Genomic DNA, 72,089 nt, shown 5'->3' with positions numbered 1-72,089 from the left:
TAGTGACCGTAGGAGACACATTGCAGTGTCCTTTTGCAACCCACAGAACCTAGGTTCGATAGTGAAAGTGTTGCTTTTATCTGGTTGCAGATCAGGAAGGATTTCATCAGTTTCCTCTGTGTTTGTTACATGACTGGTTATTGCTTCCAAACACTGTAGACGTTGTAATTCTGATTCTGGGCAAATTAGCGACCATGCATCTTCTGGTGGTCCATCTCTGTTTAGATGTTCTTGAGCGTTGTCAATTTCGTCAGCTTCTTTTTCAAAGAGTTTTTGATTGGTGTCAACCAGGAATTTCACAGCCTTAAGTTCACTGTTGATGATTTGAACAAAGCCTGTGTGATAGAAGTCTTCAAATGTGTTGAAGTTTGGTGGTTTCAACTCAGAATCATTGTAATGAGGAAGGAATAACTGTAGAATACTGTGGTAATATTTCTCAGGATTTTTTGTGCGTGAGAAGCGGGCATAACGCACAACAGCAGCATCTGTGCGTGTCCTCTTCATCACAAATCCTAAGTCCTGATCCAGTTTTATGGTGTTAGGTGATGACTTGTCTGCTTTTGACAGAATTCTGTACTGTGATGCAAAGGTTGCCAAACACATTTCAGGAAATGCTTCTGTTTTTGGTCTTCCTTTGTATTTGTCTGTGATGCTGTTCATCCATATGCTGTTATTTTCAGTGTTGAGTCTTTTCTGAAGAAGATGAAGCGGAAGACTCATTTTGATGGGATGTTGACCAGTTGGAATGAACTGAACCTTTCTTGATCCCTCTTTGAGTCTCATGTTGGTTAGTCGGTATATACTCTCCTGTGCAGATACTTCTCGGTTATGAAGGTAAACACTGCCAAGTTTCCGCAAGGCAAGTTTAGCATCAATGTTATTTGAGGCCTCTTTTTGGGCTTGCTGTAGCAATAATCCCATTTCTCTCTCTTGCTTAGATATGTAAGATATTATATACACAATGCAAGAGTAGGCGTCAACAACATACTGAATGTCCATATTTGCATTCCAGCATCGGAGAAGTTGTGTGTTATACTGATTTACCCAAACATCAGATGGTTTTCTCTGTAAAACAACATTGGTTTTTTTGGTCATGCGTATGTATGCAGCTTCAAACAGCTCCTGGCATATACCAATAGATGCAAAGAGGGAATCTGCAGAATCAAAAGATATGTCAGTGTTCATGACAACTTGCCGTACCCTCTCCATAATCTGTCCTGCAAGTTCCATTGAAAGCCTTGGATGATTGGTTTGTTGTTGAGGTTGTGTTTGGTTAGGCTCACTAGGCATTTCTTCTTCAGAAATTTTATTCCTTGTGATGAAAGTGTTTTTTGATGGTGGCCGCGGGAAGTTAAAGCGACAGACAGTTTTGTTTTTTCTGCAGCTCTTTGAATGCCTTTTGCTGTGCTGTTGCACAGTAGAGACAATGTCGTGCATTTCCGTATCGTCAAGAGGTGGCATTTCACATGTCACATATTGATCGATAAATGCTACAACATCAGCATCATCGGCTTTATCAACTTGCGGTGCATTTTCAACCCAGAACAGACAATGTGTATGAGGTGAACCTCGTTGTTGAAATTCCACTCTGTAGAAGTAGTCAACAATTTTTCCAATTGGTTGAGCTGGTGACATGATGACATCTTTAAGGAAACAATGAAAGCGATGATCAAACATTCTGGCAGCTGTCACGGGATTCTTTCTCAAGAGATCACATCTCTCTGACCAGTCCAGATCATCAGCATTTATATGTTTGCCTTCTAGCCGGAGGAAAATTTGTAATGTCTCTTTCCATCGCATGTCAGCAGAAGAAAAGGAACAAAACCATGTTGGGATTCCAAGCTGTCTAACCATAGCAAAAAGATCTTTCTGAACACTTTGCCAGAAAGCAGGTGTGCCTCTGATAGGTTTCATGAATTTGTATCCCTCGTCAAAATGGAGAATTCTTTGAAGTGAATCTTCGTTGATTAGCATGTCTGATGTAATTTTTCTGCCAGAGTCATATCCTTTTCTCAGTGCAATAGATACATTTGAGACCACTTGGTTAATCTCAGATAAATATTGTGCATAAAAAATGTAGTCCAGGTTTTTTGCAAATCTTCCATCTGCATTGAGTATGCGGTTATTGAAATATCTACATATGGTTAACTTTTCTCCTCTGGTATCGTTAAAAGTACCGGTTCCTTTGGGGAAAAGAACAGGGAAGCATTTTGCTTCATTGCCTTCATTGGTTAGTAATCTGACTGGGTTGTTGTCTTGTGCTGGGGCCAGAGACAAAATTCCATCGAAGTGCTGATCCATCACCTCTTGGACAATATCGACAGGTTGTAAACATGTATCGTTGAACATTCCATGTTGCTGTGTATCATGTATTGATTCATCAATGTGTTCATCATCTGGTGTTGTTTCAGTGGATGCTTCATCATTAGTGTTTTCTGTATTAATCTCAACACAGGTTTCATTGTCAAAAGACAGAGGGTTGTTGGGTTGTAGAATTTTGTTGAGTGGATTAATCCATTCGTGGTTGAAGGAAATATCTTTGTACCATGGGTTATGTTGTTTCAAGTACGAGAAAGCTTTATGAATAGCAGCAGTGTTAACATATTGATATTCATAGTGGCCTTTGTATGTTAACTTTCTCTTTAATTTCACACGAATCATGAAATCATCGTGCTCTGGTCTTGGAAGTACACTTGCAATCTGAGGGACATTAGATGGTACACACGTGACAGGTCCATGAACACCATTTTGTCCTCCTTTTGGTAAAGCAAGCATCTTCATAAAAGGAATGTTTATTGCAATCAAATGTTGTTCGAGCGAATTTAAGTTGTTCAGCTGTGGTGGAATGGGACTCAAAACCAAATTATTTGCAACACTTTCCGGAGGCATTCTTCCATCAAGAAGTTTTCTGTGACATGTGTAGCAAATCCACAGTGTACTATTAGGATCTGTGCAGTGTTCTACACAGGCGCTTTTGCATTTGTGAAGGTATGTTTCAGTAATGCATTTACTGGCCAATGAAGCTGTAGCATTGCCTTTTTTTCCATATGTGTCTTTTTTACATAGTATGACTTGTTGTTTAAACAATTGTCGATGGCATACGGAGCAAACATATTGGGGACCAGTGCTAACCTTGTTTTTGAATTCCTGAACAATGTAGTCCATTTGTTGTCTTTGTGTCTTTGATTTAATCCTTCTGGTAATATTGCACTGTTTCAGATTTACCTTGTGTTGCTCATCAGTAGCATATTTGTCTATGCTGCACTTTTTCTTATTTGTACGATGTTGTTCATCAGTGGCATATTTCTGTGCACTGTGTTGTTTCACATTTGCCTGGTGTTGGGCATCAGTGGCATATTTCTGTGCACTGTGTTGTTTCACATGTGCCCGGTGTTGGGCATCAGTGGCATATTTCTGTGCACTGTACTGTTTCACATTTGCCTGGTGTTGGGCATCAGTGGCATATTTCTGTTGACTGTACTGTTTCACATTTGCCTGGTGTTGGGCATCAGTGGCATATTTCTGTTGACTGTACTGTTTCACATTTGCCTGGTGTTGGGCATCAGTGGCATATTTCTGTTGACTGTACTGTTTCACATTTGCCTGGTGTTGGGCATCAGTGGAATATTTCTGTTGACTGTACTGTTTCACATTTGCCTGGTGTTGGGCATCAGTGGCATATTTCTGTTGACTGTACTGTTTCACATTTGCCTGGTGTTGGGCATCAGTGGCATATTTCTGTTGACTGGAGTGTTTCACATTTGCCTGGTGTTGGGCATCAGTGGCATATTTCTGTTGACTGTACTGTTTCACTTTTGCCTGGTGTTGGGCATCAGTGGCATATTTCTGTTGACTGTATTGTTTCACATTTGCCTGGTGTTGGGCATCAGTGGCATATTTCTGTGCACTGTACTGTTTCACATTTGCCTGGTGTTGGGCATCAGTGGCATATTTCTGTGCACTGTACTGTTTCACATTTGTCCGGTGTTGGGTATCAGTGGCATATTTGTTTATGCTGCGTTCTTTGATAGTTTTCTTGTAGTTTTCATCTTCATTGTATCTTTTAATTCCTCTGTTATTTTTTGCATCTTGGAATTGTTTGTTCATTTCATATTGCTTGTTTTTTCTGTCAAGCTCACGTCGACTTGAAGAACTCCTTATCTGATGTGACTGTGGACAGTCATTGGATTTGCTGCAGAGTTTAGTGCATTGGTCCGAATTGTGTTGCTTCACGCATGTAACTACTTCATAATGAGATGCGTTGCAGTGTTTTAGGTATATAGCTGAGTCAATTGTCTTTCCATTTGTTGTGGAATACTTGAACCACTTGTTGCAACTGTATGTGAAAACATCAACTCCAAAGAGATCTGCAGCTGCTTGTATTTCCACCTCAGTTGCCCAAGTTTGAACATATTTCATGCGTGATGCTTGTACATAGTTTTCAACAGAAAAATATCCATGTCGGAGAATAGGAGCATACTGTAATGCATTTGTTTCCATATGTTTAACTATAGCTAGTCGGATTTTTCTGTGATGACCTTCAGTTGCACTAATGGAAAATGACAAAGCTCTGAAAAAGCAGTTCCCATCACCTACAATAGCCTTTGTCTCACAAGGATCACTCATTGGGACATTCCTTGGCACTGGTTCTTGTGTATGAACGTATTCAGGTGAGTTGTGGATGATGTTCATTTTTGAACAAAGTGATTTTTGTTGCTGCATAGTGAAAGGAGAGAATGTGAGACATGGGCTTTCCATTTCATTGATAAAAACAACTTCATCTGCACTTGGATAAGGCATTGTTGGGTTGCTCTCAGACATGTTGTAATGTAACTGACATTGTACTGACCTGCTCAAATGTAGCACCAGCCTTTGAAATGGCTTTTGACAGCCCTTGCATACATCTAGGGAAGTCATTGTTATGGTATCACTGGTATTATTGGCTTCGTGTAGATTGTGGGATTTAGGACCTATCTTTTGAATCTGGAGAAGATCTGTTCTTCTTGTTCCTGTGACTTCTACAGGATTACCCTGGAACTGTCTCTTCCTTGTATCTTTCATCTTTATTGCAGTGGCTTCAATTGGAGTGGCCTCTTTCACTTTCTGACATGGTAGAGGTTGTTGTTCAACATGGTTTAGGCCTACATTGACCTCAGTTTGGTTATGTTTTTCCAGTTTTTGACGTTTGGGACCTTGCCATAGAGGTTGTTGGTCTGCGTGTTTCACAATTACTTCTTGATGCAAAGATTGGAAGTTGTAATGTAACTGACATTGTTTTGATCTGCGCAAATGTACCAGCAGCATTTTAAATGGCTTTTGACAGCTGTTGCATACATCTGGCAAAGTTATGGCTACTGTGTGGCTGGTATTATTGCCTTCATCTAAATTGTGGGATTTTGGAGCATAATTTTGAATCTGCACATTACTGGTTGTAGCTGCAAGCTTTGTTCTTTTCTGGTTTTCTGTGGCCTGTGTACATATGGTTTTATTTGTTGTGGGAGAATCTGTTTCTGTGTTGTGTAAATCATTTCCAATGAGCTGAAACATTTGTGCTAAAGACCTAGGAGTCGTATACGTACCAGTCTTATATGCATCCACCAAAACAATTGTTTTGTTAACATCAACATTAGAAACAGGAATGAGGCTTTCAAAATGATGGCCATTGTATGCCAACACCAATGGAACATCAGTATCTCTTGCATTTGCTGGATCTATTGCATCTGCAGATATTACATATATTGGACTATGAGGTTGAGCAGTTGCTGTTTTCCAAGGTGTGTTGAAAACAAGGATATCTTTCTTAGTAGTATGAGCACAACTAAGGATAGCCATATCACCAAAATAGTCAAGATCATATTGGTTAGTTGTTTGCAAAGTTTGCCATGCTTCTCTCCACTGCTGTTCTGTATATATGTTTGGATAGTATGGAGATGCCTTAATTTTCTGTTCACCTACAGTATTCCAGACCTTTCTATAGTGCTCAGGCCTTTCTGGCAAATGTTCTGCAAAACATTGTCTTGCATTTATGTTATCAATAATAGATTCATACAAGCAATTACCATTGGCCTTGTTTGGATTGCCACTTCTAAGTTGGATACCATGCTGCTCTGCTATGCTAATTGCTGTCTCAAATATTGAGTGGCCTCCACCTACACCTCCTCTTATGTGGTTCTTGGCCTTTTTTATGGTGAGTACTGCGGCTGGTCTGTACCAAGTACCTTCATCTGTACCAAACTTCTGTTTCTGTACTAGTTGACTAGCCAACTCCTGTTTCAGTACTCTCTCAGTAGGCAACTCCTGCTTCTGTTCTGTCTGTGTAACACTGGTGTGTATGTTTCCCATCTTTCTCCTCCTTACTACCTTGTCCCTAACATCTTCCTGTTCTACAACTTCTCTGACCCTGTCAACTACTACCAGAGGCCTACGACCCACATGACGTGAACCAGCACCACTTAGCTTTTTGATGTGCGGAGATTTCTTCTCAGCCACAGACTTGGGTGCTGGCTCATGGACAGGCTTGACGTTCTGGCGGTAGCCCGAAGGGTAACATAGGACGTATGTGTCAAAGATGCGTTCCATCCTACCCCCACTGAGAATTCGCTGTAAAGACAAGTTGATGTTAGGAGTTAATTACATTGAATACTTACGGCCTACTTTTTAGAAAATGTCATTGAACAGTTCTACAAAGTGTATACATCAACACAAACGTACTTGCTGTATGTCAACAAACAGTCCTTTGGCAGCATGCTGACGTATACAATGACGCCGGTCCCGAACCTGCATCCTTACATCTACAAACAAGGACAAATAACATGAGTTAAATGAAATATGGGTCTCCAACGTAACAGTAACATGGACACAGACACATTGGCATGCAAGAATTACCTGGAACAGTAGGCAGCAGGTGTGTCCATTGGTCATGGTCGACATACTTCATTTTAACAGCTGCACAAAAGAACATACAGACGTATGGGTTTAGAAAAAAAAAAAAAAAAAAGCAGAGACAGAACATTGTTCAAATATTGGACACCATTAACACTGGACAATTTTATGTAACACACAGAGCAGTTATTACCTGGAAAGGGCCGATAGGATGTTGCTGAGCGCTGAGATGGAGCAACACACTGTGGCTGTGATGAACTACCATGCTTCTTCTTGTTTTTGTGGAAGCATCGTTTGAGTGTAGGATGCACTCTAAGTGGCACAGGATTGACAGGGATGTGCAGGATGCTGTATGAAGTGTTCCAAATGAAGTCCGCAAGGAGAGGCATACCTTTGTCATCACTTAGGTGTACCAAATCCTGACACCAGAGATGCCTTAAACAAAAAGTAATGACAATAATAAAGTCCCAGACAAACATGCATAAGAATGTACTATGTACTCCAAGAACAGTGATGTTGTATCCACAACTTCTTGGAACATACCTTTTGGATGGCTGGAAAACATCATTTGTTGAGAAATACCGCACTCCCATCTTTGCTGCAACTCGGTGATATTCCTGCTTTAGCAGAAGCTGGTATTCCAGTGTTGCATGTACATGTCGTATGGGGAAATCCACCACAAACACCTACAAATAACAAATTGCTATTAGCATTAAAACAAAACTTACTTAATTTCTGTGACTATTACTAGTCCCTTTGTGAACACATAACATTTTACTGAAGGACAGTATTGCCTTTGTCTGAGTGTTTATGATTTCACACATACCTTGTTTGGCCAGTGTTGCAATGCAACACTGAGGAGAGTCCCAAAGGCCCTGGCAGCCTCCTCAATAGTGCGACTTGAGGTCATGTTGTTCCCTGGAGCAAGCAGGCACACTGCATCTGGAGTACGTGGAGTATCACCAAGATGGGAGATCTCCAAACGCAACGCTTTTGCATCTCCTCCAGGTGTGGCCATAAAACCAAAGGACAGCCGACCCTCTGGCATGTTCACAACTCCATCAGCAAAAGATCTGAGATGTGAATCGCCAACAACGAACACAAACTGCATAAAGAAAACACAAATCAAACATGTTACTACATAAGGGAAAACACAAATCATGTTAATAAATACGCCAATGAATGTTGTTACAACACCAAGTGATGTAACAACCTTGCATGTATCCAATTATGTTGTATGACATGCTATACAGTACATAACATAGTATTAGATGCTATAGACTACATAAGGAACTTTTGTATAGATCACCTCTTTCGCATTGGCGTGACAATTGTCAGGAAACACAGTCTTGTGTTGATGCCCAGTGATGTCTGACACAGGCCATCGGCGGACTTTATGACGTGAGCCACACCCTGCCATGACTTAACAGGAAGAACTATATTAAATTGATGCCACATAAAAAACATAGCATTACTGCTGCTACCTGTTGTTTGCACATCAAAGTCATGCACACATGTGTTTGCCATGAACATGAAGGCCACTTAGTCCTTCCATTCATCTGATAATGTGCATTACAGCTACAGAGCAAACAACAACTTTCACCATTTAGCGCACATGCCAAATCTGGCCAATCCTTGGCCATTTAGGGGGTACCCTATTTAAAGCTTTGTGAAGCTTTAAACACCACAGACACTTGGAAAATGGCTTAAATAAAGGAAGACGTTTGTACCATGTACAATACTAGCTTAGATTACTTTATATTCATAATTCTTAATGAAATAAAGTGCCACAAATGCAACTGTCTAGGCAAAAAATGTAAAATGAGTTTGCTGTTTTTTAGTCTACAAAGAAATACTGGGAGATTGCATATATGCAGCAGGTTAAAGTATACCAAAAACATGTTGATCACAAGTTCATAAAATGTTAAGGGATATGTAGAATTACTACAGGGTTGGGTCCGTTTCCGGCTTTGCCCGTCTGGTCCGATGAACAAGCTTAAACCAGTTTGATTTCATGCAAACTGACTGAACCGGCATTTGTCATTATGAGACGTTCTGGCAAATCAAAAAGTATACTACATGAGCAATCTGCGCCGATGGTCGTTAAGTACAACTTGTATTGCATTAGTAATTAGCAATATGACAACGTGATTAATGTAATATTAAGTTTGTTTATAAACGGAGCCACTAATATCTGAGTAGAAAAAAACTCTGACAGGCTGTGTGCAATTTAGTGCCGAGGCCGGCAACAAGGAGATCAAGTTTTCTTATACAACGGGTTGGCTGAATACTCGATTCTGATTGGTCCAAGGGTGTGCATTATTTCTCAAGGGACAGGCTCGACCGTTTATTTATTTTATTTTTTGTAAGTACCGAGGAACTGCTGAAGTTTTGGTATACCGTGCAACACTACGTCAGACACATATTCCAATCCATTGCTCAGTTTAGCAGAGAATGCACATTTCAGAGCGCCTCAGAGACAGATAGAATAATAACACATAAATACACATTTCAAATAATAAATACGACATTGAGAAATTGAACTAAAAAGGGCGACAAAGCAACAGGTGTGGTATTACGCACAGCTATTTTTGCCTAGTTGGCTTTGTAGAGGTTAGGTCAGAATAGTGTTCACTGTGTGAACTAAACTGTGTTCTTGGCTAGAAATAGCTGTACAAAATAAGTATTCTATTTTATTGAGCCTGTGTTTTGTAGTTGTCCATGACCATGAAAAGCACATTTTGCAGCGTCCGCCAAATAAATGCAAAGCACTGTAATATAGAAGAAAACATGGACACATCATAAAAATTTTGTTGTTGAATTGATTAATTCGACTCTCATCGTCATTTCCATATAATCGCAAAATGACAAGAATAAATACAATGAAAACGCGGACTTGCGTGAAATTTTTAACGGATATTGCAGTGGTACACTCACCGTTTGCTTTCATGTATTTTAGACTCCTTCAAACATACTGCTAGCGGAGCAGCTAAATACTTGAGGCTACATACTTGACTGCAATAAAATTAAGGCATTTTGCAAAAGCAAAAGGGACGATTGCTAGAATTAACCTGTTATTTTACCCTGACAAAAAGTGCGGAAGGCGATTTTTCCCCGTTTGATTTTACTGTATATGCAAAGTAAATTACGCAGAACTACCACATACCTCACATAACTGTGTCAAACGTTTTGAGTCCGTTATAAGGGGCTAAGAAACAAAATCCGAATTAGATTCAGCAACCGAATTAAAGCGTTTGCATGTTTTGCTACATAATATGCTGTCCGAGCAGGAATGCTTAATAGTTTATAAAAACAGACTTGATGCTAAAGCAAGAAAAGAACAGAAGAGCATACATGTTATAATCCTCAATCTTAATTTCTCATCTGTTCCAAGAAGTTGGCAGGCTATAACCAAAAGTAGGCTACTGCGCAACATAACATAAAAGTTTGAATTGAAATTTATTAATTTATTTTTTTTTTAAGTACGAGGAAGTGCTGAAGTTTTGGTATACCGTGCAACACTACGTCAGACACATATTCCAATCGATTGCTCAGTTTAGCAGAGAATGCACATTTCAGAGCGCCTCAGAGACAGATAGAATAATAACACATAAATACACATTTCAAATAATAAATACGACATTGAGAAATTGAACTAAAAAGGGCGACAAAGCAACAGGTGTGGTATTACGCACAGCTATTTTTGAAAATAGCCGACATTTCACAAACGGATTATCCAAGACAATATATGACCACTCAGTCGCAAAAGGGACATCTCTACGCGTAAAACCAGTGGTATTACGCTCTTATATGAATATATATATATATATATATATATATATATATATATATATATATATATATATATATATATATACTCCAGAACTACCGAACGTCGGAATATTCTGATACCGAACCGTTTCTTGTTATTTATTTATTTTATTTTTTGTAAGTACCGAGGAAGTGCTGAAGTTTTGGTATACCGTGCAACACTACGTCAGACACATATTCCAATCCATTGCTCAGTTTAGCAGAGAATGCACATTTCAGAGCGCCTCAGAGACAGATAGAATAATAACACATAAATACACATTTCAAATAATAAATACGACATTGAGAAATTGAACTAAAAAGGGCGACAAAGCAACAGGTGTGGTATTACGCACAGCTATTTTTGCCTAGTTGGCTTTGTAGAGGTTAGGTCAGAATAGTGTTCACTGTGTGAACTAAACTGTGTTCTTGGCTAGAAATAGCTGTACAAAATAAGTATTCTATTTTATTGAGCCTGTGTTTTGTAGTTGTCCATGACCATGAAAAGCACATTTTGCAGCGTCCGCCAAATAAATGCAATGCACTGTAATATAGCAGAAAACATGGACACATCATAAAAATTTTGTTGTTGAATTGATTAATTCGACTCTCATCGTCATTTCCATATAATCGCAAAATGACAAGAATAAATACAATGAAAACGCGGACTTGCGTGAAATTTTTAACGGATATTGCAGTGGTACACTCACCGTTTGCTTTCATGTATTTTAGACTCCTTCAAACATACTGCTAGCGGAGCAGCTAAATACTTGAGGCTAAATACTTGACTGCAATAAAATTAAGGCATTTTGCAAAAGCAAAAGGGACGATTGCTAGAATTAACCTGTTATTTTACCCTGACAAAAAGTGCGGAAGGCGAGTTTTCCCTGTTTTTACTGTATATCCAAAGTAAATTACGCAGAACTACCACATACCTCACATAACTGTGTCAAACGTTTTGAGTCAGTTATAAAGGGCTAAGAAACAAAATCCGGATGGAAATATTCAGCAACCGAATTAAAGATGAAAAACATTTGCATGTTTTGCTACATAATATGCTGTCCGAGCACGAATGCTTAATATTTTATAAAAACAGACTTGATACTAAAGCAGGAAAAGAACAGAAGAGCATACGTTATAATCCTCAATCATAATTTATTATCTGTTCCAAGAAGTTGGCAGGCTATAACCAAAAGTAGGCTACTGCGCGACATAACATTTTGAATTGAAGTAAATATTATGAAAATAATAAATCACAGCGGCAGATTTTTACTTGACCAATGAGAAATGTTCAGCGCTGCTATGCCCACTGCCAAAGTTCCTATACTTTTGGAAAGTACTACCCGCCGAGCAGGGACATTTTTGGGGGTAAAAGAATTTAGACCCTGGTCCTGCGGTGGAAATGCACTGAGATCCTAAAAAGGTTCCTAGTTTCTGCGGCAGAAACGGCAGCACTTTGAACCGCGTACTGAAAGGTGGATTACACAGTTCGGCGCAGTATATTTATTCGCCTCCGGGCGGCGGCGAATAAATATACGTGTGGACAGGGCCTAGCAGCCAAGTTAACGTTGACCGAGTATTTTTTATGATCGGAAAGAGTTCATTAGCAAACGGTGCAAAAGTAGCTGCATAAACAGTTGATTACAGTGAGTTTTAGCACATTCGTTGCAAAACACGTAGCCAAGCTAGGAAGCTATTCGCCAAACAATGAAAACGAGAAACTTACCTCAGGCCTGGTTTGTCAACGCTGGTCTTCAATTAAAACTGTGGTCGTTCGTTAACGTGTCGATTCCAATTGCCTTAATAAACAAATGTTTTAATATAAATTTGACTACCAATATTGATTATTTGCTTGTTAATTCAACGATGCGATATATAATGGTTTCACAAGGAAAACTACCTCAAACGAAGGCGCTTGCTAAGTAGCTACCCAAAAGTGAAGTGGCGGGCAGGAAGCCTTTGGGGTTTTATCGACGCTGAGAATGCTGGGAAAAGGTAGAATCTGATTGTAGAAATAATCTTCTCATCTTAATCATCACACTGTTGTTATTATAAGTGGGCGCTTTTAATGCAAAGTGGTCATCATTGCATGTGAATGCATGAACGCGGCAGATCTCCGCTCCACAGGACAGCCATTTACACGTCTGGCCGCTCTCCCGGAGGACAGGCATTCACACGTCTGGGTACCTGATGCATACCATCTTTTCTTCAACATCATTCCGATACTTTTATTTGTAGGATTGATAGGGAAGGCATAAGTTTGTAGAAGGCAATGCACGAGCATTTACTGAGACACCCGACAGATATGAGACGCTGTTTGTGCGTCATCCAAAAACGGTTAAATAAATGAACATTTTATGAGTAATACAAACGTTTGCATTGATGTTAAACATTTTATTGACAGTTTCTCAGAGTGACCACAATTAGCCACGCATAGCCCACGGTGGTACTATATATATATATATATATACATGTATATATACTACCTTTTCTTCAACATCATTTCCATACGTTTATTTGTTTCATAGGGATGGCATAAGTTTGTGGACAGCAATGCACGCGCATTTCCGCCGTTGCCTTTCCCTTTATTTTATTTCTACCAGTATGCTTTCGCTATACTTTTCTGAGTAGCAGCTGTCTATATCTCGGGTTTTCCCCACATTTCATTCGCTTACAACTTAGCAGAGCATGCACATTCACAGACAGATATCATGTCCAAAATCTCTCCAGAAAAAAAATCTGCATTTAATTCTCCCAGAACTTGTACTCTTTGCAATGACAATAAAGCTGAATCTAATGTAATGTAATGATGCTGGCCACTGTGCTCTCCTGTCCTGACTGAGGATGACAGATATGAAACGCTGTTCGTGTGTCATCCAAAAACGGTTAAACAAATGAACACTTTGAGTAACACAACGTCCAAGACAATATATGAGCACTCAGTTTCAAAAGGGACACCTCTACACTTAAAACCAACGGTAAAGTTTTATATTTATTCAATAATTAGTACCAGATATTAACTGTAGAATTACACAGTATCATTTTTTAAAACCTTGTCTTGTTTATTTCGTTATTCACTCAACAGCGTTTTTTAAAACTTTGTCTGGTTTATTTCGTTATTCACTCAGCAGCGTTTCACTGCCGTATTGGCATATCTTAGTACTATTGTCGGGTTTACCTTGTTGCTATGACGAAAAAGGCTTTTTCAGTGGTGAAAGAATACTTTTATGAATTCCCAATATTGTCCCTTAAGAAGTTCAGACCGTCTAGACCCCACGGTCTAAAAACTAGACCCGACGGTGTCGGATTACTTAGTTGCCTCGCCATGGATGTCTTCTAGCCACTTGCCGTAAATAAGTTTACTAGATGTCGTAACCGTTACAATACATATGTCCATACGCTACATTGGACTTTACTGCTTCTTTTGCACTTCAGGTGACATGCTAACTGCATTTCATTCTCCCAGAACTTTGCAATGACAATAAATCTGAATCTAATGTAATGTAATGATGCTGGCCACTGTGCTCTCCTGTCGGACTGAGGATGACAGATATGAAACGCTGTTCATGCGTCATCCAAAAACGGTTAAATAAATGAACACTTTATGAGTAACACAAACGTTTGCATTGATGTTATACATTTTATAGACACTAAATATATATATATATATATACACATATACATACTGCATTTCGTTGTCGCAGTACTTGACTTCTACTCTTTGCAATGACAATAAAGTTTAATATAATGCCATGTAATGATGCTGGCCATTGTGCTCTCCTGTTTGACTGAGGATAACCGATATGAAACGCTGTTTACGCGTCATCCAAAAACGGTTAAGTAACTATGAAGCTATTATATAGTCTATGCTGCTGCATACTATCTTTTCTTCAACATAATTCCGTTTCTTTTATATGGAAAGCATTAGTTTGTGGAAAGCAATGCACGCGCATTTAAGCAGATACCTTTCATTATATTGTACATCTACCAGTATGCTTTCGTTATACTTTTCTGAGCAGCAGCTGTCTATATCTCGGGTTTTCCTGACACTGCATGCGCTTACAGTTTAGCAGATAATGCACATTAACAGACAGACATCATGTCCAAAATTTCTCCAAAAAGTAACATAACGCTTTTTGTCCATTGTAAAGCATTTAAATGAGCCTGAGAATGCTGGGATTTTTTCCAGACGCCACTGACTAGCAAACAAGGAAAAGGCAGAATCTGATTGTAGAAATAATCTTCTCATCTTAATCATCACACTGTTGTTATTATAAGTGGGCGCTTTTAATGCAAAGTGGTCATCATTGCATGTGAATGCATGAACGCGGCAGATCTCCGCTCCACAGGACAGCCATTTACATGTCTGGCCGCTCCGGAGGCCAGGCATTCACACGTCTCGGTACTACCGCCCAGTTGCGCACATTGCCTTTCACTTTACTTTTTTTTAATAAATAAACTTTATTTCAATTATACAAGTCATTACAAACAATTACATAAACAAGAAAATCTAAATACATTAGGCAAAGCATCTTCTATATTAAAAGTCCAGAGTTTGCCAAAGATTTGCATTGCCGTGCTTGATGTCAATTCTCCTTCGACGTTTCAGTTCTGTTAAAATGTTCTTGCATACAGATTCACTTGACACGTAGATGTGATCAATTGTCATTTTACTTCGCGTTTTCCATATGTGCTGATTCACTAGACATTATTAACCAATAAAAATCTTTAAGTTTATCATCAATGTTATATATTATTCCATAAAATACAGTTTCTGGTGTAATTGAAATATTAACACCAATAGATTTAATTTGTTCCCATATTTTTCAGATCTACTGCATTCAATCAACAGATGCTCCAAAGTTTCATCTGTATCACAATCAGGCATTGGGCAGGATTTCGTTGTAACAAAGCAACTCCATTTTACAATAGCTCTCACTTGCAATCTCCTCACTGATATTAGCCAGGCTATATGTCTCATACTTTCAGAAATGTTTTTTTATTGAACGTAGCCTACCCAGTGATGAAAAATGCGCGTATATTTCACAAACGTATTGTCCAAGACAATATATGACCACTCAGTCGCATAAGGGACATATCTACGCGTAAAACCAATGATAAGATTTAATATTCATGCAATGTTTAGGAGAGATATTGACATGGTATATTTTTTTTAAAAAACGTTGTCTCGTATATTTCGTTATTCAGTGAGCAGCGTTGTCACTGCTGTATTGGCATATTTGAGGGCTAATGTCGGGTTTATCCTGTTGCTACGGAATATTGCATTACATTACATTACATGCATTTGGCAGACGCTCCTATCCAGAGCGACGTACAACAAAGTGTTTAACCATAACCAGGAACAAGTGTGTCGAAAACCCTAGAGGGAAGTAGCCTACCGTTCCAAGTGCAGGGAACAACCGCATAGTTCAACGTGGACCCTGTAGGTTAAACTGATTAACGCTAACACAAACAAGAACAGCAACAACGCAGTCTATGCTGAAATACAAGCAGTTAAGACACCTACGAAACAACTACCTAGTTACAACCCTAAGATTACAGTCAATGTACAGATAAAATTGAGAATACGATTTCTCTCAGCATAATGACGGATTTAAAGACGAAACGAACTCACCCGATATTGTCTTCAAATGGACCGTATTATTTATTTAGACATTGGCAGACTACAGCATAAATTGCGTCTTTTGTTTACATTCAATATTAGTAATTGCAGCGAGAAACTGCAGCTGTAGGTCTTTATGTTATTGTAGCAACGGAACGAAGCGGACTATATATGTATTAGGCTACCGTCATTGTTTCATTATATCAGCGTGTTTTCGCGCGTTTGCACAGAAACTCAGAACCTATCAATGAAATGGACTTTACTTTTTTTTTATAAATAAACTTTATTTCAATTATACAAGTTATTACAGACAATTACATAAACAAGAAAATCTAAATACATTAGGCAAAGCATCTTCTATATTAAAAGTCCAGAGTTTGCCAAAGATACAGACTACAGCATAAATTGCGTCTTTTGTTTACATTCAATATTAGTAATTGCAGCGAGAAACTGCAGCTGTAGGTCTTTATGTTATTGTAGCAACGGAACGAAGCGGACTATATATGTATTAGGCTACCGTCATTGTTTCATTATACCAGCGTGTTTTCGCGCGTTTGCACAGAAACTCAGAACCTATCAATGAAATGGACTTTACTTTTTTTTTTATAAATAAACTTTATTTCAATTATACAAGTTATTACAGACAATTACATAAACAAGAAAATCTAAATACATTAGGCAAAGCATCTTCTATATTAAAAGTCCAGAGTTTGCCAAAGATACAGACTACAGCATAAATTGCGTCTTTTGTTTACATTCAATATTAGTAATTGCAGCGAGAAACTGCAGCTGTAGGTCTTTATGTTATTGTAGCAACGGAACGCAGCGGACTATATATGTATTAGGCTACCGTCATTGTTTCATTATACCAGCGTGTTTTCGCGCGTTTGCACAGAAACTCAGAACCTATCAATGAAATGGACTGTACTTTTTTTAAATAAAATAACTTTATTTCAATTATACAAGTCATTACAAACAATTACATAAACAAGAAAATCTAAATAAATTAGGTAAAGCATCTTCTATATTAAAAGTCCAGAGTTTGCCAAAGATACAGATTACAGGATAAATTGCGTCTTTTGTTTACATTCAATATTAGTAATTGCAGCGAGAAACTGCAGCTGTAGGTCTTTATGTTATTGTAGCAACGGAACGCAGCGGACTATATATGTATTAGGCTACCGTCATTGTTTCATTATACCAGCGTGTTTTCGCGCGTTTGCACAGAAACTCAGAACCAATCAATGAAATGGTTTAGCTATTTCTCAGCATTATGACAGATTCAAAGACTAAAGGAACTCACCCGAAACTGTCTTCAAATGGATCCATGCCAAAGAAAAGTCATTATTCATCCTCTCAGAAAGCTTTCACTGAAAAACTTTGGGTAGCCTATCCTAGCATGCACGCTAGGTGGCACTGTCAGACCGTGCTTTCACTGCTAAAAACTAGACCCTACGGTGTCGGATTACTTGCGTCGCCATGGTTGTCCCTTGCCGTAAAGAAGTTAACTCGATGTCGTAATCGTTTGGATTTGGAGCTCCAGCTTTTCCGCACCCCACCTAATGAAAAAGTCCAAATGGTGTGCAAACCATACGGCGGACATAGGTGCTTCCAAAAGGAAAGTTGTAGAGCACATTCAGATGCATCAGTCGATGAAGTTTTGTGTTGATCAGACTTACGGTGTGGGAGTTATGGCCTTTTAAACTATGATCCTTTGTTATAGCGCCACCATCTGGCCGACATAGGTGATTTTTAGTGCCTGAGTAGTGGGGGGCCATAGGAACCCACCTACCAAATTTGGTTGGTCTACAACTTATGGTTGCTGAGCCTCAGACATTTTTGCCGAGAAAACTGCCACACCCCAACTAAAAAGTCTAAATGGCGGGCAAATAATATGGCGGACATAGGTGGGGCCAATGGCAAAGTTGTAGAGCACGTTCAGATGCATAGGTCGATGAAGTTTTGTGTTGATCTGACTTATGGTGTGACAGTTATGGGCTTTTATGCAAAACCCTTTGTTATAGCGCCACCATCTGGCCCACGTACGTGGTTTTTAGTGCCTGAGTAGTGGGGGCCCATAGGAACCCACCTGTCACATTTGGTTGCTCCAGGACTTATGGTTGCTGAGCCTCAGACACTTTTAGCGGAGAAAAATAATAATAATAATAATAATAATAATAATAATAATAATAAGAATAATCCTAACAGATACAATAGGGTTCCACCAGCTTCGCTGCTTGGACCCCTAATAATCCTAACAGATACAATAGGGTTCCACCAGCTTCGCTGCTTGGACCCCTAATAATCCTAACAGATACAATAGGGTTCCACCAGCTTCGCTGCTTGGACCCCTAATTAAAGCCGCAAGCGGCGTTGGAAGGGGTCCAAGCATTGGCAGCATCGCGCCCCCTATGGAGCGATTTTAAAATGGCTTTGTCCTCATGATCATATGCCTTCACCCAACATATCTACTGAATATCATGATGATCGTATGAAATATTGATGACTTATGGCCAATTTTGTGCTAAGAGACGCTGTCGGATGACTTAGTTACGTCGCCATGGATGTGTCCTGGCCGCTTCCCGTCAAGGCCTTTACTATGTCGTAACACTTAGATGGCATGTCGTAACACTTAGATGGTCCGGTGTGCATGCACAGCTGCAGTGTTTCTGCGCCGCAACTAAAAAAGGCGTCACACTAGTGTTGTCACGATACCGAAATTTTGACTTTGATACTGATACCAGGTTTAGTATTACGATACTCAATACTGAAATGATACTGAAACGATAACGTGCTAATTCGATACTCGGTACCTAACGATACTGAAATTACCTTAATAGATCAGAAACATAATGTCCACAAGGGATGACCTCATTTTTGAATTCATGGTTTATTAACAACCAGGTTCATTATCAACCTTTAAGTTGAAGCCTCTTCAACATATCAATAAGCATAGGACTATAGTGTTACAGCACTAAACCATAGAAAACTATATTAAATATATTTCAAAAATTAAACAATTGTAAAGTAAATTATCTGTAAACAGGTCTTTCACTTTAAAATATATCTAAAAACAGCACATTTCAATAACAATACAGCATCTTCCTATAATAAAATATTGACAAATTAGAACAGCTATTGCTACTGAAGTGAACTGAGTCTAAGCTTGCGCTATATCAACCACGAAAAAATGCACAAGCGCAGGTCACCTCACTTGCCAACCTTAGTTGCTACTGCCATCTAGCGAAGATTCTGACAAATCATAACTTTTCATCCTCTCAATCGGTAATGCTGGAGACACATGTCCCTGGCTTTTACATTTGACGCAAAACTACCGAACGTCGGAAAATTCTAATACCGAACCGTTTCTTTTTTTTTTTTTTTTTTTTTTTTAAGTACCGAAAAAGTGCTGAAGTGTCGGTGTACTGTGCAACACTACGTCAGACACATATACCAATCCATTGCTCAGCTTAGCAGAGAATGCACATTTCAGAGCGCCTCAGAGACAGATAGGATAATAATACATATTTCATATAGCCTAATAAATACGACATTAAAAAAAAAACGAAACGAAAAATCAACTGGACATTCCTGCTAGCATGCGTGCTGTGCGAAGAATACCTTATTATTTATTTGGACATTGGCAGACTACAGCATTTGCGTCTTTTGTTAATATTCAATAGTAATTGCAGCGAGAAACTGCAGCTGTAGACACAAGAAAGTCTGTTATATTATGGTAACAACAGAATGAGGCGGACTACATGTATAGGCTATATTTACCGTCATTGTTTTATTATACCAGCGTGTTTTCGCGCGTTTGCAGAGAAACTCAATTACTACCAATAAAAATGGTTTAGCTATTTCTCAGCATAGCCTAATGACGGATGGAGATGGGACGAAAATAATTTTCAACCGTCCACCACATTTTAGCAACGTTCCAACACTCTCGTCATCACTGTTCCATCGGTCACAAAAACTATTACACTAACGCTTACATTGCAGTGTGAAAAATCCACATTAAATAATACCACTAACCTATTTAAAGACACCCAATTTCAAAAAGAACGTATATAACGAAAAGAACGTATATAACCGAAATATTTTGAGCAGTAATACTTACATAGCAACATGACATTTTATCTGTGTTTAGTAGCCTAGTATAGAGACAGAAAATCAATGACAAAGTCCTATCCGCTTCTGTTTTGCGTCAGAAAACGGTGTCAGATAGGTCTATCAGCAAAGAAATGGCTTAGCTAAGCACTGAAGTCCTCAATAATAATAGTACTCTACAAGAAATTATGAAAATCGTTGACAACGTTTAGTTAGGTGAATCGTCTTTTATGCTACGCCACAGTGAATGCGCTAAGAAAATATTCCGTTGCGCTGAACTATAAAACGCTATTCCAAATGAAAAATCATACATGTTATACATCGTTAGAAAGCTTATACTCTCACCTACTGAATAAATTAACTGTCAATGAAGCCAAATCGTACGAAAAACGGCGACAACGCCGTAAGCAACAGGAATCACAAACGGATTGTCCAAGACAATATATGACCACTCAGTCGCAAAAGGGACATCTCTACGCGTAAAACCAATGGTAAGATTGTATATTTATTCAACGTTTAGTCCCAGATATTGACTGTAGAATGACATGGTATAATTAAAGAAAAATTGTCTCGTTTATTTCGTTATTCAGTGAGCAGCGTTGTCATTGCTGTATTGGCATATTTTAGGGCTAATGTCGGGTTTATCTTGTTGCTACAGAATATTGCATTACATTACATTACATTACAGGCATTTGGCAGACGCTCTTATCCAGAGCGACGTACAACAAAGTGTATAACCATAATCAGGAACAAGTGTGTCGAAAACCCTAGAGGGCAGTAGCCTACCGTTCCAAGTGCAGGGAACAACCGCATAGTCCAACTTGGACCCTGTAGTTTAAACTGATGAACGCTAACACAAACAAGAACAGCAACAACGCAGTCTATGAGAACATTCAAGCAATAGTTAAGACGAGTTAAGACTAAGTCACCTACGGAACAACTACCTAGTTACAACCCTAAGCTTACAGTCAATTTAGAAATTAAATTGAGAATACGATTTCTCTCAGCATAATGACGGATTTAAAGACTAAACGAACTCACCCGATATTGTCTTCAAATGGACCGTATTATTTATTTAGACATTGAAAGACTACAGCATAAATTGCGTCTTTTGTTTATATTCAATATTAGTAATTGCAGCGAGAAACTGCAGCTGTAGGTCGTTATGTTATGGTAGCAACGGAACGAAGCGGACTATATATGTATTAGGCTACCGTCATTGTTTCATTATACCAGCGTGTTTTCGCGCGTTTGCACAGAAACTCAGAACCTATCAATGAAATGGTTTAGCTATTTCTCAGCATAATGACAGATTTAAAGACTTAACGAACTCACCCGATACTGTCTTCAAATGGATCCATGCCAAAGAAAAGTAATTATTCATCCTCTCAGAAAGCTTTTACTTTTGGTAGCCTATCCTAGCATGCACGCTAGGTGGCAGTGTCAGACCGTCCTTTCACTGATAAAAACTAGACCCTACGGTGTCGGATTACTTGCGTCGCCATGGTTGTCGCTTGCCGTAAAGAAGTTTACTCGATGTCGTAATCGTTTGGATTTGGAGCTCCAGCTTTTCCGCACCCCACCTAATGAAAAAGTCCAAATGGTGTGCAAACCATATGGCGGACATAGATGCTCCCAATAGGAAAGTTGTAGAGCACATTCAGATGCATCAGTCGATGGAGTTTTGTGTTGATCTGACTTACGGTGTAGGAGTTATGACCTTTTAAACTATGACCCTTTGTTATAGCGCCACCATCTGGCCGACATAGGTGTTTTTTAGTGCCTGGGTAGTGGGGTGCCATAGGAACCCACCTGCCAAATTTAGTTGGTCTACAACTTATGGTTGTTGAGCCTCAGACATTTTAGTGGAGAAAACTGCCACACCCCAACTAAAAAGTCTAAATGGCGGACAAACAATATGGCGGACATAGGTGGTGCCAATGGCAAAGTTATAGAGCACCTTCAGATGCATAGGTCGATGAAGTTTTGTGTTGATCTAACTTATGGTGTGGGAGTTATGGCCTTTTACGCAAAACCCTTTGTTATAGCGCCACCATGTGGCCGACGTACGTGATTTTTAGTGCCTGAGTAGTGGGGGACCATAGGAACACACCTGCCAAACTTGGTTGCTCCAAGACTTATGGTTGCTGAGCCTCAGACACTTTTAGCGGAAAAAAATAAGAATAATTAAAGCCGCAAGCGGCGTTGGGAGGGGTCCAAGCATTGGCACCATCGCGCCCCCTATGGAGCGATTTTAAAAAGGCTGTGTCCTCACGGTCATACGCCTTCACCCAACATATGTACTGAATAAGGCGATGATCGTATAAAAAATAGATGACTTATGGCCAATTGTGTGCTAAGAGACGCTGGCTGATGACTTAGTTGCGTCGCCATGGATGTGTCCTGACAGCTTCCCGTCAAGGCCTTGACTATGTCGTAACATTTAGATGGCATGTCGTAACACTTAGATGGCCGAGCGTGTATGTACAGCTGCAGCGCTTCCCTGCCGCAACTAAAAAAAGCGCCACACTAGTGTTGTCACGATACCAAAATTTTGACTTTGATACCGATACCAGGTTTAGTATCACGATACTCGATACTGATAAAATACTCGGTACCTAACGATACTGAAATTACCTTAATAGATCAGGAACGTAATGTCCACAAGGGCTGACCTCATTTTCAAATTCATGGTTTATGAACAACCTGGTTCATTAACAACCTTTAAGTTGAAGCCTCTGCAACATATGAATATACATAGGCCTATAGTGTTACAACACTGAACAATGGAGAAATATGTTAAATATATTTCTGAAATTGAACAGTTGTAAACTAAATAATCTTTAAAACAGGTCTTTCACCTTTAAATAGATTTAAAAACAGCATATTGTAATAACAATACAGCATCTATCTATAATAAAATATTTCCAAATTGGAACACCTATTGTTACTGAAGTGAACTGAGTCAAAGCTTGCGCTGTATCAGGGAAGAGAATGCACAAGCGCAGGTCACCTCACTTGGCAACCTTAGTTGCTACTGCCATCTAGCGAAGATTCTGACAAACTACACTTTTCATCCTCTAAATCAGTAATGCGGGAGACACATTTCCCTGGCTTTTACATTTGACACAAAACTACCGAACATTGGGAAATTCAAATATGAAACCGTTTTTTGTTTCCGTTTTTTTTTTTTTTTAAGTACCCAGAAAGTGCTGAAGTTTTGGCATACCGTGCAACACTACGTCAGACACATATTCCAATCCATTGCTCAGTTTAGCAGAGAATGCACATTTCAGAGCGCCACAGAGACAGATAGAATAATGACACTAAATGCACATTTCAAATAATAAAGACGACATTGAGAAATAACTAAAAAAAGGACTTAATATCAACTCGCGACCCGCGTGCTGACCGCAGAGCAGCCTACCGGTTTATTTACGTAGACATTGGCAGATCAGAAAATTTTCGGTTAAGCTGACCTATAAAACGCTATTCCAAAAGCCAAATCAGACATGTTATACATCGTTAGAAAGCTTATACTCTCACCTACTGAATAAATGAATTGTCAATCAAGCCAAATTGGACTAAGAAGAACGACAACGCCGTAAGCAACAGGTGTGGTATTACGCACAGCTATTTTTGAAAATATCCGACATTTCACAAACGGATTATCCAAGACAATATATGGCCACTCATTCGCAAAAGGGACATCTCTACGCGTAAAACCAATGGTAAGATTGTATATTTATTCAATGTTTAGTCCCAGATATTGACTGTAGAATGACGTGGTAATTTTTTTTAAAAAGTTAGTCTCGCTTATTTCGTCATTCAGTTAGCAGCGTTTTCACTGCTGTATTGGCATATTTTAGGGCTAATGTCGGGTTCATCTTGTTGCTACGGAATATTGCATTACATTACAGGCATTTGGCAGACGCTCTTATCCAGAGCGATGTACAACAAAATGTATAACCATAACCAGGAACAAGTGTGTCGAAAACCCTAGAGGGCAGTAGCCTACCGTTCTAAGTGCAGGGAACAACCGCATTGTTCAACTTAAACCCTGTAGGTTACACTGATTAACACTAACACAGACAAGAACAGCAACAACGCAGTCTATGAAAAAATTCAAGCAATAGTTAAGACGAGTTAAAACTAAGTCACCTACGAAACAACTACCTAGTTACAACCCTAAGCTTACAGTCAATTTAGAGATTAAATTGCGAATACGATTTCTCTCAGCATAATGACGGATTTAAAGACTAAACGAACTCACTCGATATTGTCTTCAAATTGACCGTATTATTTATTTTGACATTGGCAGACTACAGCATAAATTGCGTCTTTTGTTTATATTCAATATTAGTAATTGCAGTGAGAAACTGCAGCTGTAGGTCGTTATGTTATGGTAGCAACGGAACGAAGCGGACTATATATGTATTAGGCTACCGTTATTATTTCATTATACCAGCGTGTTTTCGCGCGTTTGCACAGAAACTCAGAACCCATAAATAAAATGGTTTAGCTGTTTAGCTGTTTCATCCTCTCAAAGCTTTACCGTAGCGTATTATTTATGTAGACATTGGCAGACTACAGTATGAATTGCGTCTTTTGTGAATATTCAATGTTAGAAATTGCAGCGAGAAACTGCAGCTGTAGACACAAGATAGTCTGTTATGTTATGGTAGCAACGGAACGAAGCGGACTATGTATGTATTACCGTCATTGTTTTATTAAAACAGCGTGTTTTCGCGCGTTTGCACAGAAACTCAAAAACTACCAATAAAATGGTTTAGCTTTGTCTCAACATAATGACAGATTTAAAGACTTAACGAACTCACCTGATACTGTCTTCAAATGGATCCATGCCAAAGAAAAGTAATTATTCATCCTCTCAAAGCTTTACCGGAGCGTATTATGTATTTAGACATTGGCAAAGTACAGCATAAATTGCGTCTTTTGTGAATATTCAATGTTAGAAATTGCAGCGAGAAACTGCAGCTGTAGACACAAGATAGTCTGTTATGTTATGGTAGCAACGGAACGAAGCGGACTATGTATGTATTACCGTCATTGTTTTATTATACCAGCGTGTTTTCGCGCGTTTGCACAGAAACTCAGAACCTATCAATGAAATGGTTTAGCTGTTTCTCAGCATAATGACAGATTTAAAGACTTAACGAACTCACCCGATACTGTCTTCAAATGGATCCATGCCAAAGAAAAGTAATTATTCATCCTCTCAGAAAGCTTTTACTAAGAAACTTTGGGTAGCCTATCCTAGCATGCACGCTAGGTGGCAGTGTCAGACCGTGCTTTCACTGATAAAAACTAGCGTCGCCATGGTTGTCGCTTGCCGTAAAGAAGTTTACTCGATGTCGTAATCGTTTAGATTTGGAGCTCCAGGTTTTCCGCACCCCACCTAATGAAAAAGTCCAAATGGTGTGCAAACCATATGGCGGACATAGGTGCTCCCAATAGGAAAGTTGTAGAGCACATTCAGATGCATCAGTCGATGAAGTTTTGTGTTGATCTGACTTACTGGTGTGGGAGTTATGGCCTTTTAAAGTATGATCCCTATTGTTATAGCGCCACCATCTGGCCGACATAGGTGATTTTTAGTGCCTGAGTAGTGGGTGGCCATAGGAACCCACCTGCCAAATTTGGTTGGCTCTAGCACTTATGGTTGCTGAGCCTCAGGACATTTTAGCGGAGAAAACTGCCACGCCCCAACTAAAAAGTCTAAATGGCGGGCAAACAATATAGGCGGACATAAGGTGGGGCCAATGGCAAAGTTGTAGAGCACGTTCAGATGCATAGGTCGATGAAGTTTTGTGTTGATCTGACTTATGGTGTGGGAGTTATGGCCTTTTACGCAAAACCCTTTGTTATAGCGCCACCATCTGGCCGACGTACGTGGTTTTTAGTGCCTGAGTAGTGGGGGGCCATAGGAACCCACCTGCCAAATTTGGTTGCTCCAGGACTTATGGTTGCTGAGCCTCAGACACTTTTAGCGGAGAAAAATAAGAATAATTAAAGCCGCAAGCGGCGTTGGAAGGGGTCCAAGCAGTGGCAGCATCGCGCCCCCTATGGAGCGATTTTAAAATGGCTTTGTCCTCACGATCATATGCCTTCACCCAACATATCTACTGAATATCATGATGATCGTATGAATATATTGATGACTCATGGCCAATTTTGAGCTAAGAGACGCTGTCGGATGACTTAGTTACGTCGCCATGGATGTGTCCTGGCCGCTTCCCGTCAAGGCCTTTACTATGTCGTAACACTTAGATGGCATGTCATAACACTTAGATGGTCCGGTGTGCATGCACAGCTGCAGTGTTTCTGCGCCGCAACTAAAAAAGGCGTCACACTAGTGTTGTCACGATACCGAAATTTTGACTTTGATACTGATACCAGGTTTAGTATTACGATACTCAATACTGAAATGATACTTGAAACTTAAACGGTGCTAATTCGATACTCGGTACCTAACGATACTGAAATTACCTTAATAGATCAGAAACATAATGTCCACAAGGGTTGACCTCATTTTCTAATTCATGGTTTATTAACAACCTGGTTCATTAACAACCTGTAAGTTGAAGTCTCTTCAACATATTAATATGCATAGGCCTATAGTGTTACAACACTGAACAATAGAAAAACATGTTAAATATATTTCAAAAATTAAACAGTTGTAAAGTAAATAATCTTTAAAACAGGTCTTTCACCTTTAAATAGATTTAAAAACAGCATATTTTAATAACAATAAAGCATCTATCTATAATAAAATATTTCCAAATTGGAACACCTATTGCTACTGAAGTGAACTGAGTCAAAGCTTGCGCTGTATCAGGGAAGAGAATGCACAAGCGCAGGTCACCTCACTTGGCAACCTTAGTTGCTACTGCCATCTAGCGAAGATTCTGACAAACTACACTTTTCATCCTCTAAATCAGTAATGCGGGAGACACATTTCCCTGGCTTTTACATTTGACGCAGAACTACCGAAGATCGGAAAATTCAAATACGAAACCGTTTTTTTTTATTTTTTTTAAGTACCGAGAAAGTGCTGAAGTTTTGGTATACCGTGCAACACTACCTCAGACACATATTCCAATCCATTGCTCAGCTTAGCAGAGAATGCCCATTTCAGAGCGCCACAGAGACAGATAGAATAATAACACATGAATGCACATTTCAAATAATAAATACGACATTGATAAAAAACGGAAGAAAGACTGAATATGAACTCGCGAATTGCGTGCTGCTCGCAAAGAAGCCTACCGTTTAATTTATTTATTTAGACATTGGCAGATGAGAAGAGTTTTAGTAAAGCTGACCTATAAAACGCTATTCCAAAAGCAGAATCAGACATGTTATACATCGTTAGAAAGCTTATAATCTCACCTACTGAATAAATGAACTGTCAATCAAGCCAAATTGGACTAAGAAGAACGACAACGCCGTACGCAACAGGTGTGGTATTACGCACAGCTATTTTTGAAAAAATCCGACATTTCACAAACGGATTATCCAAGACAATATATGGCCACTCATTCGCAAAAGGGACATCTCTACGCGTAAAACCAATGGTAAGATTGTATATTTATTCAATGTGTAGTCCCAGATATTGACTGTAGAATGACGTGGTAATTTAAAAAAAAAAAAGTTAGTCTCGCTTATTTCGTCATTCAGTTAGCAGCGTTTTCACTGCTGTATTGGCATATTTTAGGGCTAATGTCGGGTTCATCTTGTTGCTACGGAATATTGCATTACATTACAGGCATTTGGCAGACGCTCTTATCCAGAGCGATGTACAACAAAATGTATAACCATAACCAGGAACAAGTGTGTCGAAAACCCTAGAGGGCAGTAGCCTACCGTTCTAAGTGCAGGGAACAATCGCATTGTTCAACTTAAACCCTGTAGGTTACACTGATTAACACTAACACAGACAAGAACAGCAACAACGCAGTCCATGCACAAATACAAGCAATAGTTAAGACGAGTTAAGTCACCTACGAAACAACTACATAGTTACAACCCTAAGCTTACAGTCAATTTAGAGATTAAATTGAGAATACGATTTCTCTCAGCATAATGACGGATTTAAAGACTAAACGAACTCACCCGATATTGTCTTCAAACGGACCGTATTATTTATCTAGACATTGGCAGACTACAGCATAAATTGCGTCTTTTGTTTATATTTAATATTAGTAATTGCAGCGAGAAACTGCAGCTCTAGGTCGTTATGTTATGGTAGCAACGAAACGAAGCGGACTATATATATGTATTAGGCTACCGTTATTATTTCATTATACCAGCGTGTTTTCGCGCGTTTGCACAGAAACTCAGAACCCATAAATAAAATGGTTTAGCTGTTTCTCAGCATAATGACGGATTTAAAGAGTAAACGAACTCACCTGTTATTGTCTTCAAATGGATCCATGTCAAAGAAAAGTAATGATTCATCCTCTCAAAGCTTTACCGTAGCGTATTATTTATGTAGACATTGGCAGAGTACAGTATAAATTGCGTCTTTTGTGAATATTCAATGTTAGAAATTGCAGCGAGAAACTGCAGCTGTAGACACGAGATAGTCTGTTATGTTATGGTAGCAACGGAACGAAGCGGATTATGTATGTATTACCGTCATTGTTTTATTATACCAGCGTGTTTTCGCGCGTTTGCACAGAAACCCAAAACCACCAATAAAATGGTTTAGCTTTTTCTCACCATAATGACAGATTTAAAGACTTAACGAACTCACCCGATACTGTCTTCAAATGGATCCATGCCAAAGAAAAGTAATTATTCATCCTCTCAGAAAGGCTTTTACTGAAAAACTTTGGGTAGCCTATCCTAGCATGCACGCTAGGTGGCACTGTCAGACCGTGCTTTCACTGATAAAAACTAGCGTCGCCATGGTTGTCGCTTGCCGTAAAGAAGTTTACTCAATGTCGTAACCGTTTAGATTTGGAGCTCCAGCTTTTCCGCACCCCACCTAATGAAAAAGGCCAAATGGTGTGCAAACCATACTGGCGGACAGTAGGTGCTCCCAATAGGAAAGTTGTAGAGCACATTCAGATGCATCAGTCGATGAAGTTTTGTGTTGATCAGACGTACGGTGTGGGAGTTATGGCCTTTTAAAGTATGATCCTTTGTTATAGCGCCACCATCTGGCCGACATAGGTGATTTTTAGTGCCTGAGTAGTGGGGGGCCATAGGAACCTACCTACCAAATTTGGTTGGTCTACAACTTATGGTTGCTGAGCCTCAGACATTTTAGCCGAGAAAACTGCCACGCCCCAACTAAAAAGTCTAAATGGCGGGCAAACAATATGGCGGACATAGGTGGGGCCAATGGCAAAGTTGTAGAGCACGTTTAGATGCATAGGTCGATGAAGTTTTGTGTTGATCTGACTTATGGTGTGACAGTTATGGCCTTTTATGCAAAACGCTTTGTTATAGCGCCACCATCTGGTCCACGTACGTGGTTTTTAGTGCCTGAGTAGTGGGGGCCCATAGGAACCCACGTGCCAAATTTGGTTGCTCCAGGACTTATGGTTGCTGAGCCTCAGACACTTTTACCGGAGAAAAATAAGAATAATAATAATAATTAAAGCCGCAAGCGGCGTTGGAAGGGGTCCAAGCATTGGCAGCATCGCGCCCCCTATGGAGCGATTTTAAAATGGCTTTGTCCTCATGATCATACGCCTTCACCCAACATATCTACTGAATGTCATGATGATCGTATGAAATATTGATGACTCATGGCCAATTTTGAGCTAAGAGACGCTGTCGGATGACTTAGTTACGTCGCCATGGATGTGTCCTGGCCGCTTCCCGTCAAGGCCTTTACTATGTCGTAACACTTAGATGGCATGTCGTAACACTTAGATGGTCCGGTGTGCATGCACAGCTGCAGTGTTTCTGCGCCGCAACTAAAAAAGGCGTCACACTAGTGTTGTCACGATACCGAAATTTTGACTTTGATACTGATACCAGGTTTAGTATTACGATACTCAATACTGAAATGATACTTGAAACTTAAACGGTGCTAATTCGATACTCGGTACCTAACAATACTGAAATTACCTTAATAGATCAGAAACGTAATGTCCACAAGGGTTGACCTCATTTTCTAATTCATGGTTTATTAACAACCTGGTTGATTAACAACCTGTAAGTTGAAGTCTCTTCAACATATTAATATGCATAGGCCTATAGTGTTACAACACTGAACAATAGAAAAACATGTTAAATATATTTCAAAAATTAAACAGTTGTAAAGTAAACAATCTTTAAAACAGGTCTTTCACCTTTAAATAGATTTAAAAACAACATATTTTAATAACAATAAAGCATCTATCTATAATAAAATATTTCCAAATTGGAACACCTATTGCTACTGAAAGTGAACTGAGTCAAAGCTTGCGCTGTATCAGGGAAGTGAATGCACAAGCGCAGGTCACCTCACTTGGCAACCTTAGTTGCTACTGCCATCTAGCGAAGATTCTGACAAACTACACTTTTCATCCTCTAAATCAGTAATGCGGGAGACACATTTCCCTGGCTTTTACATTTGACGCAGAACTACCGAAGATCGGAAAATTCAAATACGAAACCGTTTTTTTTTTTTTTTTTTAAGTACCGAGAAAGTGCTGAAGTTTTGGTATACCGTGCAACACTACCTCAGACACATATTCCAATCCATTGCTCAGCTTAGCAGAGAATGCCCATTTCAGAGCGCCACAGAGACAGATAGAATAATAACACATGAATGCACATTTCAAATAATAAATACGACATTGATAAAAAACGGAAGAAATACTGAATATCAACTCGCGAATTGCGTGCTGCTGGCAAAGAAGCCTACCGTTTAATTTATTTATTTAGACATTGGCAGATGAGAAGAGTTTTAGTAACGCTGACCTATAAAACGCTATTCCAAAAGCAGAATCAGACATGTTATACATCGTTAGAAAGCTTATAATCTCACCTACTGAATAAATGAACTGTCAATCAAGCCAAATTGGACTAAGAAGAACGACAACGCCGTACGCAACAGGTGTGGTATTACGCACAGCTATTTTTGAAAAAATCCGACATTTCACAAACGGATTATCCAAGACAATATATGGCCACTCATTCGCAAAAGGGACATCTCTACGCGTAAAACCAATGGTAAGATTGTATATTTATTCAATGTGTAGTCCCAGATATTGACTGTAGAATGACGTGGTCATTTTTAAAAAAAAAAGTTAGTCTCGCTTATTTCGTCATTCAGTTAGCAGCGTTTTCACTGCTGTATTGGCATATTTTAGGGCTAATGTCGGGTTCATCTTGTTGCTACGGAATATTGCATTACATTACAGGCATTTGGCAGACGCTCTTATCCAGAGCGATGTACAACAAAATGTATAACCATAACCAGGAACAAGTGTGTCGAAAACCCTAGAGGGCAGTAGCCTACCGTTCTAAGTGCAGGGAACAATCGCATTGTTCAACTTAAACCCTGTAGGTTACACTGATTAACACTAACACAGACAAGAACAGCAACAACGCAGTCCATGCACAAATACAAGCAATAGTTAAGACGAGTTAAGTCACCTACGAAACAACTACATAGTTACAACCCTAAGCTTACAGTCAATTTAGAGATTAAATTGAGAATACGATTTCTCTCAGCATAATGACGGATTTAAAGACTAAACGAACTCACCCGATATTGTCTTCAAACGGACCGTATTATTTATCTAGACATTGGCAGACTACAGCATAAATTGCGTCTTTTGTTTATATTTAATATTAGTAATTGCAGCGAGAAACTGCAGCTCTAGGTCGTTATGTTATGGTAGCAACGAACGAAGCGGACTATATATGTATTAGGCTACCGTTATTATTTCATTATACCAGCGTGTTTTCGCGCGTTTGCACAGAAACTCAGAACCCATAAATAAAATGGTTTAGCTGTTTCTCAGCATAATGACGGATTTAAAGAGTAAACGAACTCACCTGTTATTGTCTTCAAATGGATCCATGTCAAAGAAAAGTAATGATTCATCCTCTCAAAGCTTTACCGTAGCGTATTATTTATGTAGACATTGGCAGAGTACAGTATAAATTGCGTCTTTTGTGAATATTCAATGTTAGAAATTGCAGCGAGAAACTGCAGCTGTAGACACGAGATAGTCTGTTATGTTATGGTAGCAACGGAACGAAGCGGATTATGTATGTATTACCGTCATTGTTTTATTATACCAGCGTGTTTTCGCGCGTTTGCACAGAAACTCTAAAACTACCAATAAAATGGTTTAGCTTTTTCTCACCAAAATGACAGATTTAAAGACTTAACGAACTCACCAGATACTGTCTTCAAATGGATCCATGCCAAAGAAAAGTAATTATTCCTCCTCTCAGAAAGGTTTTACTGAAAAACTTTGGGTAGCCTATCCTAGCATGCACGCTAGGTGGCACTGTCAGACCGTGCTTTCACTGATAAAAACTAGCGTCGCCATGGTTGTCGCTTGCCGTAAAGAAGTTTACTCGATGTCGTAACCGTTTAGATTTGGAGCTCCGGCTTTTCCGCACCCCACCTAATGAAAAAGGCCAAATGGTGTGCAAACCATACGGCGGACGTAGGTTCTCCCAATAGGAAAGTTGTAGAGCACATTCAGATGCATCAGTTGATGAAGTTTTGTGTTCGATCTGACTTACGGTGTGGGAGTTATGGCCTTTTAAAGTATGATCCTTTGTTATAGCGCCACCATCTGGCCGACATAGGTGATTTTTAGTGCCTGAGTAGTGTGGGGCCATAGGAACCCACCTACCAAATTTGGTTGGTCTACAACTTATGGTTGCTGAGCCTCAGACATTTTAGCCGAGAAAACTGCCACGCCCCAACTAAAAAGTCTAAATGGCGGGCAAACAATATGGCGGACATAGGTGGGGCCAATGGCAAAGTTGTAGAGCACGTTCAGATGCATAGGTCGATGAAGTTTTGTGTTGATCTGACTTATGGTGTGGACAGTTATGGCCTTTTACTGCAAAACGCTTTGTTATAGCGCCACCATCTGGTCCGACGTACGTGGTTTTTAGTGCCTGAGTAGTGGGGGCCCATAGGAACCCACGTGCCAAATTTGGTTGCTCCAGGACTTATGGTTGCTGAGCCTCAGACACTTTTACCGGAGAAAAATAAGAATAATAATAATAATTAAAGCCGCAAGCGGCGTTGGAAGGGGTCCAAGCATTGGCAGCATCGCGCCCCCTATGGAGCGATTTTAAAATGGCTTTGTCCTCATGATCATACGCCTTCACCCAACATATCTACTGAATGTCATGATGATCGTATGAAATATTGATGACTCATGGCCAATTTTGAGCTAAGAGACGCTGTCGGATGACTTAGTTACGTCGCCATGGATGTGTCCTGGCCGCTTCCCGTCAAGGCCTTTACTATGTCGTAACACTTAGATGGCATGTCGTAACACTTAGATGGTCCGGTGTGCATGCACAGCTGCAGTGTTTCTGCGCCGCAACTAAAAAAGGCGTCACACTAGTGTTGTCACGATACCGAAATTTTGACTTTGATACTGATACCAGGTTTAGTATTACGATACTCAATACTGAAATGATACTTGAAACTTAAACGGTGCTAATTCGATACTCGGTACCTAACGATACTGAAATTACCTTAATAGATCAGAAACGTAATGTCCACAAGGGTTGACCTCATTTTCTAATTCATGGTTTATTAACAACCTGGTTGATTAACAACCTGTAAGTTGAAGTCTCTTCAACATATTAATATGCATAGGCCTATAGTGTTACAACACTGAACAATAGAAAAACATGTTAAATATATTTCAAAAATTAAACAGTTGTAAAGTAAACAATCTTTAAAACAGGTCTTTCACCTTTAAATAGATTTAAAAACAGCATATTTTAATAACAATAAAGCATCTATCTATAATAAAATATTTCCAAATTGGAACACCTATTGCTACTGAAATGAACTGAGTCAAAGCTTGCGCTGTATCAGGGAAGTGAATGCAAAAGCGCAGGTCACCTCACTTGGCAACCTTAGTTGCTACTGCCATCTAGCGAAGATTCTGACAAACTACACTTTTCATCCTCTAAATCAGTAATGCGGGAGACACATTTCCCTGGCTTTTACATTTGACGCAGAACTACAGAAGATCGGAAAATTCAAATACGAAACCGTTTTTTGTTTTTTTTTTAAGTACCGAGAAAGTGCTGAAGTTTTGGTATACCGTGCAACACTACCTCAGACACATATTCCAATCCATTGCTCAGCTTAGCAGAGAATGCACATTTCAGAGCGCCACAGAGACAGATAGAATAATAACACATGAATGCACATTTCAAATAATAAATACGACATTGATAAAAAACGGAAGAAATACTGAATATCAACTCGCGAATTGCGTGCTGCTGGCAAAGAAGCCTACCGTTTAATTTATTTATTTAGACATTGGCAGATGAGAAGAGTTTTAGTAACGCTGACCTATAAAACGCTATTCCAAAAGCAGAATCAGACATGTTATACATCGTTAGAAAGCTTATAATCTCACCTACTGAATAAATGAACTGTCAATCAAGCCAAATTGGACTAAGAAGAACGACAACGCCGTACGCAACAGGTGTGGTATTACGCACAGCTATTTTTGAAAAAATCCGACATTTCACAAACGGATTATCCAAGACAATATATGGCCACTCATTCGCAAAAGGGACATCTCTACGCGTAAAACCAATGGTAAGATTGTATATTTATTCAATGTGTAGTCCCAGATATTGACTGTAGAATGACGTGGTAATTTAAAAAAAAAAAGTTAGTCTCGCTTATTTCGTCATTCAGTTAGCAGCGTTTTCACTGCTGTATTGGCATATTTTAGGGCTAATGTCGGGTTCATCTTGTTGCTACGGAATATTGCATTACATTACAGGCATTTGGCAGACGCTCTTATCCAGAGCGATGTACAACAAAATGTATAACCATAACCAGGAACAAGTGTGTCGAAAACCCTAGAGGGCAGTAGCCTACCGTTCTAAGTGCAGGGAACAACCGCATTGTTCAACTTAAACCCTGTAGGTTACACTGATTAACACTAACACAGACAAGAACAGCAACAACGCAGTCCATGCACAAATACAAGCAATAGTTAAGACGAGTTAAGTCACCTACGAAACAACTACATAGTTACAACCCTAAGCTTACAGTCAATTTAGAGATTAAATTGAGAATACGATTTCTCTCAGCATAATGACGGATTTAAAGACTAAACGAACTCACCCGATATTGTCTTCAAACGGACCGTATTATTTATCTAGACATTGGCAGACTACAGCATAAATTGCGTCTTTTGTTTATATTCAATATTAGTAATTGCAGCGAGAAACTGCAGCTCTAGGTCGTTATGTTATGGTAGCAACGGAACGAAGCGGACTATATATGTATTAGGCTACCGTTATTATTTCATTATACCAGCGTGTTTTCGCGCGTTTGCACAGAAACTCAGAACCCATAAATAAAATGGTTTAGCTGTTTCTCAGCATAATGACGGATTTAAAGAGTAAACGAACTCACCTGTTATTGTCTTCAAATGGATCCATGTCAAAGAAAAGTAATGATTCATCCTCTCAAAGCTTTACCGTAGCGTATTATTTATGTAGACATTGGCAGAGTACAGTATAAATTGCGTCTTTTGTGAATATTCAATGTTAGAAATTGCAGCGAGAAACTGCAGCTGTAGACACGAGATAGTCTGTTATGTTATGGTAGCAACGGAACGAAGCGGATTATGTATGTATTACCGTCATTGTTTTATTATACCAGCGTGTTTTCGCGCGTTTGCACAGAAACTCTAAAACTACCAATAAAATGGTTTAGCTTTTTCTCACCAAAATGACAGATTTAAAGACTTAACGAACTCACCAGATACTGTCTTCAAATGGATCCATGCCAAAGAAAAGTAATTATTCCTCCTCTCAGAAAGGTTTTACTGAAAAACTTTGGGTAGCCTATCCTAGCATGCACGCTAGGTGGCACTGTCAGACCGTGCTTTCACTGATAAAAACTAGCGTCGCCATGGTTGTCGCTTGCCGTAAAGAAGTTTACTCGATGTCGTAACCGTTTAGATTTGGAGCTCCAGCTTTTCCGCACCCCACCTAATGAAAAAGGCCAAATGGTGTGCAAACCATACGGCGGACGTAGGTGCTCCCAATAGGAAAGTTGTAGAGCACATTCAGATGCATCAGTCGATGAAGTTTTGTGTTCGATCAGACTTACGGTGTGGGAGTTATGACCTTTTAAAGTATGATCCTTTGTTATAGCGCCACCATCTGGCCGACATAGGTGATTTTTAGTGCCTGAGTAGTGTGGGGCCATAGGAACCCACCTACCAAATTTGGTTGGTCTACAACTTATGGTTGCTGAGCCTCAGACATTTTAGCCGAGAAAACTGCCACGCCCCAACTAAAAAGTCTAAATGGCGGGCAAACAATATGGCGGACATAGGTGGGGCCAATGGCAAAGTTGTAGAGCACGTTCAGATGCATAGGTCGATGAAGTTTTGTGTTGATCTGACTTATGGTGTGGACAGTTATGGCCTTTTACTGCAAAACGCTTTGTTATAGCGCCACCATCTGGTCCACGTACGTGGTTTTTAGTGCCTGAGTAGTGGGGGCCCATAGGAACCCACGTGCCAAATTTGGTTGCTCCAGGACTTATGGTTGCTGAGCCTCAGACACTTTTACCGGAGAAAAATAAGAATAATAATAATAATAATAATAATCCTAACAGATACAATAGGGTTCCACCAGCTTCGCTGCTTGGACCCCTAATTAAAGCCGCAAGCGGCGTTGGAAGGGGTCCAAGCAGTGGCAGCATCGCGCCCCCTATGGAGCGATTTTAAAATGGCTTTGTCCTCACGATCATATGCCTTCACCCAACATATCTACTGAATATCATGATGATCGTATGATATATTGATGACTTATGGCCAATTTTGAGCTAAGAGACGCTGTCGGATGACTTAGTAACGTTGCCATGGATGTGTCCTGGCCGCTTCCCGTCAAGGCCTTTACTATGTCGTAACACTTAGTTGGCATGTCGTAACACTTAGATGGTCCGGCGTGCATGCACAGCTGCAGTGTTTCTGCGCCGCAACTAAAAAAGGCGTCACACTAGTGTTGTCACGATACCGAAATTTTGACTTTGATACTGATACCACGTTTAGTATTACGATACTCAATACTGAAATGATACTTGAAACTTAAAAGGTGCTAATTCGATACTCGGTAGCTAACGATACTAAAATTACCTTAATAGATCAGAAACGTAATGTCCACAAGGGTTGACCTCATTTTCGAATTCATGGTTTATTAACAACCTGGTTCATTAACAACCTGTAAGTTGAAGTCTCGTCAACATATTAATATGCATAGGCCTATAGTGTTACAACACTGAACAACAGAAAAATATGTTAAATCTATTTCAAAAATTTAACAGTTGTAAAGTAAATAATCTTTAAAACAGGTCTTTCACCTTTAAATAGATTTAAAAACAGCATATTTTAATAACAATATAGCATCTATCTATAATAAAATATTTCCAAATTGGAACACCTATTGCTACTGAAGTGAACTGAGTCAAAGCTTGCGCTTTATCAGGGAAGTGAATGTACAAGCGCAGGTCACCTCACTTGGCAACCTTAGTTGCTACTGCCATCTAGCGAAGATTCTGACAAACTACACTTTTCATCCTCTAAATCAGTAATGCGGGAGACACATTTCCCTGGCTTTTACATTTGAGGCAGAACTACCGAACGTCGGAAAATTCAAATACGAAACCGTTTTTTTTTTTTTTTTTTTTAAGTACCGAGAAAGTGCTGAAGTTTTGGTATACCGTGCAACACTACGTCAGACACATATTCCAATCCATTGCTCAGCTTAGCAGAGAATGCACATTTCAGAGCGCCACAGAGACAGATAGAATAATAACACATGAATGCACATTTCAAATAATAAATAGGACATTGAGAAAAAACGGAAGAAAGACGGAATATCAACTCGCGAATTTTGTGCTGCTCGCAAAGAAGCCTACCGTTTTATTTATTTATTTAGACATTGGCAGATGAGAAGAGTTTTAGTAACGCTGACCTATAAAACGCTATTCAAAAAGCAAAATCAGACATGTTATACATCGTTAGAAAGCTTATAATCTCACCTACTGAATAAATGAACTGTCAATCAAGCCAAATTGGACTAAGAAGAACGACAACGCCGTACGCAACAGGTGTGGTATTACGCACAGCTATTTTTGAAAAAATCCGACATTTCACAAACGGATTATCCAAGACAATATATGGCCACTCATTCGCAAAAGGGACATCTCTACGCGTAAAACCAATGGTAAGATTGTATATTTATTCAATGTTTAGTCCCAGATATTGACTGTAGAATGACGTGGTAATTTTTTTAAAAAAGTTAGTCTCGCTTATTTCGTCATTCAGTTAGCAGCGTTTTCACTGCTGTATTGGCATATTTTAGGGCTAATGTCGGGTTCATCTTGTTGCTACGGAATATTGCATTACATTACAGGCATTTGGCAGACGCTCTTATCCAGAGCGATGTACAACAAAATGTATAACCATAACCAGGAACAAGTGTGTCGAAAACCCTAGAGGGCAGTAGCCTACCGTTCTAAGTGCAGGGAACAACCGCATTGTTCAACTTAAACCCTGTAGGTTACACTGATTAACACTAACACAGACAAGAACAGCAACAACGCAGTCTATGAAAAAATTCAAGCAATAGTTAAGACGAGTTAAAACTAAGTCACCTACGAAACAACTACCTAGTTACAACCCTAAGCTTACAGTCAATTTAGAGATTAAATTGCGAATACGATTTCTCTCAGCATAATGACGGATTTAAAGACTAAACGAACTCACTCGATATTGTCTTCAAATTGACCGTATTATTTATTTTGACATTGGCAGACTACAGCATAAATTGCGTCTTTTGTTTATATTCAATATTAGTAATTGCAGTGAGAAACTGCAGCTGTAGGTCGTTATGTTATGGTAGCAACGGAACGAAGCGGACTATATATGTATTAGGCTACCGTTATTATTTCATTATACCAGCCTGTTTTCGCGCGTTTGCACAGAAACTCAGAACCCATAAATAAAATGGTTTAGCTGTTTAGCTGTTTCATCCTCTCAAAGCTTTACCGTAGCGTATTATTTATGTAGACATTGGCAGAGTACAGTATGAATTGCGTCTTTTGTGAATATTCAATGTTAGAAATTGCAGCGAGAAACTGCAGCTGTAGACACGAGATAGTCTGTTATGTTATGGTAGCAACGGAACGAAGCGGATTATGTATGTATTACCGTCATTGTTTTATTATACCAGCGTGTTTTCGCGCGTTTGCACAGAAACTCTAAAACTACCAATAAAATGGTTTAGCTTTTTCTCACCAAAATGACAGATTTAAAGACTTAACGAACTCACCAGATACTGTCTTCAAATGGATCCATGCCAAAGAAAAGTAATTATTCCTCCTCTCAGAAAGGTTTTACTGAAAAACTTTGGGTAGCCTATCCTAGCATGCACGCTAGGTGGCACTGTCAGACCGTGCTTTCACTGATAAAAACTAGCGTCGCCATGGTTGTCGCTTGCCGTAAAGAAGTTTACTCGATGTCGTAACCGTTTAGATTTGGAGCTCAAGGCTTTTCCGCACCCCACCTAATGAAAAAGGCCAAATGGTGTGCAAACCATACGGCGGACGTAGGTGCTCCCAATAGGAAAGTTGTAGAGCACATTCAGATGCATCAGTTGATGAAGTTTTGTGTCGATCAGACTTACGGTGTGGGAGTTATGGCCTTTTAAAGTATGATCCTTTGTTATAGCGCCACCATCTGGCCGACATAGGTGATTTTTAGTGCCTGAGTAGTGTGGGGCCATAGGAACCCACCTACCAAATTTGGTTGGTCTACAACTTATGGTTGCTGAGCCTCAGACATTTTAGCCGAGAAAACTGCCACGCCCCAACTAAAAAGTCTAAATGGCGGGCAAACAATATGGCGGACATAGGTGGGGCCAATGGCAAAGTTGTAGAGCACGTTCAGATGCATAGGTCGATGAAGTTTTGTGTTGATCTGACTTATGGTGTGACAGTTATGGCCTTTTATGCAAAACGCTTTGTTATAGCGCCACCATCTGGTCCACGTACCTGGTTTTTAGTGCCTGAGTAGTGGGGGCCCATAGGAACCCACGTGCCAAATTTGGTTGCTCCAGGACTTATGGTTGCTGAGCCTCAGACACTTTTACCGGAGAAAAATAAGAATAATAATAATAATAATAATAATAATCCTAACAGATACAATAGGGTTCCACCAGCTTCGCTGCTTGGACCCCTAATTAAAGCCGCAAGCGGCGTTGGAAGGGGTCCAAGCATTGGCAGCATCGCGCCCCCTATGGAGCGATTTTAAAATGGCTTTGTCCTCACGATCATACGCCTTCACCCAACATATGTACTGAATATCGTGATGATCGTATGAAATATTGACTCATGGCCAATTTTGAGCTAAGAGACGCTGTCGGATTACTTAGTTACGTCGCCATGGATGTGTCCTGGCCGCATCGCGTAAAGGCATTTGCTATGTTGTAATGCTTAGATGAGATGTGGTAACACTTAGATGGGATGTCGTAACACATATGTGGCCTGGCGTGTATGTACAGCTGCAGCGCTTCCATGCCGCAACAAAAAAAGGTGTTACACTAGTGTTGTCACAATACCAAAATTTGATACCGATACCAGGTTTAGTATCACAATAATTGATACTGAAACGATACTGATTCAATACTCGGTACCTAACGATACAGAAATTACCTTAATAGATCAGAAACGTAATGTCCACAAGGGTTTACCTCATTTTCAAATTCACTATTCATAAAAAACCTGGTTTATTAACAACCTTTAACCTGAAGACTGTTCAACATATCAATAAGCATAGGACTATAGTGTTACAACAGTAAAATGCATATTTAAATGTATTATTTAATGTAACCAGTAATAGGAGAAAAGTAATTGTTTATTTGAAAGTGTTTTGGAAAATGACACAGAAAAGACTGGGAATCGCAAAAAAAATGGCATGTGATGAGAAAAAGACCAAGTAAAAATGTATGCAAAAAAAATGTGAAAAGACAAATAAAAATCATGAACAAAATGGCAAGAGATTAGAAAACACCAAGTGAAAATCTATGGAAATGAAACATCACAAAGAAAAAAGACAAGAGATCACAAAAAGATTAAGTAAATTTCTTTAATTGTAATATAAATAAAGAGAAAAATACAGAGTGAAATCATAAGTAAAATGGCAAGAGCAGAGAAACGCGAAGGGAAGTCTATATAATAGCTTTAATTTGTGTGAAAGAACTGGAAAGTGTATATACAGTGAGTGCCCAATTGGTAGTTTGTGAAATAAATGGGAAAATATACAGTGAGTGCTGCATTGCTACACTTTAAGTGACTGCTGCACAGCCTACCTGTTGCAAAGTGTGCACTGTTTGTTTCAACATCTTATTTTATGGGGCTTTGTGGGAACATATTCCAATGCACTATCATATGGGAAGGCGTCAAGATGGGGTCCATTTATGGAGATGCTGAAGTAGGCAGCCAGGTGTTGTTCCTTGAAGCTGGTTTCGGAGGTCTGTGTTCACCTGAGGATAAAGGAAAGAAAAAAGGAAAACCAGAAAGTGCAGTAATATAAAGAGAATGCGTAATTATTCGTTGTGCTTTTCAAAGTGATGCTCTTACCCTGTTCATCGTCAAGAAATCATGTTCATACTGGAAATGGGGTCAAGTAGTGCAATGTATTTACAGAATATAGTGTTGTTTGCCCAGAGATGGTATTTGTTGATATAATTGTGCTGCATATTGGTTTTCTATTTTCAAAATGTATCCCAAAATGTCTTCATGATTAGAAGAAATTTTTGGATAGCGCTTTCGATATTGCTTGTGTTGAAAGTGCTGTAACTGAAACAGGGATAGGTGTAGTCACTTGCCACATCTGTCCAAAATGTAAACAAGAGGGGAAAATTTTACAGCCTGCTAACCTTGACAAGCCAGCTGTATTGTAATGTTAAGTTATATCTATCCTTACTAGCTAGGGTCTTTACCTGCTTGCTAATAACTTATTTGAAGAGTTGGGTCTTGGAGATTGACAGTGTTTTGTTAAGAACATAGGGAGAGGAACGTATGAGAGTTAAGTTGAATGCATCAGTTAGGGAAAAATGTGTGCAGAGGTGTTAATGAGACTAACCATTTGTGATCTGTGGATTGATTGTATTCAGGAATGAGACCAGCTGTGTTGTCTGTGGGGAAAAGCCAAGAACAAATCTTCCTCCTGTGCATGATCACGTTTTGAGTGTGCACGGAGAGGAGGGCCTATTCACAGATGGGCTGGGACAAATAAATCAATGTACCGGATTTACTGGAAAACATCCATAACAATACAGTTATGGAAACTGAAATATGTTTGCATGATTTGAATATCAATTTGATAAGCTGTGTTATCTTTGACATAGATATGGTCGATTAAGGTGGCCTTTTCAGTCGTTGCTTGTTTAACAAGTTGGGTGTATCCATGTTGCTGCATGAAATCTTGAACAGTTTGTGTAATGAAGAGATTTTCATTGAAGTCGCCCATTATTATTTTGGTTCCCAAGAATGTGTCTAGATGATGAATCAAATGCAACAGTTTTGTTCTGAAAGTAACCAAACTGTAAGATGGTGGTCTGTAGAGGATGGCAACGTTTGCTTCCAGTGACTTTATGCTGAATGTTAAACATTCAATGTTTAGACATGGCAAATGGGTGATGTTGCAGTCTGCATCATTTTTAAAATAAAGTCCAACACCACCATGCTGCTGTTTCTTTAGTTCCATGAAGATATGTTCAGTGTCATCATATGCAAGGCACCTTGGTTTGCTGTGAAATGAAAAGGTGTCGAGATGAGTGTCTTGGGTAGAATGTTGTTGTTGTAGCCATGTTTCTGTCACACAAATGACATCAGCTGCAAAATATCTGTGATCACATCGAATGTCTTCGATATGAGCAGAAAGTCCTTGAACATTGTGCAGAAAGATTCTGTAAGTTGTATTGAAGGATTGAAGTGGTGGCTCAATGAATGCAGGCATGTTTTGTATTGAAGTGTGAATTGTGTCATTAGCATATATAGCAGTGGCTTTAAAATCATCGATGATGAGTCCTTCAAGAGATGTTACACGACTCAGTGCTACATATGCTTGTCCAGAACTAAACATTTTGTTGAGAGAGACAACAGCTTTCTCCACTGTTAAACCTTGCACTTTGTGAACAGTGCAAGCCCAAGCTAACTTCAGAGCAAACTGACGTCTCACACCACCACTGTTTGTTATTTTGTCCTCTTCAGGCTCAATTGGTGTGGCTTTTTCCAGTCCAGGTTTGGAAGATGGTTTCTTATTGCGAGCCATTTGTCCGACTTTTTCATCATCGAAGGTGACATATATCCTTGATGGGAAAGTGTCATCATCGTTGTAAGATATGTCAGAAACTGTTCCAAAGACTCCATTTGCAAGTCCATCTGAAACATCAATGTTTTTCAGTAACATGACACGTGCATGTATGCCGAGATGCAGTGTATTTACCAAACAAGTATTGTAAACTTTGAGATGGTGTGTCATTTTTCTTTTCAGGCGACCAGTTTTAGCATCCCTGTCAAAATCTTGAGCTTCAATTGAAGTGGTATGAGGGCACATTTTGTGCAACATCTGAAAATTATGAGTGTCAACTTGTTGGTTTGTTGCATAAATGTGAAGATCTTCACTGAATTCTCCTTCTCCCGTCTCACGACTTTTCAGCATGTTGATATCTTGTTGTTGCAGTGGTTGCTTTTTCTTGTGTGTTCTTAAGCGATTTAGCAACTGTGCAAAGTGTGTGTCTTTCTGTCTGACTATTTCTGTGAGTTCTGTTACAGCAAAATGATTTTGCCATAAGTTAACACCACTTGGTTGTGTATACAAGGGTTTTCCTTTGACTGGTGGCAATTGATATAGGTCCCCTACTGCAATGATAGACACTTTACCAAAAGAGGAATAGTCACCTGTTTGTTTGATCTGTCTTAACCGTCCGTGGATATACGTAAGAAGTTTATGATCAACCATTGAAATTTCATCAATAATCACTATTTGGATCTTGTTGAGTTTGGCTCTCAAAGTATTAATTTTTTCTTCTGCAAGTGGTTGATATGGTAATGAGACATCTATTCCAATTGAAAAGCAATTGTGTATTGTAGCCGCATCAATGTTGTAAGCAGCAACACCAGTTGGAGCAGTGAGTAAGACATGCGTGTCATCTGGGTTTTCTGATAGCTGTGACAAGATACGAGATGCTTCATAATTGATGGCTTTTATCAGGTGGGACTTGCCTGTGCCAGCTCCTCCAGTGATAAATACATAAAATGGATCTGGGTTTTCGTTGTTGAGTTTTTGTAAACACCAGTGCCGAATCTTGTAAAATAATTGCAGTTGTTTTTCATTTAGTGACCGTAGGAGACACATTGCAGTGTCTTTTTGCAACCCACAGAACCTAGGTTCGATAGTGAAAGTGTTGCTTTTATCTGGTTGCAGATCGGGAAGGATTTCATCAGTTTCCTCTGTGTTTGTTACATGACTGGTTATTGCTTCCAAACACTGTAGACGTTGTAATTCTGATTCTGGGCAAATTAGCGACCATGCATCTTCTGGTGGTCCATCTCTGTTTAGATGTTCTTGAGCGTTGTCAATTTCGTCAGCTTCTTTTTCAAAGAGTTTTTGATTGGTGTCAACCAGGAATTTCACAGCCTTAAGTTCACTGTTGATGATTTGAACAAAGCCTGTGTGATAGAAGTCTTCAAATGTGTTGAAGTTTGGTGGTTTCAACTCAGAATCATTGTAATGCGGAAGGAATAACTGTAGAATACTGTGGTAATATTTCTCAGGATTTTTTGTGCGTGAGAAGCGGGCATAACGCACAACAGCAGCATCTGTGCGTGTCCTCTTCATCACAAATCCTAAGTCCTGATCCAGTTTTATGCTGTTTGGTGATGACTTGTCTGCTTTTGACAGAATTCTGTACTGTGATGCAAAGGTTGCCAAACACATTTCAGGAAATGCTTCTGTTTTTGGTCTTCCTTTGTATTTGTCTGTGATGCTGTTCATCCATATGCTGTTATTTTCAGTGTTGAGTCTTTTCTGAAGAAGATGAAGCGGAAGACTCATTTTGATGGGATGTTGACCAGTTGGAATGAACTGAACCTTTCTTGATCCCTCTTTGAGTCTCATGTTGGTTAGTCGGTATATACTCTCCTGTGCAGATACTTCTCGGTTATGAAGGTAAACACTGCCAAGTTTCCGCAAGGCAAGTTTAGCATCAATGTTATTTGAGGCCTCTTTTTGGGCTTGCTGTAGCAATAATCCCATTTCTCTCTCTTGCTTAGATATGTAAGATATTATATACACAATGCAAGAGTAGGCGTCAACAACATACTGAATGTCCATATTTGCATTCCAGCATCGGAGAAGTTGTGTGTTATACTGATTTACCCAAACATCAGATGGTTTTCTCTGTAAAACAACATTGGTTTTTTTGGTCATGCGTATGTATGCAGCTTCAAACAGCTCCTGGCATATACCAATAGATGCAAAGAGGGAATCTGCAGAATCAAAAGATATGTCAGTGTTCATGACAACTTGCCGTACCCTCTCCATAATCTGTCCTGCAAGTTCCATTGAAAGCCTTGGATGATTGGTTTGTTGTTGAGGTTGTGTTTGGTTAGGCTCACTAGGCATTTCTTCTTCAGAAATTTTATTCCTTGTGATGAAAGTGTTTTTTGATGGTGGCCGCGGGAAGTTAAAGCGACAGACAGTTTTGTTTTTTCTGCAGCTCTTTGAATGCCTTTTGCTGTGCTGTTGCACAGTAGAGACAATGTCGTGCATTTCCTTATCGTCAAGAGGTGGCATTTCACATGTCACATATTGATCGATAAATGCTACAACATCAGCATCATCGGCTTTATCAACTTGCGGTGCATTTTCAACCCAGAACAGACAATGTGTATGAGGTGAACCTCGTTGTTGAAATTCCACTCTGTAGAAGTAGTCAACAATTTTTCCAATTGGTTGAGCTGGTGACATGATGACATCTTTAAGGAAACAATGAAAGCGATGATCAAACATTCTGGCAGCTGTCACGGGATTCTTTCTCAAGAGATCACATCTCTCTGACCAGTCCAGATCATCAGCATTTATATGTTTGCCTTCTAGCCGGAGGAAAATTTGTAATGTCTCTTTCCATCGCATGTCAGCTGAAGAAAAGGAACAAAACCATGTTGGGATTCCAAGCTGTCTAACCATAGCAAAAAGATCTTTCTGAACACTTTGCCAGAAAGCAGGTGTGCCTCTGATAGGTTTCATGAATTTGTATCCCTCGTCAAAATGGAGAATTCTTTGAAGTGAATCTTCGTTGATTAGCATGTCTGATGTAATTTTTCTGCCAGAGTCATATCCTTTTCTCAGTGCAATAGATACATTTGAGACCACTTGGTTAATCTCAGATAAATATTGTGCATAAAAAATGTAGTCCAGGTTTTTTGCAAATCTTCCATCTGCATTGAGTATGCGGTTATTGAAATATCTACATATGGTTAACTTTTCTCCTCTGGTATCGTTAAAAGTACCGGTTCCTTTGGGGAAAAGAACAGGGAAGCATTTTGCTTCATTGCCTTCATTGGTTAGTAATCTGACTGGGTTGTTGTCTTGTGCTGGGGCCAGAGACAAAATTCCATCGAAGTGCTGATCCATCACCTCTTGGACAATATCGACAGGTTGTAAACATGTATCGTTGAACATTCCATGTTGCTGTGTATCATGTATTGATTCATCAATGTGTTCATCATCTGGTGTTGTTTCAGTGGATGCTTCATCATTAGTGTTTTCTGTATTAATCTCAACACAGGTTTCATTGTCAAAAGACAGAGGGTTGTTGGGTTGTAGAATTTTGTTGAGTGGATTAATCCATTCGTGGTTGAAGGTAATATCTTTGTACCATGGGTTATGTTGTTTCAAGTACGAGAAAGCTTTATGAATAGCAGCAGTGTTAACATATTGATATTCATAGTGGCCTTTGTATGTTAACTTTCTCTTTAATTTGACACGGATCATCAAATCATCATGCTCTGGTCTTGGAAGTACACTTGCAATCTGAGGGAGATTAGATGGTACACACGTGACAGGTCCATGAACACCATTTTGTCCCCCTTTCGGTAAAGCAAGCATCTTCATAAAAGGAATGTTTACTGCAATCAAATGTTGTTCGAGTGAATTTAAGTTCTTCAGATGTGGTGGAATGGGATCCAAAACCAAATTATTAGCAACACTTTCCGGAGGCATTCTTCCATCAAGAAGTTTTCTGTGACATGTGTAACAAATCCACAGTGTACTATTAGGATCTGTGCAGGTGCTTTCGCATTTGTGAAGGTATGTTTCAGTAATGCATTTACTAGCCAATGAAGCTATAGCATTCCCTTTTTTTCCATATGTGTCTTTTTTGCATTGTATGACTTGATGTTTAAACAACTGCCGATGGCATACAGAGCAGACATATTGGGGACCAGTGCTAAGCTTGTCTTTGAATTGCTGAACAATGTAGTCCATTTGTTGTCTTAGTTTCTTTGATTCAATCCTTCTGGTAATATTACACTGTTTCAGCTTTTGGTTGTGTTGTTGATCAGTAGCATATTTGTCTATGCTGTATTGTTTTGTACTTGCACGGTGTTGGTCATGAGTGGCATATTTGTCTATGCTGTACTGTTTTGTACTTGCACGGTGTTGGTCATGAGTGGCATATTTGTCTATGCTGCACTTTTTCTTATTTGCACGATGTTGTTCATCAGTGGCATATTTCTGTGCACTGTATTGTTTCACATTTGCCTGGTGTTGGGCATCAGTGGCATATTTCTGTGCACTGTACTGTTTCACATTTGCCTGGTGTTGGGCATCAGTGGCATATTTCTGTGTGCTGTACTGTTTCACGTTTGTCCGGTGTTGGGCATCAATGGCATATTTGTTTATGCTGCGTTCTTTGATAGTTTTCCTGTAGTTTTCATCTTCATTGTATCTTTTAATTCCTCTTTGATTTGTTGCATCTCGGAACTGTTTGTTCACTTCATATTGCTTGTTTTTTCTGTCAAGCTGACGTCGACTTGAAGAACTGCTTATCTGATGTGACTGTGGACAGTCATTGGATTTCTTGCAGAGTTTAGTGCATAGGTCAGAATTGTGTTGCTTAACGCATGTAACTACTTCATAATGAGATGCGTTGCAGTGCTTTAGGTATATAGCTGTGTCAATTGTCTTTTCGTTTGTTGTGGAATACTTGAACCACTTGTTGTGACTGTATGTGAAAACATCAACTCCGAAGAGATCTGCAGCTGCTTGTATTTCCACCTCAGTTGCCCAAGTGTGAACATATTTCATGCGTGATGCTTTTACATAGTTTTCAACAGAAAAATATCCATGTCGGAGAATAGGAGCATACTGTAGTGCGTTTGTTTCCATATGTTTAACCACAGCTAGGCGGATTTTTCTGTGATGACCTTCCGTTGCACTAATGGAAAATGACAAAGCTCTGAAAAAGCAGTTCCCATCACCTACAATAGTCTTTGTCTCACAAGGGTCACTCATTGGAACATTCCTTGGAACTGGTTCTTGTGTATGAACGTATTCAGGTGAGTTGTGGATGACGTTAATTTTTGAACAAAGAGATTTTTTTTGCTGCATAGTGAAAGGAGAGAATGTGAGACATGGGCTTTCCATTTCATTGACAAAAACAACTTCATCTGCACTTGGATTAGGCATTGTTGGGTTGCTTTCAGACGTGTTGTAATGTAACTGACATTGTATTGACCTGCTCAAATGTAGCATCAGCCTTTGAAATGGCTTTTGACAGCCCTTGCATACATCTAGGGAAGTCATTGTTATGGTATCACTGGTATTATTGGCTTCGTGTAGATTGTGGGATTGAGGAGCTATATTTTGAATCTGGAGAAGATCTGTTCTTCTTGTTCCTGTGACTTCTACAGGATTACCCTGCAACTGTCTCTTCCTTGTAACTTTCATCTTTATTGCACTGGCTTCAATTGGAGTGGCCTCTTTCGCTTTCTGACATGGTAGAGGTTGTTGTTCAGGATGGTTTAGGCCTACATTGACCTCAGTTTGGTAATGTTTTTGCAGTTTTTGACGTTTGGGACCTTGCCGTAGAGATTGTTGGTCTGCGTGTTTCACAATAACTTCTTGATGGAAGTTGTAATGTAATTGACATTGTTTTGATCTGCGCAAATGTACCAGCAGCGTTTGAAATGGCTTTTGACAGCTGTTGCATACATCTGGCAAAGTTATGGCTATGGTATCGCTGGTATTATTGCCTTCATCACAATTATGGGATTTTGCAGCATAATTTTGAATCTGCACATTAGTGGTTGTAGGTGCAAGCTTTGTTCTTTTCTGATTTTCTGTGGCCTGTGTACATATGGTTTTTTTTGTTGTGGGAGAATCTGTTTCTGTGTTGTGTAAATCATGTCCAATGAGCTGAAACATTTGTGCTAAAGACCTAGGAGTCGTATACGTGCCAGTCTTATACGCATCCACCAAAACAATTGTTTTGTTAACATCAACATGAGAAACAGGAATGAGGCTTTCAAAATGATGGCCATTGTATGCCAACACCAATGGAACATCAGTATCTCTTGCATTTGCTGGATCTATTGCATCTGCAGATATTACATATATTGGACTATGAGGTTGAGCAGTTGTTGTTTTCCAAGGTGTGTTGAAAACAAGGATATCTTTCTTAGTAGTATGAGCACAACTAAGGATAGCCATATCACCAAAATAGTCAAGGTCATATTGGTTAGTTGTTTGCAAAGTTTGCCATGCTTCTCTCCACTGCTGTTCTGTATATATGCTTGGATAGTATGGAGATGCCTTAATTTTCTGTTCACCTATAGTATTCCAGACCTTTCTATAGTGCTCAGGCCTTTCTGGCAAATGTTCTGCAAAACATTGTCTTGCATTTATGTTATCAATAATAGATTCATACAAGCAATTACCATTGGCCTTGTTTGGATAGCCACTTCTAAGTTGGATACCATGCTGCTCTGCTATGCTAATTGCCGTCTCAAATATTGAGTTGCCTCCACCTACACCTCCTCTTATGTGGTTCTTGGCCTTTTTTATGGCAAGTACTGCGGCTGGTCTGCTGTTTATTTCTTTTTGTTTGTTTTCAATATCAGCATGAGCTACTGTCTGTAAGCACACTGTCTTGTTATGGTCTGAATCTCCCCCACTTGTGTCATGCACAACACTTCCTTCATCTGTACCAAACTTCTGTTTCTGTACTAGTTGACTAGCCAACTCCTGTTTCAGTACTCTCTCAGTAGGCAACTCCTGCTTCTGTTCTGTCTGTGTAACACTGGTGTGTATGTGTCCCATCTTTCTCCTCCTTACTACCTTGTCCCTAACATCTTCCTGTTCTACAACTTCTCTGACCCTGTCAACTACAACCAGAGGTCTACGACCCACATGACGTGAACCAGCACCACTTAGCTTTTTGATGTGCAGAGATTTCTTCTCAGCCACAGACTTGGGTGCTGGGTCATGGACAGGCTTGGCGTTCTGGCGGTAGCCGGAAGGGTAACATACGACGTATGTGTCAAAGATGCGTTCCATCGTACCCCCACTGAGAATTCGCTGTAAAGACAAGTTGATGTTAGGAGTTAGTTACGTTGAATATTTACGGCCTACTTTTTAAATGTCATTGAACAGTTCTACATCAAGTGTATACATCAACACAAACGTACTTGCTGTATGTCAACAAACAGTCCTTTGGCAGCATGCTGACGTATACAATGACGCCGGTCCCGAACCTGCATCCTTACATCTACAAACAAGGACAAATAACATGAGTTAAATTAAATATGGGTCTCCAATGTAACAGTAACACATTGGGACACAGACACATTGGCATGCAAGAATTACCTGGAACAGTAGGCAGCAGATGTGTCCATTGGTCATGGTCGACATACTTCATTTTAACAGCTGCACAAAAGAACATACAGACGTATGGGTTTAGAAAAAAAAAGAAAAAAAGACAAAAGCAGAGACAGAACATTGTTCAAATATTGGACACCACTAACACTGGACAATTTTATGTAACACACAGAGCAGTTATTACCTGGAAAGGGCCGATAGGATGTTGCTGAGCGCTGAGATGGAGCAACACACTGTGGCTGTGATGAAGTACCATGCTTCTTCTTGTTTTTGTGGAAGCATCTTTTGAGTGTAGGACGCATTCCAAGTGGCACAGGATTGACAGGGACATGTAGGATGCTGTATGAAGTGTTCCAAATGAAGTCCGCAAGGAGAGGCATACCTTTGTCATCACTTAGGTGTACCAAATCCTGACACCAGAGATGCCTTAAACAAAAAGTAATGACAATAATAAAGTCCCAGACAAACAAGCATAAGAATGTACTATGTACTCCAAGAACAGTGATGTTGTATCCACAACTTCTTGGAACATACCTTTTGGATGGCTGGAAAACATCATTTGTTGAGAAATACCGCACCCCCATCTTTGCTGCAACTCGGTGATATTCCTGCTTTAGCAGAAGCTGGTATTCCAGTGTTGCATGTACATGTCGTATGGGGAAATCCACCACAAACACCTACAAGTAACAAATTGCTATTAGCATTAAAACAAAACCTACTTAATTTCTGTGACTATTACTAGTCCCTTTGTGAACACATAACATTTTACTGAAGGACAGTATTGCCTTTGTCTGAGTGTTTATGATTTCACACATACCTTGTTTGGCCAGTGTTGCAATGCAACACTGAGGAGAGTCCCAAAGGCCCTGGCAGCCTCCTCAATAGTGCGACTTGAGGTCATGTTGTTCCCTGGAGCAAGCAGGCACACTGCATCTGGAGTACGTGGAGTAGCACCAAGATGGGAGATCTCCAAACGCAACGCTCTTGCATCTCCTCCAGGTGTGGCCATAAAACCAAAGGACAGCCGACCCTCTGGCATGTTCACAACTCCATCAGCAAAAGATCTGAGATGTGAATCGCCAACAACGAACACAAACTGCATAAAGAAAACACAAATCAAACATGTTAATAAATACGCGAATGAATGTTGTTACCAATTATGTTGTATGACATCTTATACAGTACATAACATAGTATTAGATGCTATAGACTACATAAGAAAGTTGTGTATACATCACCTCTTTCGCATTGGCGTGACAATTTTCAGGAAACACAGTCTTGTGCTGATGCCCAGTGATGTCTGACACAGGCCATCGGCGGACTTTATGACGTGAGCCACACCCTGCCATGGCTTAATAGGAATAAGTATATTAAATTGATGCCACATAAAAAAAACATAGCATTACTGCTGCTACCTGTTGTTTGCACATCAAAGTCATGCACACATGTGTTTGCCATGAACATGAAGGCCACTTAGTCCTTCCATTCATCTGATAATGTGCATTACAGCTTTTTTGAAAATACAGAGCAAACAACAACTTTCACCACTTAGCGCACATGCCAAATCTGGCCAATCCTTGGCCATTTAGGGGGTACCCTATTTAAAGCTTTGTAACCCCAGATGTGAACACCACAGACACTTGAAAAATGGCTTAAAGAAAGGAAGACGTTTGTACCATGTACAAAATTTTGTATCTGAACAGACTTGTATCTGAACAGATTTGCCCTGACAAGAACAACAAACATGATGTAACAGGCCAATATACAGATAGTAACCGTTTTATATAGCCTCACATAACACATGCATTATGTTTTTATGCGAACATTCACTTTGAAGCTTTGACATCCCAGGCGACTGAATGCATTCACATTCCACATTCATTTTTGGTAATTTCTATTTGTTCTAATACTGTAGCTTATTCTTCTGCCTAGTTGGCTTTGCAGAGGTTAGGTCAGAATAGTGTTCACTGTGTGAAATAGCTGTACAAAAAGTATTCTATCTTATTGAACCTGTGATTTGTAGTTGTCCATGACCACGAAATGCACTTTTTGCAGCATCCGCCAAATAAATGTAATGCAATGTAATATATCATGCACACGTCATAAAGATTTTGTTGCTGAATTGATTAATAACTTGATTGATAACTCTCATCGTTATTTTCATATAATCGCAAAATGACAAGAATAAATACAATGAAAACTCGGACTTGCGTGAAATTTTTAACTAATATTGCTGTGGTACACCCACCGTTTGCTCTCATCTATTTTACATTCCTTCAAACTTACTGCTAGCGGAGCAGCTAAGTACTTATGATATTTTACCCTGACAAAAAGTGCGGAAGGCGATTTTTCCCTGTTTGATTTTACTGTATATCCAAAGTAAATTACGCAGAACTACCACATACCTCACATAAGTGTCAAACTTTTTGAGTCAGTTATAAGGGGCTAAGAAACAAAATCCGGATGGAAATATTCAGAAACCGAATTAAAGCGGTTGCATGTTTTGCTACATAATATGCTGTCCGAGCACGAATGCTTAATATTTTATAAAAACAGACTTGATGCTAAAGCAAGAAAAGAACAGAACAGCATACATGTTATAATCCTCAATCTTCATTTCTCATCTGTTCCAAGAAGTTGGCAGGCTATAACCAAAAGTAGCCTACTGCGCGACATAACATAAAAGTTTGAATTGAAGTCATTATTCTGAAAATAATAATAACCTGTGTTTTGTAGTTGTCCATGACCACGAAATGCACTTTTTGCAGCGTCCGCCAAATAAATGTAATGCAATGTAATATAGCAGAAAACATGCACACGTCATAAAGATTTTGTTGCTGAATTGATTATTTCGACTCTCATCGTTATTTCCGTATAATCGCAAAATGACAAGAATAAATACAATGAAAACTCGGACTTGCTTGAAATGTTTAACTAATATTGCAGTGGTACACCCACCGTTTGCTTTCATCTATTTTACATTCCTTCAAACTTACTGCTAGCGGAGCAGCTAAATACTTGAGTGCAATAAAATTCTGGCACTTTGCCAAAGAAAAGGGACGATTGCAAAAATTAACCTGTTATTTTACCCTGACAAAAAGTGAGGAAGGCGATTTTCCCCTGTTTGATTTTACTGTTAATCCAAAGTAAATTACGCAGAACTACCACATACCTCACATAAGTGTGTCAAACTTTTTGAGTCAGTTATAAGGGGCTAAGAAACAAAATCCGGATGGAAATATTCAGAAACCGAATTAAAGCGGTTGCATGTTTTGCTACATAATATGCTGTCCGAGCATGAATTCTTAATATTTTATAAAAACAGACTTGATGCTAAAGCAAGAAAAGAACAGAACAGCATACATGTTATAATCCTCAATCTTAATTTCTCATCTGTTCCAAGAAGTTGGCAGGCTATAACCAAAAGTAGCCTACTGCGCGACATAACATAAAAGTTTGAATTGAAGTCATTATTCTGAAAATAATAATAACCTGTGTTTTGTAGTTGTCCATGACCATGAAATGCACTTTTTGCAGCGTCCGCCAAATAAATGTAATGCAATGTAATATATCAGAAAACATGCACACGTCATAAAGATATTGTTGCTGATTTGATTAGTTCGACTCTCATCGTTATTTCCATATAATCGCAAAATGACAAGAATAAATACAATGAAAACTCGGACTTGCGTGAATTTTTTAACTAATATTGCAGTGGTACACCCACCGTTTGCTCTCATCTATTTTACATTCCTTCAAACTTACTGCTAGCGGAGCAGCTAAATACTTGAGTGCAATAAAATTCTGGCACTTTGCCAAAGAAAAGGGACGATTGCAAAAATTAACCTGTTATTTTACCCTGACAAAAAGTGAGGAAGGCGATTTTCCCCTGTTTGATTTGACTGTATATCCAAAGTAAATTATGCAGAACTACCACATACCTCACGTAACTGTAACCAAAAGTAACATAAAAGTTTGAATTGAAGTAATTTTTATGAAAATAATAAATCACAGCGGCAGATTTTTACTTGACCAATGAGAACTGTTCAGCGCTGCTAGGCCCACAGCCAAAGTTGCTGTACTTTTGGAAAGTACTACCCGCCGAGCAGGGACATTTTTGTGGGTAAAATAATTTAGACCCTGGTCCTGCGGTGGAAATGCACTGAGATCCTAAAAAGGTTCCTAGTTTCTGCAGTAGAAACGGCAGCACTTTGAACCGCGTACTGAAAGGTGGATTACACAGTTGGGCGCAGTATATTTATTCGCCTCCGGGCGGCGGTGTAATGATACGTGTGGACGGGGCCTAGCAGCCAAGTTAACGTTGAGCGAGTATTTTTTTTATGCTCTGAAAGAGTACATTAGCAAACGGTGCAAAAGTAGCTGCATAAACAGTTGATTACAGTGAGTTTTAGCACATTCGTTGCAAAACACGTAGCCAAGCTAGGAAGCTATTCGCCAAACAATGAAAACGACAAACTTACCCCTGGTTTGTCAACCCTGGTCTTCAATGAAAACTGTGGTCGTTCGTTAACGTGTCGATTCCAATTGCCTTACTAAACAAATGTTTTAATATAAATTTGACTACCACTGTTTATTATTTGTTAATTCAACGATGAGAGATATAATGGTTTCACAAGGAAAACTACCTCAAACGAAGGCGCTTGCTAAGTAGCTACCCAAAAGTGAAATGGCGGGCAGGAAGCCTTTGGGGTTTTATCGACGCTGAGAATGCTGGGATTTTTTTCCAGACGCCACTGACTAGCAAACAAGGAAAATGTAGAATCTGATTGTATGAATAATCTTCTCATCTTAATCATCACACTGTTGTTATTATAAGTGGGTGCTTTTAATGCAAAGTGGTCATCATTGCATGTGAATGCATGAACGCGGCAGATCTCCGCTCCACAGAACAACCATTTACACGTCTGGCCATTCCGGAGGACAGGCATTCACACTATTTTACATTCCTTCAAAATTCCTTCAAGCAAGAAAAGAACAGAAGAGCATACATGTTATAATCCTCAATCTTAATTTCTCATCTGTTCCTAGAAGTTGGCAGGCTATAACCAAAAGTAGCCTACTGCGCGACATAACATAAAAGTTTGAATTGAAGTCATTATTCTGAAAATAATAATAACCTGTGTTTTGTAGTTGTCCATGACCACGAAATGCACTTTTTGCAGCGTCCGCCAAATAAATGTAATGCAATGTAATATAGCAGAAAACATGCACACGTCATAAAGATTTTGTTGCTGAATTGATTATTTCGACTCTCATCGTTATTTCCGTATAATCGCAAAATGACAAGAATAAATACAATGAAAACTCGGACTTGCTTGAAATGTTTAACTAATATTGCAGTGGTACACCCACCGTTTGCTTTCATCTATTTTACATTCCTTCAAACTTACTGCTAGCGGAGCAGCTAAATACTTGAGTGCAATAAAATTCTGGCACTTTGCCAAAGAAAAGGGACGATTGCAAAAATTAACCTGTTATTTTACCCTGACAAAAAGTGAGGAAGGCGATTTTCCCCTGTTTGATTTTACTGTTAATCCAAAGTAAATTACGCAGAACTACCACATACCTCACATAAGTGTGTCAAACTTTTTGAGTCAGTTATAAGGGGCTAAGAAACAAAATCCGGATGGAAATATTCAGAAACCGAATTAAAGCGGTTGCATGTTTTGCTACATAATATGCTGTCCGAGCATGAATTCTTAATATTTTATAAAAACAGACTTGATGCTAAAGCAAGAAAAGAACAGAACAGCACACATGTTATAATCCTCAATCTTAATTTCTCATCTGTTCCAAGAAGTTGGCAGGCTATAACCAAAAGTAGCCTACTGCGCGACATAACATAAAAGTTTGAATTGAAGTCATTATTCTGAAAATAATAATAACCTGTGTTTTGTAGTTGTCCATGACCATGAAATGCACTTTTTGCAGCGTCCGCCAAATAAATGTAATGCAATGTAATATATCAGAAAACATGCACACGTCATAAAGATATTGTTGCTGATTTGATTAGTTCGACTCTCATCGTTATTTCCATATAATCGCAAAATGACAAGAATAAATACAATGAAAACTCGGACTTGCGTGAATTTTTTAACTAATATTGCAGTGGTACACCCACCGTTTGCTCTCATCTATTTTACATTCCTTCAAACTTACTGCTAGCGGAGCAGCTAAATACTTGAGTGCAATAAAATTCTGGCACTTTGCCAAAGAAAAGGGACGATTGCAAAAATTAACCTGTTATTTTACCCTGACAAAAAGTGAGGAAGGCGATTTTCCCCTGTTTGATTTGACTGTATATCCAAAGTAAATTATGCAGAACTACCACATACCTCACGTAACTGTAACCAAAAGTAACATAAAAGTTTGAATTGAAGTAATTTTTATGAAAATAATAAATCACAGCGGCAGATTTTTACTTGACCAATGAGAACTGTTCAGCGCTGCTAGGCCCACAGCCAAAGTTGCTGTACTTTTGGAAAGTACTACCCGCCGAGCAGGGACATTTTTGTGGGTAAAATAATTTAGACCCTGGTCCTGCGGTGGAAATGCACTGAGATCCTAAAAAGGTTCCTAGTTTCTGCAGTAGAAACGGCAGCACTTTGAACCGCGTACTGAAAGGTGGATTACACAGTTGGGCGCAGTATATTTATTCGCCTCCGGGCGGCGGTGTAATGATACGTGTGGACGGGGCCTAGCAGCCAAGTTAACGTTGAGCGAGTATTTTTTTTATGCTCTGAAAGAGTACATTAGCAAACGGTGCAAAAGTAGCTGCATAAACAGTTGATTACAGTGAGTTTTAGCACATTCGTTGCAAAACACGTAGCCAAGCTAGGAAGCTATTCGCCAAACAATGAAAACGACAAACTTACCCCTGGTTTGTCAACCCTGGTCTTCAATGAAAACTGTGGTCGTTCGTTAACGTGTCGATTCCAATTGCCTTACTAAACAAATGTTTTAATATAAATTTGACTACCACTGTTTATTATTTGTTAATTCAACGATGAGAGATATAATGGTTTCACAAGGAAAACTACCTCAAACGAAGGCGCTTGCTAAGTAGCTACCCAAAAGTGAAATGGCGGGCAGGAAGCCTTTGGGGTTTTATCGACGCTGAGAATGCTGGGATTTTTTTCCAGACGCCACTGACTAGCAAACAAGGAAAATGTAGAATCTGATTGTATGAATAATCTTCTCATCTTAATCATCACACTGTTGTTATTATAAGTGGGTGCTTTTAATGCAAAGTGGTCATCATTGCATGTGAATGCATGAACGCGGCAGATCTCCGCTCCACAGAACAACCATTTACACGTCTGGCCATTCCGGAGGACAGGCATTCACACTATTTTACATTCCTTCAAAATTCCTTCAAGCAAGAAAAGAACAGAAGAGCATACATGTTATAATCCTCAATCTTAATTTCTCATCTGTTCCTAGAAGTTGGCAGGCTATAACCAAAAGTAGCCTACTGCGCGACATAACATAAAAGTTTGAATTGAAGTCATTATTCTGAAAATAATAATAACCTGTGTTTTGTAGTTGTCCATGACCACGAAATGCACTTTTTGCAGCGTCCGCCAAATAAATGTAATGCAATGTAATATAGCAGAAAACATGCACACGTCATAAAGATTTTGTTGCTGAATTGATTATTTCGACTCTCATCGTTATTTCCGTATAATCGCAAAATGACAAGAATAAATACAATGAAAACTCGGACTTGCTTGAAATGTTTAACTAATATTGCAGTGGTACACCCACCGTTTGCTTTCATCTATTTTACATTCCTTCAAACTTACTGCTAGCGGAGCAGCTAAATACTTGAGTGCAATAAAATTCTGGCACTTTGCCAAAGAAAAGGGACGATTGCAAAAATTAACCTGTTATTTTACCCTGACAAAAAGTGAGGAAGGCGATTTTCCCCTGTTTGATTTTACTGTTAATCCAAAGTAAATTACGCAGAACTACCACATACCTCACATAAGTGTGTCAAACTTTTTGAGTCAGTTATAAGGGGCTAAGAAACAAAATCCGGATGGAAATATTCAGAAACCGAATTAAAGCGGTTGCATGTTTTGCTACATAATATGCTGTCCGAGCATGAATTCTTAATATTTTATAAAAACAGACTTGATGCTAAAGCAAGAAAAGAACAGAACAGCACACATGTTATAATCCTCAATCTTAATTTCTCATCTGTTCCAAGAAGTTGGCAGGCTATAACCAAAAGTAGCCTACTGCGCGACATAACATAAAAGTTTGAATTGAAGTCATTATTCTGAAAATAATAATAACCTGTGTTTTGTAGTTGTCCATGACCATGAAATGCACTTTTTGCAGCGTCCGCCAAATAAATGTAATGCAATGTAATATATCAGAAAACATGCACACGTCATAAAGATATTGTTGCTGATTTGATTAGTTCGACTCTCATCGTTATTTCCATATAATCGCAAAATGACAAGAATAAATACAATGAAAACTCGGACTTGCGTGAATTTTTTAACTAATATTGCAGTGGTACACCCACCGTTTGCTCTCATCTATTTTACATTCCTTCAAACTTACTGCTAGCGGAGCAGCTAAATACTTGAGTGCAATAAAATTCTGGCACTTTGCCAAAGAAAAGGGACGATTGCAAAAATTAACCTGTTATTTTACCCTGACAAAAAGTGAGGAAGGCGATTTTCCCCTGTTTGATTTGACTGTTAATCCAAAGTAAATTACGCAGAACTACCACATACCTCACATAAGTGTGTCAAACTTTTTGAGTCAGTTATAAGGGGCTAAGAAACAAAATCCGGATGGAAATATTCAGAAACCGAATTAAAGCGGTTGCATGTTTTGCTACATAATATGCTGTCCGAGCATGAATTCTTAATATTTTATAAAAACAGACTTGATGCTAAAGCAAGAAAAGAACAGAACAGCACACATGTTATAATCCTCAATCTTAATTTCTCATCTGTTCCAAGAAGTTGGCAGGCTATAACCAAAAGTAGCCTACTGCGCGACATAACATAAAAGTTTGAATTGAAGTCATTATTCTGAAAATAATAATAACCTGTGTTTTGTAGTTGTCCATGACCATGAAATGCACTTTTTGCAGCGTCCGCCAAATAAATGTAATGCAATGTAATATATCAGAAAACATGCACACGTCATAAAGATATTGTTGCTGATTTGATTAGTTCGACTCTCATCGTTATTTCCATATAATCGCAAAATGACAAGAATAAATACAATGAAAACTCGGACTTGCGTGAATTTTTTAACTAATATTGCAGTGGTACACCCACCGTTTGCTCTCATCTATTTTACATTCCTTCAAACTTACTGCTAGCGGAGCAGCTAAATACTTGAGTGCAATAAAATTCTGGCACTTTGCCAAAGAAAAGGGACGATTGCAAAAATTAACCTGTTATTTTACCCTGACAAAAAGTGAGGAAGGCGATTTTCCCCTGTTTGATTTGACTGTATATCCAAAGTAAATTATGCAGAACTACCACATACCTCACGTAACTGTAACCAAAAGTAACATAAAAGTTTGAATTGAAGTAATTTTTATGAAAATAATAAATCACAGCGGCAGATTTTTACTTGACCAATGAGAACTGTTCAGTGCTGCTAGGCCCACAGCCAAAGTTGCTGTACTTTTGGAAAGTACTACCCGCCGAGCAGGGACATTTTTGTGGGTAAAATAATTTAGACCCTGGTCCTGCGGTGGAAATGCACTGAGATCCTAAAAAGGTTCCTAGTTTCTGCAGTAGAAACGGCAGCACTTTGAACCGCGTACTGAAAGGTGGATTACACAGTTGGGCGCAGTATATTTATTCGCCTCCGGGCGGCGGTGTAATGATACGTGTGGACGGGGCCTAGCAGCCAAGTTAACGTTGAGCGAGTATTTTTTTTATGCTCTGAAAGAGTACATTAGCAAACGGTGCAAAAGTAGCTGCATAAACAGTTGATTACAGTGAGTTTTAGCACATTCGTTGCAAAACACGTAGCCAAGCTAGGAAGCTATTCGCCAAACAATGAAAACGACAAACTTACCCCTGGTTTGTCAACCCTGGTCTTCAATGAAAACTGTGGTCGTTCGTTAACGTGTCGATTCCAATTGCCTTACTAAACAAATGTTTTAATATAAATTTGACTACCACTGTTTATTATTTGTTAATTCAACGATGAGAGATATAATGGTTTCACAAGGAAAACTACCTCAAACGAAGGCGCTTGCTAAGTAGCTACCCAAAAGTGAAATGGCGGGCAGGAAGCCTTTGGGGTTTTATCGACGCTGAGAATGCTGGGATTTTTTTCCAGACGCCACTGACTAGCAAACAAGGAAAATGTAGAATCTGATTGTATGAATAATCTTCTCATCTTAATCATCACACTGTTGTTATTATAAGTGGGTGCTTTTAATGCAAAGTGGTCATCATTGCATGTGAATGCATGAACGCGGCAGATCTCCGCTCCACAGAACAACCATTTACACGTCTGGCCATTCCGGAGGACAGGCATTCACACTATTTTACATTCCTTCAAAATTCCTTCAAGCAAGAAAAGAACAGAAGAGCATACATGTTATAATCCTCAATCTTAATTTCTCATCTGTTCCTAGAAGTTGGCAGGCTATAACCAAAAGTAGCCTACTGCGCGACATAACATAAAAGTTTGAATTGAAGTCATTATTCTGAAAATAATAATAACCTGTGTTTTGTAGTTGTCCATGACCACGAAATGCACTTTTTGCAGCGTCCGCCAAATAAATGTAATGCAATGTAATATAGCAGAAAACATGCACACGTCATAAAGATTTTGTTGCTGAATTGATTATTTCGACTCTCATCGTTATTTCCGTATAATCGCAAAATGACAAGAATAAATACAATGAAAACTCGGACTTGCTTGAAATGTTTAACTAATATTGCAGTGGTACACCCACCGTTTGCTTTCATCTATTTTACATTCCTTCAAACTTACTGCTAGCGGAGCAGCTAAATACTTGAGTGCAATAAAATTCTGGCACTTTGCCAAAGAAAAGGGACGATTGCAAAAATTAACCTGTTATTTTACCCTGACAAAAAGTGAGGAAGGCGATTTTCCCCTGTTTGATTTTACTGTTAATCCAAAGTAAATTACGCAGAACTACCACATACCTCACATAAGTGTGTCAAACTTTTTGAGTCAGTTATAAGGGGCTAAGAAACAAAATCCGGATGGAAATATTCAGAAACCGAATTAAAGCGGTTGCATGTTTTGCTACATAATATGCTGTCCGAGCATGAATTCTTAATATTTTATAAAAACAGACTTGATGCTAAAGCAAGAAAAGAACAGAACAGCACACATGTTATAATCCTCAATCTTAATTTCTCATCTGTTCCAAGAAGTTGGCAGGCTATAACCAAAAGTAGCCTACTGCGCGACATAACATAAAAGTTTGAATTGAAGTCATTATTCTGAAAATAATAATAACCTGTGTTTTGTAGTTGTCCATGACCATGAAATGCACTTTTTGCAGCGTCCGCCAAATAAATGTAATGCAATGTAATATATCAGAAAACATGCACACGTCATAAAGATATTGTTGCTGATTTGATTAGTTCGACTCTCATCGTTATTTCCATATAATCGCAAAATGACAAGAATAAATACAATGAAAACTCGGACTTGCGTGAATTTTTTAACTAATATTGCAGTGGTACACCCACCGTTTGCTCTCATCTATTTTACATTCCTTCAAACTTACTGCTAGCGGAGCAGCTAAATACTTGAGTGCAATAAAATTCTGGCACTTTGCCAAAGAAAAGGGACGATTGCAAAAATTAACCTGTTATTTTACCCTGACAAAAAGTGAGGAAGGCGATTTTCCCCTGTTTGATTTGACTGTATATCCAAAGTAAATTATGCAGAACTACCACATACCTCACGTAACTGTAACCAAAAGTAACATAAAAGTTTGAATTGAAGTAATTTTTATGAAAATAATAAATCACAGCGGCAGATTTTTACTTGACCAATGAGAACTGTTCAGCGCTGCTAGGCCCACAGCCAAAGTTGCTGTACTTTTGGAAAGTACTACCCGCCGAGCAGGGACATTTTTGTGGGTAAAATAATTTAGACCCTGGTCCTGCGGTGGAAATGCACTGAGATCCTAAAAAGGTTCCTAGTTTCTGCAGTAGAAACGGCAGCACTTTGAACCGCGTACTGAAAGGTGGATTACACAGTTGGGCGCAGTATATTTATTCGCCTCCGGGCGGCGGTGTAATGATACGTGTGGACGGGGCCTAGCAGCCAAGTTAACGTTGAGCGAGTATTTTTTTTATGCTCTGAAAGAGTACATTAGCAAACGGTGCAAAAGTAGCTGCATAAACAGTTGATTACAGTGAGTTTTAGCACATTCGTTGCAAAACACGTAGCCAAGCTAGGAAGCTATTCGCCAAACAATGAAAACAGTTCATGAGTAATACAAAGGTTTTGGATTGATGTTTTAAAAAATTATATACAGTTTCACGGCGTAAAAGCCTGTTTTTTTTATTTTCCCTTCGTGTCCCCCTACTACGTGGTAGAATCCGGCGCCAGTGGGTGTAGGTGTCACAAATGATTCTAAGGGGACGAGACTACATGATGACGAATGGCAAAGGGCCGCAGAGTATTTAATAATGAGCGCAAAGAGCTCGGCCACACAAATAATACAATGGCTGAAAGAACACCTCAACTTGCGTCGCCATCCAAGTTACCAACGGTAAACAGTGAAGACGGGAAACAGCTGCGGGACAAATTCCAGCTACTTGTTGTAAGTGCAAGCCTATATACTAAAATCAGCAATAGTCTACATTATGAGTATACAACTGTTGAATGGCTTATATGTATATACAAATAACATGAACCAATAATTCAATCAGGACGTACAGTGACGGTTTATATTTTCATGTCATATTACAGTATGCCTGCCGAGACGAGTCTTCCAGTCGGGACGAACTGGCAGCAGAGGCCTTGAAGACGGCCACATGGGCACTGGCCACTATAGGCAGGTTGGAGCGGCAGAACCGCGCCGCCAACCAGCGAAGTCGCCATCTGCACGAGCGACTGCTCAACGCGCAGCACAAACTAGAGGCCTGTGAATTGGAAGTCACAAAGCTACAAGCGACCGTGGCTTTGCAGTTTGACGGTACGTTGCTACTCTGAAGGAGAAATTACGTTTTTGTTAAAGCAAACACAGATCGCCGGACAATAAATGACTGTTCAATCCATGTATTCCTTTAGATCGGAGAATGGCTCGTGAAGAAGGAGGAGCTGATGCAACCTCAGACAGCGAGCCAACTTCCGACCACCTGCCAGACTGAGGGAGGGCAGGAAATACAAATACAGACTTCCTGTGTGCCCCCAGCCCTTGCTCCGTTTGATGAAGCCGCAGCACTAATTTTGTGTACATACGTGCGTGCACATTGTGTTAATACCAATAAAATTGCATTTGTCCCACATTTATTTTGAATCGTGTCAGTCTGTGTAAATGTCTGCTGCGTTTTCAGAGGGTATCGACTTTAAATAACTGCCGGCCAGATGTATTTACTCCCATTTGTCCCCTACCTTTGAGACGCGCTAGCAATTAAAAACGCTAGGCGACGGCAAAACCTATAGCCTAACTATGAAGCTATTATATAGTCTATGCTGCTGCATACAATCTTTTCTTCAACATCATTCCGATACTTTTATTTCTTATATTCATGGGGAAGGCATACGTTTGTGGAAAGCAATGCACGCGCATTTACGCAGATACCCGCCGTTGCCTTTCACATTATTTTACATCTACCAGTATGCTTTGATTATACTATACTACTGCGTAGTAGCTGTCTATATCTCGGTTTTACCCCCACATATGATTCGTGCAGATAACACCAAAGCGTTAGATACGCTTGTATCCACCGACATTGTGCGAACTACAGTCTCTTAATGTGTGAACATTTCCAGCCTATTTGTTGTTGCGTAGTAAGTGTGGCTGCTTGTCTCTGAGAATAATGTGAGGACAAGCATTGGATTGTTCATCCTGCGTCCTATGTATATTGGCCCTGTTGTTTTAAAGACATATGAATGCAGCCCTCCACCTCATCTTCATCATCACACTATTGTCGATATAAGTAGGCGCTTTTCATGCGAAGTGGTCATCATTGCATGTGAATGCATGAACGCGCCAGATCTCCGCTCCACAGGACAGCTATTCACACGTCTGGCCTCTCCAGAGGCCAGGCATTCACACGTCTGGGTACTACCGCCCAGTTGCACGCATTGCCTTTCGCTTAAAGTTTATTTATATATTGTAAAAAAAGGTTATTTCAATTATACAAGCCATTACAAAAAATGACATAAACAAGAAAATCTAAACACATTAGGTAAAGCATCTTCTATATTAAAAGTCAGAAATGCCAAATTTGCATTGCCGTGCTTGATGTCAATTGTCCTTCGACGTTTCAGTTCTGTTAAAATGTTCTTGCATACACGTAGATGAGATCAATCGTCATTTTACTTCGCTTTTTCCATATGTGCTGGTTCACTAGACATATTATTAACCAGTATAAATCTTTAAGTTTATCATCAATGTTATATATTATTCCATAAAATACAGTTTCTGATGTAATTGAAATATTAACACCAATAGATTTAATTTGTTCCCATATTTTTCAGATCTACTGCATTCAATCAACAGATGCTCCAAAATTTCATCTGCATCACAATCAGGCATTGGGCAGGATTTCGTTGAAACAAAGCAACTCCATTTTACAACAGCTCTCACTGGCATTCTCCTCACTGATATTAGCCAAGCTATATCTCTCATACTTTCAGAAATGTTTTTGCTCCATATTTGTGCGGCCATTCTTTCACATTCTAAATTATTACTTTCACTTTACCCAGTGGCTGTCATTCTGTTAGACCGCTTATACTCACTCTGTTTATACTGTACGTCCTCTCAATTTTCTTCATACTGTATATATTACATGATATATATATATTACAAGCCCAGTTCCTTACCCACTGTGCTACACTCCGTCCTTATATACCTTTCCTTTTGATACCTTTCATTTTCTATATAGGCTATATATAGAATACATATGTCCATACGCTGCATTGGACTTTACTGCTTCTTTTGCACTTCAGGTGACATGCTAACTGCATTTCATTCTCCCAGAACTTGTACTCTTTGCAATGACAATAAAGCTGAATCTAATGTAATGTAATGATGCTGGCCACTGTGCTCTCCTGTCTGACTGAGGATGACAGATATGAAACGCTGTTCGTGCGTCATCCAGAATGAACATTTCAGAGCGCCACAGAGACAGATAGAATAATTACACTAAATGCACATTTCACATAATAAAGACGACATTGAGAAAAATCGAAAAAAATGATGTAATATCAACTCGCGACCCGCGTGCTGACCGCAGAGCAGCCTACCGGTTTATTTATTTAGACATTGGCAAATAAGAAAAATTTCGGTTATGTTGACCTATAAAACACTATTCCAAAAGAAAAATCAGACATGTTATACATCGTTAGAAAGCTTATACTCTCACCTACTGAATAAATGAATTGTCAATGAAGTCAAATTTAACTAAAAAGGGCGACAACGCCGTAGGCAACAGGAGTGGTATTACGCACAGCTATTATTGAAGATAGCGGAGGCAGGAGTGACAGAAGCGCGTATATTTCGCAAAGGGATTGTCCAAGACAATATATGGCCACTCATTCGCAAATTCGTATATTTATTCAATGTTTAGTCCCAGACATTGACTGTAGAATGACATGGTATAAAAATTGTCTTGTTTATTTCGTTATTGAGTGAGCAGTGTTTCGCTGCTGTATTGGCATATTTGAGGGCTAATGTCGGGTTTATCTTGTTGCTACGGAATATTGCATTACATTACATTACAGGCATTTGGCAGACGCTCTTATCCAGAGCGACGTACAACAAAATGTATAACCATAACCAGGAACAAGTGTGTCGAAAACCCTAGAGGGCAGTAGCCTACCGTTCTAAGTGCAGGGAACAACCGCATAATTCAACTTGGACCCTGTAGGTTAAACTGATTAACGCTAACACAAACAAGAACAGCAACAACGCAGTCTATGAGAACATTCAAGCAATAGTTAAGACGAGTTAAGACTTAACTTACGGAACAACTACCTAGTTACAACCCTAAGCTTACAGTCAATTTAGAGATTTAATTGAGAATACAATTTCTCTCAGCACAATGACGGATTTAAAGACTAAACGAACTCACCCGATATTGTCTTCAAATGGGCCGTATTATTTATTTAGACACTGGCAGACTACAGCATAAATTGCGTCTTTTGTTTATATTCAATATTAGTAATTGCAGCGAGAAACTGCAGCTGTAGGTCGTTATGTTATGGTAGCAACGGAACGAAGCGGACTATATATGTATTAGGCTACCGTCACTGTTTCATTATACCAGCGTGTTTTCGCGCGTTTGCACAGAAACTCAAAAACTACCAATAAAATGGTTTAGCTTTTTCTCAGCATAATGACAGATTCAAAGACTAAACGAACTCGCCCGATACGATACTGTCTTCAAATGGATCCATGCCAAAGAAAAGTAATTATTCATCCTCTCAGAAAGCTTTTACTGAAAAACTTTGGGTAGCCTATCCTAGCATGCACGCTAGGTGGCACTGTCAGACCGTCTTTTCACTGATAAAAACTAGACCTACGATGTCGGATTACTTGCGTCGCCATGGTTGTCGCTTGCCGTAAAGAAGTTTACTCGATGTCGTAACCGTTTAGATTTGGAGCTCCGGCTTTTCCGCACCCCACCTAATGAAAAAGGCCAAATGGTGTGCAAACCATACGGCGGACGTAGGTGCTCCCAATAGGAAAGTTGTAGAGCACATTCAGATGCATCAGTCGATGAAGTTTTGTGTTGATCTGACTTACGGTGTGGGAGTTATGACCTTTTAAAGTATTATCCTTTGTTATAGCGCCACCATCTGGCCGACATAGGTGATTTTTAGTGCCTGAGTAGTGGGGGGCCATAGGAACCCACCTACCAAATTTGCTTTGTCTACAACTTATGGTTGCTGAGCCTCAGACATTTTAGCCAAGAAAACTGCCACACCCCAACTAAAAAGTCTAAATGGCGGGCAAACAATATTGCGGACATAGGTGGTGCTAATGGCAAAGTTGTAGAGCACGTTCAGATGCATAGGTCGATGAAGTTTTGTGTTCATCTAACTTATAGTGTAGGAATTATGGCCTTTTACGCGAAACCCTTTGTTATAGCGCCACCATCTGGCCGACGTACGTGATTTTTAGTGCCTGAGTAGTGGGGGCCCATAGGAACCCACCTGCCAAATTTGGTTGCTCCAGGACTTACGGTTGCTGAGCCTCAGACGCTTTTAGCGGAAAAAAATAATAATAAGAATAATAATAATCCTAACAGATACAATAGGGTTCCACCAGCTTCGCTGCTTGGACCCCTAATTAAAGCCGCAAGCGGCGTTGGGAGGGGTCCAAGCATTGGCAGCATCGCGCCCCCTATGGAGCGATTTTAAAATGGCTGTGTCCTCATGGTCATACGCCTTCACCCAACATATGTACTGAATATTGTGATGATCGTATAAAAAATTGATGACTTGTGGCCAATTTTGTGCTGAGACGCTGGCTGATGACTTAGTTGCGTCGCCATGGATGTGTCCTGACAGCTTCACGTCAAGGCCTTGACTATGTCGTAACATTTAGATGGCATGGCGTAACACTTAGATGGCCGAGCGTGTATGTACAGCTGCAGCGCTTCCCTGCCGCAACTAAAAAAAGCGCCACACTAGTGTTGTCATGATAGAATAGAATAATAATTAGAAAAACAAATTCATGGTTTATGAACAACCTGGTTCATGAACAACCTTTAAGTTGAAGCCTCTGCAACATATGAATATGCAGAGGCCTATAGTGTTACAACACTGAACAATGGAGAAATATGTTAAATATATTTCTGAAATTGAACAGTTGTAAAGTAAATAATCTTTAAAACAGGTCTTTCACCTTTAAATAGATTTAAAAACAGCATATTGTAATAACAATACAGCATCTATCTATAATAAAATATTTCCAAATTGGAACACCTATTGCTACTGAAGTGAACTGAGTCAAAGCTTGCGCTGAATCAAAGAGCTGAGTGCACAAGCACAAGTCACCTCACTTGCCAACCTTAGTTGCTACTGCCTTCTAGCGAAGATTCTGACAAACTACACTTTTCATCCTCTAAATCAGTAATGCGGGAGACAATTTTCCCTGGCTTTTATATTTGACTCAAAACTACCGAACGTCGGAATATTCTAATACCGAACCGTTAATTTTTTTTCTTTTCTTTTTTTTTAAGTGCCGAGAAAGTGCTGAAGTTTTGGTATACTGTGCAACACTACGTCAGACACATATTCCAATCCATTGCTCAGTTTAGCAGAGAATGCACATTTCAGAGCGCCACAGAGACAGATAGAATAATAACACATGAATGCACATTTCAAATAATAACTACGACATTGAGAAAAAACGGAAAAAAGACCTTATATCAACTCGCGAATTGCGTGGTCCGCGCGAAGTAGACTACCGTTTTATTTATTTAGACATTGGCAAATAAGAAACGTTTTAGTTGCGTTGACCTATAAAACGCTATTCCAAAAGCAAAGTCAGACATGTTATACATCGTTAGAAAGCTTATAATCTCACCTACTGAATACATGAATTGTCAATCAAGCCAAATTGGACTAAGAAGAACGACAACGCCGTACGCAACAGGTGTGGTATTACGCACAGCTATTTTTGAAAAAATCCGACATTTCACAAACGGATTATCCAAGACAATATATGGCCACTCATTCGCAAAAGGGACATCTCTACGCGTAAAACCAATGGTATGATTGTATATTTATTCAATGTGTAGTCCCAGATATTGACTGTAGAATGACGTGGTAATTTTTTTAAAAAAAGTTAGTCTCGCTTATTTCGTCATTCAGTTAGCAGCGTTTTCACTGCTGTATTGGCATATTTTAGGGCTAATGTCGGGTTCATCTTGTTGCTACGGAATATTGCATTACATTACAGGCATTTGGCAGACGCTCTTATCCAGAGCGATGTACAACAAAATGTATAACCATAACCAGGAACAAGTGTGTCGAAAACCCTAGAGGGCAGTAGCCTACCGTTCTAAGTGCAGGGAACAACCGCATTGTTCAATTTAAACCCTGTAGGTTACACTGATTAACACTAACACAGACAAGAACAGCAACAACGCAGTCTATGAAAAAATTCAAGCAATAGTTAAGACGAGTTAAAACTAAGTCACCTACGAAACAACTACCTAGTTACAACCCTAAGCTTACAGTCAATTTAGAGATTAAATTGAGAATACGATTTCTCTCAGCATAATGACGGATTTAAAGACTAAACGAACTCACTCGATATTGTCTTCAAATTGACCGTATTATTTATTTTGACATTGGCAGACTACAGCATAAATTGCGTCTTTTGTTTATATTCAATATTAGTAATTGCAGCGAGAAACTGCAACTCTAGGTCGTTATGTGATGGTAGCAACGGAACGAAGCGGACTATATATGTATTAGGCTACCGTTATTATTTCATTATACCAGCGTGTTTTCGCGCGTTTGCACAGAAACTCAGAACCCATAAATAAAATGGTTTAGCTGTTTCTCAGCATAATGACGGATTTAAAGAGTAAACGAACTCACCTGTTATTGTCTTCAAATGGATCCATGTCAAAGAAAAGTAATGATTCATTCTCTCAAAGCTTTACCGTAGCGTATTATTTATGTAGACATTGGCAGAGTACAGTATAAACTGCGTCAGTTGTGAATATTCAATGTTAGAAATTGCAGCGAGAAACTGCAGCTGTAGACACAAGATAGTCTGTTATGTTATGGTAGCAACGGAACGAAGCGGACTATGTATGTATTACCGTCATTGTTTTATTATACCAGCGTGTTTTCGCGCGTGTGCACAGAAACTCAGAACCTATCAATAAAATGGTTTAACTATTTCTCAGCATAATGACAGATTCAAAGACTAAACGAACTCACCCGATACTGTCTTCAAATGGATCCATGCCAAAGAAAAGTAATTATTCATCCTCTCAGAAAGCTTTTACTGAAAAACTTTTGGTCGCCTATCCTAGCATGCACGCTAGGTGGCAGTGTCAGACCGTGCTTTCACTGATAAAAACTAGCGTCGCCATGGTTGTCGCTTGCCGTAAAGAAGTTTACTCGATGTCGTAATCGTTTGGATTTGGAGCTCCAGCTTTTCCGCACCCCACCTACTGAAAAAGTCCAAATGGTGTGCAAACCATATGGCGGACATAGGTGCTCCCAATAGGAAAGTTGTAGAGCACATTCAGATGCATCAGTCGATGAAGTTTTGTGTTGATCTGACTTACGGT

General features: G+C 39.3%; 3 protein-coding genes across 3 annotated transcripts in view; all 3 read right to left on the bottom strand.

The window, feature by feature from the left end:
- LOC118219419 overlaps positions 1 to 7,930 on the bottom strand; it is an 11,197-nt gene extending 3,267 nt beyond the window's left edge. The window contains exons 1-4 of the mRNA XM_035402563.1: positions 7,709 to 7,930; positions 6,433 to 6,600; positions 3,766 to 3,834; positions 1 to 3,333 (exon numbers count right to left, since the gene is read on the bottom strand). The exon at positions 1 to 3,333 is cut by the window's left edge and continues 3,267 nt beyond it. Coding sequence (XP_035258454.1) covers positions 1 to 3,333; positions 3,766 to 3,834; positions 6,433 to 6,600; positions 7,709 to 7,930 — 3,792 coding nt within the window. The remainder of the gene's footprint in view (positions 3,334 to 3,765; positions 3,835 to 6,432; positions 6,601 to 7,708) is intronic.
- Positions 7,931 to 41,781: 33,851 nt separating this feature from the next.
- On the bottom strand, positions 41,782 to 48,216 carry LOC118219420. The gene has a single exon (XM_035402564.1). It carries the CDS (start codon positions 48,199 to 48,201, stop codon positions 42,961 to 42,963), a length of 5,241 nt encoding a protein of 1,746 aa, XP_035258455.1. The 5' UTR covers positions 48,202 to 48,216; the 3' UTR covers positions 41,782 to 42,960.
- Positions 48,217 to 49,118: 902 nt separating this feature from the next.
- Positions 49,119 to 51,650, bottom strand: LOC118219418. Its single transcript, XM_035402562.1, has 4 exons — positions 51,583 to 51,650; positions 51,405 to 51,484; positions 49,635 to 51,294; positions 49,119 to 49,153 (listed from the first exon to the last, which is right to left on the bottom strand). The coding sequence occupies exons 1-4, from the start codon at positions 51,632 to 51,634 to the stop codon at positions 49,119 to 49,121; spliced, it is 1,827 nt and encodes a 608-aa protein (XP_035258453.1). The 5' UTR covers positions 51,635 to 51,650.
- Between the last annotated feature and the right edge of the window lie 20,439 nt (positions 51,651 to 72,089).

This window comes from Anguilla anguilla, unplaced genomic scaffold (genome assembly GCF_013347855.1).
Source record: "Anguilla anguilla isolate fAngAng1 unplaced genomic scaffold, fAngAng1.pri scaffold_117_arrow_ctg1, whole genome shotgun sequence".
Taxonomy (NCBI): Eukaryota; Metazoa; Chordata; class Actinopteri; order Anguilliformes; family Anguillidae; genus Anguilla; species Anguilla anguilla.
The sequence above is the reverse complement of the archived record's forward strand: the minus strand, read 5'-3'. Positions and strand labels throughout refer to the sequence as shown.

Bases quoted from the DNA above. Each gene is read 5' to 3' on its own strand.
- LOC118219420 (XM_035402564.1), bottom strand. From the start codon at position 48,201: ATGGACTACATTGTTCAGCAATTCAAAGACAAGCTTAGCACTGGTCCC.
- LOC118219418 (XM_035402562.1), bottom strand. From the start codon at position 51,634: ATGAAGTATGTCGACCATGACCAATGGACACATCTGCTGCCTACTGTT. The intron at 51,485-51,582 runs GTAATTCTTGCA...CCTTGTTTGTAG, and splicing joins TCTGCTGCCTACTGTTCCAG to ATGTAAGGATGCAGGTTCGG. The intron at 49,154-49,634 runs GTAATCCTGTAG...ATTTTCCATTAG, and splicing joins AAGGAAGAGACAGTTGCAGG to TGCAACGGAAGGTCATCACA.